Consider the following 72,089-nt stretch of genomic DNA (forward strand, 5'->3'; position numbering starts at 1 on the left):
GACGGCGTGTCGACCTCAAAGCGACGCCAGCAACAAGCCGACGTCGTCCACGTTGTACGTATGAAGCCGTACAACTCGGACTGACCTTGACCTCCTACTTCCTTTTATGCTCTCTGGGACGATGCTTCCTGAGGAGGGGGCAAATGCCGCATAGAAGACGACGCCAAAGATGGTAACTGGCCCCACACCACAAGCGCGAGCCTGGAAGACAAGGAAGTTTGAGCGCGAGACTCGTCGTGGTTGGCTATTAAACTCGTTCTATCTTTGGGTCCTCCTTGGCGTTCTATCGAGACGTGACAATATTTAACGCTGCCTTTTTTTGGGTAAAGAAATAGGGAAGGCTGGTTTTCAAAAATGGTACTGGACCCATCCCCTTCTTCAAATAGGTTGAAGAGGAACATAAAGGACAGTGTATCCTCTACAGCAGAGTACGGAAAGGCTTGTGAATCATTTGCGAGTACACTGTTGCAGGCTAGTTGGTGCCTAAGGATTCTGTTTTTTTTTGCGCAAAAAACACGACACAAAAGGAACGAGGTAGACAGGACAAGCGCTTACTAACAACTCAGGAACTCAGGTTTTTATTGACGGAACATTTGCTTAAAGGCCCACTGTCCACCCTCCGGTCGAGAATATTTTCTTCCCCGGTGACTGTGAGACTTCGCCCCCAGAACGCAAGGCCGCAAAATGTTTTTGAAAAGAGTAGCTAATAACGTAGTTATAGCCGCCCCAATCACCCGATTCTGTCGTGTTTCTCTCCTTCCGTTCCCTCGCAAAGGTTTTTCACTCTCCTGCCCGGTCGTCTAGCCTCCGCAAGAAAAATTCTCCTTCCTCCTCCGCGTTTAGCCGGAGGTGGGGCGTGGCACTCCGCCTGCGCGAAAAAAAAAGAAAACGGGCGAGGGAGCACGCGCCTCTGGATTCAGTCGGGCCGTGGCGAGGGAAAAGCGCGCAGCGAGCGGTAGACACCCATCCTTCACCCTCAGACAGCGAGACGGACCAATGGACGTCGTTCGCGGGAACTACGTCATTACTGTGGCTCGACAGGCCAGCGCATGTAACGGGGAAGCTGGCTTCCCGAAAAAGAGCAAGAGAGAGCTTTGATTTGTATTGTCGTTGCTTTGCGGCGCGCGTGTCACTGTAGCATTTTGCACAGACTATCTCCGGTACCTGAACGAAACACTGGGCTCCTTCGCCTAAAAGGTCCTTTCCTGGACAGTGGCCCTTTAAATACAGCAGCTGCTCTTATCAACATGAAGAAGGGAAGAAGAGACTTCGCATACATACATACATACATATCAGATCAGCACAGATCCCATCATCGCACGAGTGAATGCATGCTTCGAGCTCTAATTCTGCGCAAGACAACTAATTTCTTTTTTAAGAGCAAAATTGAAGGGTTGCTGACACACGAGTTACCCGATTTTTCTATCTCATTCAGTTCAGTTGAGTCGTTCAGTCGTGTCCGACTCTTCGTGACCGGACCATATCACGCCACGCTTTCCGGTCTCTCACTATCTTCCTAACATCACATAACTTCATCTGCAGCGCCTCGAGGATGCCATCTAACCATCGCGTTCTCTGCCTACCCCTTCTCCGGTGACCCTCAACCTTTCCCAACATCAAATCTTTCTTTAGCGACTCCTCTCTTCTCATTAGACGACCAAAGTAGCTGTTTTAACTTTAGAATATGATCCTCCAATGAGCAGTTAGGGTTTATGGTCGACAATATCGAGTGATTTGATCTTGTGGCAGTCCAAGGAACTCTCAAGAGTCTCCGCCAGCACCACAATTCAAACGCGTCAATTTTTAGGCCGTCAGCCTTCTTCACAATCCAACTCTCGCATCCCTACATCACAACTGGAAAGACCATAGCACGAGTTATACTGATCTTGGTTGGCAGACTAATGTCTCTGCTCTTTACTAGGCGGACAAGGCTAGCCATGGCTCTCTTTCCCAGAAGCAGGCGTCTCCTAATTTCATGGCTGCAGTCTCCTTCCGGGTTAATCCTGGAGCCCAAGAAGAGAAACTCTGTCACAGCTTCCACTTCTTGTCCCTTGATGCTCCAGGACTTGATAGGGCAAGACGCCACGATCTTTCTCTTTTTATTGTTCAGTTTAAGCCCAAACTTCTCATTCTCTTCTTGTACGCGCATCAGAAGTCTCTTAAGTTCCACTTCAGTTTCTGCCATTAAAGTGGTATCATCCGCATATCTAAGGTTGTTGATACGTTTTCCAGCAATCTTCCCTCCAGCTGAAGACTCGTCCAGACCGGCCTTCCTCATGATGCACTCAGCATATAGGGTAAATAGGCAGGGCGACAGTATGCAGCCTTATCTCGCTCCTTTCTCAATCGAAAACCAATCAGTAAGACCATGCCCAGTTCTGACTATGGCCTCTTGCCCTTCATACAGGTTCCTGAGGAGACAGATGAGGTGAATTGGAACTCCCATCTCTTGAGCGCTTGCCACAATCTGCTGTGATCTACGCAGTCAAACGCTTTCGCATAATCTATAAAGCAGAAGTAGATGGGTTTCTGGAACTCTCTTGCTTTTTCCATGATCTAGCGAAGGTTGTCAATCTGGTCTGTAGTTCCTCTGCCCTTGCGAAACCCAGCTTGCACGTCCGGAAGCTCCCGATCCACATACTGCTGCAGCCTACCTTGGAGGATTTTCAACGTCACCTTGCTAGCATGCGAAATAAGCGCGATCGTGCGGTAGTTGGAACAATCTTTGGCACTGCCTTTCTTTGGGATGGGGATGTGAACTGACCTCCTCCAATCCTGTGGCCACTGCAGGGTTGTCCAAATTTGCTGACACAAAGTATACATAATGTTAACAGCGTCGTCATGGTTGAGGTTTTGAAGCAACTCAGCTGGAATGCTATCAATTCCGCTAGCTCTGTTCTTAGCAAGGCTGGCTAAGGCCCATTCAACTTCACTCTTCAGGATGCCCGGCTCGAGAACAGTAATCACAACCATCTTATGTTGGGTTTGCACATCCGGGTCCTTCTTGTACAGTTCATCTGTGTATTCCTGCCACCTCTTCTTTATCTCTGAGGCTTCAGTGAGATCCCTGCCTCATTTGTCCTTTATCACGCCCATCTTAGCAAAGAAGCTTCCTTTGATATCTTTGATTGTCTTATACAGAGCTCTTGTGTTCCTCAATTGGCTGTTGTCCTCAACTGTTTGGCACTGTATGTTGAGGAAGGCATTCTTATCTCTTCTTGCTATTTTCTGAAAATTCGCATTGAGAACCTTGTATCTTTTTCTTTCCCTCATAACGTTTGCCGTCCTCCTTTACTCAGCTATTTGCAAAGCCTCTTCAGATAACCAATTTGCTTTCTTGCATTTCTTTTGCTTTGGAACTACTTTAGTAGCAACTTCTTGTATTATATCACGAACATCAGTCCACATCTCTTCAGGCTCTCTGTCTTCTAGATCTAATTCTTGAAATCGATTCCTCACTTCCACAGCATATTCTGATGGAAATTGATCCAGATCATACCTAAACGCCGTTCTAGTTTTCTGCGTTTTCTTCAATCGGAGCTTAAATTTGGCTACAAGAAGCTGATGATCGGTGCCCCAATCGGCCCCAGGCCTTGTTTTTACTGTTTGCATAGCGCTTCTCCATCTCCGCCGGCAAATAATATAATCAATCTGATTCCTGTAGAGACCGTCCGGTGAAGTCCATGTGTACAGGCGCCTCTTGTGCTGTTGAAAATGAGTATTCCCTATGGTCAGCTTGTTTTCTTGACAAAACTCTACTAGCCTCTGTCCAGCTTCCTTTGGTTCACCAAGACCGAACTTGCCTGCAATTCCGGATATTTATTCACTCCCCACCTTAGCATTCCAGTCTCCTATGAAAAAAAGGACGCCTGATGATGGAGTGGGGTCTAAAAGGCATTGCAGGTCAGCATAAAATCTCTCAACGTCAGCTTCTTCAGCAGTAGTGGTTGGTGCATAACTGTTATGTTGAAAGGGTGACCTTGGATCCGAAGTGAAATCATTCGGTCGTTTTTGGGGTTGTACCCTAGCACTGCTTTGCCCATTCTTCTGTTTACTATGAGTGCGACCCTCTTCTCCTGGATTCGTGCCCACAATAAAAGACATAATGGTCGCCGGTATTAAATTCTCCCATTCCGGTCCCCTTGAGCTCGCCGATACCTAAGATATCAATGTTCAATCTGTCCATTTGTCGCTTGACAACATCCAGTTTACCTTGCGTCATAGATCTTAGATTCCATGTTGCTATGTAATATATATCCTTGCAACATCGGACTTTCCGGTCGCTTCCCGACACATCCACAACTGAGCGTTCTTTTGGCTTTAGCCCAGCCGCTTCATTCGTCCTGGAGCTACTAGGAATCGCCCTTTGTTCATCCCCAGTAACATGTGCGACGCCTTCCAACCTGGGGGGCTCATCTTCCGGCGCCATATCATTAATGCTATTGTGACTGGCCATAGGGTTTTCTTGGCAGAAAATACTGGAGTGGGTTGCCATTACCTTCTCCAGTGAATCACATTTTGTCAGAACTCTGTGCCGTGACCTGTCTATCTTGGGTGGCCCTACACAGCAGAGCTCACGACTTCATCGAGTTTCGCAATCCCCTCCGCCACGACAAGGCAATGATCCATGAAGGGGTTCTACCTCATTAGCCTCAATTATCTCTCTTCCAAGTTGTGTCTTGCACTGGCGCATTACTGACGTTTTTTCGAGCGCGGGAGTGCAGCTGCGGCAATTCCGAATATGGTCAATCATTTTGCTACCTGAATTGTTCCTGACATCTCTTGCGTGCTCCCTCATCCTTTCATTAAGGCACCTCCCAGTCTGGCCAATATACTGCTTACTACATTCGAGGGGTATCGAGTACACAACGCTCTTTTTACAGGCTACGAAGCGCTGCTGGTACGCTTCGAATAAGCGACAGCCGCATTCTCCGCATTCACTCTCTTGCAAATCCTGGAGAGGTTTTTTTGGAGCGGTAAAAACCACTGTAACACCAGCCCTAGCACCGATCTTCTTAATATTATCATGCGAGATTCCGTGAATGCCGGTCAATTTGATCGGGCATGCTGGTTGGTTTCTTCAGCAGGTTCTCGGCAATTGATGCCAGCAAGGCCGGCTGGTAACCTGCGCTTGAAAGGCGCTGCAACTGGATGTCAAAGCTGCGTCCTACCAAATGCAGCGTTGGAAAGGCACGATCTCACAATGCCTCGTTTTACGGCTTTGGAGTGTGCCGAGCTGAAGGGAAGCAAGGGCTGTGGGCTCGAAGGTCCAACATACGTGTTCACTTGAAAAATGAAGCCCTATATATCTAAAAAACCTAATGAAATTATCTTCCGGTAACTCGTGCGTCAATTCTCATGGTGGTAGGCACTCTGCAAACGTCGTTAGATGCTTATGTACACTAGCCGAAAAATATTCTTTGTCACAAACTACGAGCACAATGAAGTCATCAACCTTTAAACGTTAGTGTCGCGAAGGCAGTCATGCAGCATCTTGTCACGTGTCGCTAAAAAGATGTCACTAAGGCATGGTGCTATGCACAATCCAATGCATACTCCTCGTTTTTGAATGACTGTCATATCTTTCCAAGAGCAGCTGCTGTATTTAAGCAAATGTTCCGTCAATAAAAACCTGAGTGGTTAGTAAGCGCTTGTCATGTCTACCTCATTCCTTTTGTGTCGTGTTTTTGCGCAAAAAAACCAGAATGTCTGTGAATCAGTTCACATGCCAATCATTTATGGAGGCTTGCTTGCCTGGGACGTGCACAGAATGGGCTGGAAAGCACCCGTGGTTGTTAAATTCCAATCAGGAAGGATGCTGTGCAGGGTGACACAGTCGCTCTGCTGCTAATCCCCTTGCGCTTACAGTGATGAACTGGGCAGAGTTGTGGACAAAATTAGTACAACTTCGATTTGCTGATAAATGCACATTGCTCTAATGCGCAACAGGGAAGTACCTGCGGCGTTTGATTGAGGAACAAAACATTCCTACCTGAGATGATCCGTCTTGGCCAACTACACCCGATCAGTGCCAGTGAAATAACTGGGAGAACTAGAATATTGGGGCACCTTTAGACCTTCAGGGCAACGGAAGGAATTACAAGAGGAGACTTGCGGTGGGATACTTGTAGCACTTCTGACCCAAATAAATGAAGCGAGAATGAAAGCGGCGTACGCATGCATGCAACGGTTTTAAAAGAAAAACACTTGATTCGTTCTAAGTCAAAACAGCCAAATATGCACACTTTTCTCACGGCTTGCGCATATTCATGCACGGGATCAGCTTTGTTTCTATCCTCCACCACTCTAAAACATCATTCACTTTCTCGGCTCAGATGGGCGTATAGACCGATAAATAGGCTGCGAAATTATCGGTCATTATTGCTGCTTGTTACGGGGATTTAAAGTAAGGCAACGAAAACAGTAGTGGGAATTTTGGCTAGCCGCAGTTACTTGTTAGTAAACTAACAAAAACTTTTTTGAGACACCTGAGCTGGCTTGACAGGCCCAGATAAGCAAGAGGCGTTATTTTTACTTCCCGAAATACCCATCTGCGGGAGGCTTTCAGAGATGGCCGTTCGTATCTAAAGGAAGTCTGCACAGCGAAATACTTATTTTTGCACATCCAATGGTATCGACCATTTCAGGATTCGCGTTAGTGCGAATATTTCCTGCCGCAGCAAAATATTCAAAACCTCCTCCATAGACAGAGCGCAGCCAGGCATGAAGAAGAGATTGGTGCTTTTTTCACATTAACAACTGTCAACGCTTTCGCCTGAGAAGGCATATTGACATTCAGATGACCTCTTTCGAAACGCCCAGAACTCGAGCTGAAATTTCATTATCATGCGAAAGCGTTGTTGCTTATCTGTCGGCGACCATCTTTGGAAAGTTGCCAAAGACACCTTAAGCAAGTAAGATCTCGGCTGAGCGATTTCATTGGTTGCATGTCTGCTAGTCTCAAGTAACTGAGGTAACTTTGCCATGCATTTGGAAGTGCCTCGCTTATAAAGGCGCCGGGAAGCCATAGAAGTTTAAAATTGATCTATTTTTCTTCAGGATCCACAATCGCGGTACTCTTGGCCAATAAATATGTACACGACACGATCTTTTCCTTCGAGTCTGCCGATTGCAGGTTACAATCCATGCATGTGAGATTTGAAATTGTCCATTTGAGCTGATTTTCTTTAAATCCACAATGTTCCGGAGAGCATATCTAAATTCTTGGGCACGATTCGGGCCCTCACGGAGGTCAATATACAGGAAAAAGTCAAAAACTAGCCTACCGGCTGGGAGACTACGTGAAGAGAAACGGTAATCATTACCGATTACGGTTGACCTAAACAGTACCTCACCCTGGAGCCGACTGAACTTATATGCACACACTCGTTCGGAGCGATAGTTTAGAGGCCATAAGCGATGATTTCCCACCATAGAGTGGGAAACCATGCATTAAAGCAACCGTTATATTAACATCAGAGTAACCTACTCTGAAAAAAAAAATTATATCGCAGTGTAGGGCAACTTCAGCGTCAACCAATTTTTTCGATCATTGAGTGACCTACCATAGCCAATCTAGAAAATATTTTCACGCGAACTGAAAATGCACTCAAGTTTTGAAATTTTTTGGAGTGACTGGCATAAGTGAGTCATGTAAATACTCTGCATTATTAGTAATAAATAAATAAGTAAATAAATAAATATGTCAGAATTTTTCCGTGTGGCTCCGAAGCACGCACAGTTTACCGTCGGGACAGCAAGCACGACCCCGTTACCATCGGAAGAGGCAGCAATAAATTATGCTTGACTCGTACAGCAAGAAACATTGCAACGCGACTTTTTCCGGGGAGGAAATAAAAACGGGGCCGCGTGGAGCGCGTTTTTTTGCGCGCTCAATTATGCGCCGGAATGGCAGCAGCAGAGAGCGTTTTCAAACAGCGGCGGAAGTTTGGAAGCCGCGAACATGCTTGACTCCGGACTTCTTCACGTGAGAGCGGGGTTTGTGGCCGCGTGTAGCGCGCGCAGTGCTGGAACGGCTCCCAAATGATTCAGGATTCCTTTGGGGAACGACGATATACCCGGCAGAGACAAGCTTTAAATAATTAAACTCCCTCTCCGAGAACACGCCACTTGATAGCTGTCCATAAAATATGGACGCAGGCTTGCTCCGAACGAAGCTATTTTCTGCGGTGGAACAAGTGAATGTTTCCAAGTCCTGCAGGATAGAGCGTCTAGCGTGGCAAAGGTGTCCTTGAACCTCCTAACGTGTACGGCCAAAAAGGAGGTGATGCCAGCCTCTATCTAGCTTGCCCTCTCTGCTTGGAGAAGAGGGCAGTCGAATGTTAGTACTTTTGAAGGAGGGAATGAATATTATCGCCAATATCCGGGGCAGCGTTTGCAAACGAACGAGCCGTTCGGTGCGAAGCATCAGCTTCTAAAATGCTCTTTCCGGAGCAGCAGAGGAGGTGCATAGGAGACGTCTCTGCAAGCGCACGAGAGGCTGCCTCCCCGAGGAACTGTGACCCCTCGGCGCCTCCGAGCGGAAGAGAGTAATCGGTGGACCTGGGGAGGGTGTGGGTAGCAGGGAAAGGGTATTGCACAATAGATTGGCTAGAGTGAAAATGGCCTTAGCAAGTGCCCCCCTCGACCATTTTTGGACCAGCGTGCGGCGGCCGAAAACAAGGCCAAACAAAAACCTCCGCATCGATCCGACGCGTAGACTAGAAATGAAACGACGAACCAAAAAGTGAGCGGACATGGCGCAAAGAGCAGCGCGTCAAGAATGGGAAAAAATGAAAGAAGCGCGACACTCGCCTTGCGGCCACGTCCGAGCTGTGATCTGGGGCGCTGAGAGTTATCCCTCCGCAGAGAAAGCACACGTGGATTCGAAGGAAACAAAGAAAGAATGTTGACTCTTGCCAATGCACGTCAATTAGCGAAATCCATACGCCATGAAGCAGAAATATTTGACTTTCCGCGAAATTGATGTGGTCCTGTGGCGCAAGTGGTCAGCGCTCTCCGCTAGACGCGCTTAAAGAGGGAGCCGCGATCCGCACTAATGAAATATCCACAATGACTCTCGTACTAACGTCACCATGCTGGACGTGTGCGGTTACAGAATATGCACGCCTCGTCGCCTAGCCTTTTATTGCGGTGTCCTTTGGGCTGGCCTTCCGTGAGAGAAATGCTAGAGAATACGCACCACACATGATCTGCAGTCGCATTTCTACAGAGCTTGCCGGCAAATTAAATACGAAGGCGCCACCAAAATGGCTATGCCACCACAGGCCCACTGCATCGTAATCAAGTCAAATCATCTTTAACCGTGGCTCTATCCACAGCGGACATCACTTATCTGTTTCGCAGGCCCTAATGCCGCGGTGGTCTTCAAAAATTTGGAAGATGCTTAAGTTGTCTTATGCGTATAACGCTAAACAGCTTCCTTTTCTAGGAGCTCCAGAAACTTTTAACGCCAACTAACCGTTGCAAAAATACTATTGCCTATTCTGCGCTATGAGGCAGACTTATGTGAGCTCTGAACTACCGTTGGGAACGGGCGTTCTTCAATGATGCTGAGGTAGCCCGGCCGCTCTAGACTCCTAACTGAAATTGGCCGACAGCTGACCATAGGTAAACGACTGGGCAGAGCTCGGCATCTCGTATCCGGCCTTCCGACACGGTTGGCTGCCCATTACGATGGCTATTATTTGGTCACAGACAGAAAATCATCGGCAAATAGAAGGGAATTAGTCCGCACCCACCATCGGCCAGCAAGGCGTTGGCCAAAGTAGGACCGTGGTTAGCTACCCACTAGGTTGGCGAAGTACAGTGAGCCATCCGCGTGTCGGCAAGTGATAGGGAATTAGTCGGCACCCAATGTTCGTCTGCCAAACATGACCCAAAATAAAGGGCCGTGTTTACCTGCCGACGCGGTTGGTTGTAACATGCATGTTTCATAGCGAATGTATTTGCATAATGTTCACACAAAGGCAGAAGAGTGAAAATTTCAAATAAAAACTATGACCAACATAAGCATGCCCTCTTTTATTTCCATTTTTACCGTCGTAAGCTTAAATTGATTAAAATAACTTCTCTCGACTTGCGAGGGTCGCTTGCTCGGAAACGAGCGCCTAAAGCTGCTGTTAGGTGCGTGTGCGCGCAGCGCGGTGGTGTCTTGTTTCGTGGTGTTTCTTTGGCAAATTTTTTCTTGCGAGCTTAACATGATGGACCTGGTCGCCATGGAAATTTTTTTTTAATTATGTTCACAGCCACACATCTGCTCCTTGCAATCTGCTTTCTTAAAAAGTCTCTGTGTTTTAACTCTGTAGAATTTTCTGTGGGGCCCCATTTTTTTATTGAACGTATATGTTTTAGTACATGGACGAACATTTGAATCCATTTAGCCAATGTTTTGCGTTGCTGAGATGGCCCAACTTCAGCTCCACCTGGGCAACCATACTTGGGCCTAGGCCCGTCAGGCGGCTTGACGACGTCGGGCCAACCACGGGACCGACATGAGGCCTACTAGGTCGTCCCGTCTAAGGCCAACACCAAAATCGAGCTCGGCCCTACCTAGCTGACCGAACTTGGGCCATGGTCGGCCAGTGTTGTAAATCGACCTTGGGCCACCGTAAGACCATGGTCGATCTTTTAGTTGTTCTGAAAGATGAAAGGGCGGCGGTTCGGGTCCCCGTTCGATGACCTTTTCCTGTTCTGAGAAATGGATTTACCACGAAGCGTTAGTACCCCTATGTCGAAGAAGATTGTCCGTTGGTGTCGGTGGTGTCGACCGTTCTAAGCCTCGCGCGCCTTGAAAGTTCACCAGCATGCGTCTGGAAGGTTTTCAGCTCCAGAGCGCCCATAACCGCATGTTGGCAAAACTTGTTTGATGGAATAAAAGTGGACCGTTTGAAGCCTACGAGCATGCCTCTGGCAGGTGGCGGCTCACAGCTGGCGCCCATTTCTTTCGCTCATGAAGGGGTTAGACACGTGATTGGTTCGCGGGATCATCATGATACTAGATGATGCAGTTGGAAGGAGCTGCCAACTCGAGCAGCTCTTTCCCTGGACAGGTCGAAGACTTACATAGGACCACTGCTCCCCTGTTTGAAGCCTCTGGAAGGTGGCACAGCAGTATGAGCTTTTCTGACCACCCTCTTAGTTCGAAACCTTCCCCTGAATGAAATGTCGATGGCTATACGACAGCTCGCGTGGTTTAGGCGACCTGAAAGGAAATTGCACTGCGCAATAAATAATTCATAAACTAACATCAACGTCGCTTTCATTTCTTTACATAGGCTAATATATAATCCTGTAGGATGCTGTGGAAACGTTACGCGCTCGATTATATTCGCATCTATGTCATTGATAGGTGGCTGTTTTTCTTGACGTAATAGTGGCTGAATAACGTCACGACCACCAATGAGAGATGGTGAAGTGATGTCGTCCCTGTTTTACGACATGATCGTCATGGGATCTTTTTATCAGTGCGAGGCTACCTAGTTGTGAGCTCATGACCCCCTCAAACAATTGAATTTTCTAACACACAATGCGAGGTTTAAAAAGCGTCGCATTAAAGCCATGAAGACACCTGGAATCAAGTGGTACTGCAGCATATTGTTGTGTTCAAAGGAGCAGCGACCTGGATGTAGTCGTTTTCTATTTTGTTTCTATAGGTGCATTATTGGTCTCCCCAATGTGGATCCTCCAGATAGTCTCAGAAGATATGATCACACATTTTCCATCTCTTTCCACCGTTTCCAGTAAGAGTTCCTCAATATCGCTTGGTACAGTAAAGTTATCTCTGTCTTTCTCTCTCTCTCTCTCAATCTCTTCCTCTCGAGAAGGCTGTCAGGTTATTCAGTTGCAATTTCTAACCCTGCCGTTCTGCGTACAATTATAATGGCGCTGAAAATGTCAAACCAGATTATTTCAGGCAAATCAAATTCAGCGCCGACGTTCTCTCCTCTTTAATAGCAGACTCAGACATGACCTACGAAATGGCATGACCTGTCGTTCACTATGGTAGTTGAGTGAAGCTCCGCCTGCATTCGTGCTAGGTAATTCCTTCGGGACAAGGAAAGAGAGGCTCATTGTTGAACATCAGTTTGAGGAATCCGAAAGTTGATTTCGTTGTGTCTTTTACCAAATTGCGGGTCATGGTCAATTGTGACCAATTACTGAAATATTAGGTCGCATTCTCTACTATAGTGCAGAAGTTTGTTGACACCGAACTATACAGGACCGTTTTGTGCAAGTTTTCCTTTTTTCACGCGCTCTATGAAAGGCTGAAACTCGCTAAGCGAACCGTACCATATGCATCCCATAATTTTTAACGCTAATGTTTCTACGTTCTATGCGACCCACTGAGCACTTTCGTGGTTTTTATTTTCTTTGTGTTGTGTCCTTGCGGTCTGTATCGTATATTATTAGTTCGTAGCATGTGAATAAATAAAAAGGAAAATAAAATAAACCCCGCTGATGACTGTGCCTTTCATTCTTGCATCCTCTAGTGAGCACGTAAGGTCAGCTACGTTTCTGCGAGTAATAGCAGCCACGGCAAAAAAAGTTAAAAGACAACATTGATTCCAACAAGGCCACACCTATATGTCGTTTTTCGAGCGTCCTTTCCCCAAAACCAGATGAGTGTGATTTAATACTGCCGCCGACCAAACAGGTAAAGGCAGAGCTATAAGTACATATGCAAAAACTCGCGCACAGAAATGCATGTGTCGTTTGGCCCGTCGGAGTTGCCGAAATAAAAAACTTGGCACGCTTTCTTTCCTTTTTTGCAGTGCTGAACTGTGATTTTGCATTGCCGCGTAAATTTCTCGCTTTGTACGAACAATGGCCAACGATTCCACGAACGTCTAATCACAACCAAAAACAAAAGGTCAAAACTTGTATATTTATTTGTTATTATCTGTTCATATCACCTCACAGGCTTCAAAGACGGAGCATTATGTGAGGCAGGATTCATAGATAGCGGAAATGACAGAGCATAACACGTTTAACAGAACTTACTGAATGTTAGTACTGGCCCATAGGAACATCATTATACAATCTTTAACGACACATTAGTAATTTGAAAAAAAAAATGGCCTTTATTTCTGCCGAATTCAGATCATCCGGAATTTCTGCCGGATCCCGAATATTCAGGTAGTGTTCCGTAGAGGATGATAGCCTGCAACAGGGCAGAAGTGCATTGGAAGCTTAGAGGGTTGTTTAAACGACGGTGTGGTTTTACAAGAGGCAGAGTAGGAACTGTAGACTATTCTGTGAAATAGGCAGAATAGGGCGAATAATATTAGTGATTGCTATCTAGAGAGAGAGAGATCGATGATTTGATATTTGTTATGTTCGAGTGATAGTTTTAGTTTTTGTAAATGAAACGCGCAGCGCGATTCGGGACCGATACAAGAAAATTAATAAAATAAGCCTGATGAGGTGACCAGGTGGGTGATGCTTATTCGAGTTGTGGACGAACAAATGTTTGGTAGGCGAGCTTACGGGTAGGAGTTCCATCAAGATTGCGTTTTAACGCGGTAGCGTTAAGGAGCTCGTGTCGCAGAAAAGCCGGTGTCGTCGGCGGCGTTGGCCGTGAGCGATAAATCCCGGCATGCACTTCATAAATAAAAAGCAACTTCCAAGATGGGCTGGGTGGGAATCGAACCAGGGTCTCCGGAGTGTGAGACGGAGACGCTACCACTCAGCCACGAGTTTTTTTTTCTATATTTCCTGACCGAGGACGTACAGAAAAAAGACACATGTGACATCAATAACATGACAAAAGATCAAGCATTGACTTAAAGCTTCAGCCTTCCTCAGCTGAAATTGTCGGATTAAAAATCCCTCATATGTGACAACCCTTCAAAACTAACTAACCATTCTGGCTCTAGTCTTAAAGCTTTCTGTTCGTCCACATATGCCCGTATGCTCTCTCTAAAGAGCTGTCTCGCTGAACGTGCATCGACATCACCGTGCTCTACAGCCATTCTGCTTTTCCATATGCCGTGGAGAGCCAGTAGCATCAAAAGATCCAACGGTGTATCATTGTTCGCTTCTACTGGCAAGAATCGGATACCATGTGGGCTTATGGGTAGTTCCTTTTTAAGCGTCCTCTGGAGCTCGTCCCATAAAAATACGGCATCCCAGCATTCGAGAAACACGTGTTCAATCGTCTCCTCTTTCCTGCATATTATGCAGTGGACACCCCAGGGTACAAAAAGCCCTTTCTGTTCCTTCCATTTCTTTACCTCCAATGTTCCAGTGTGCAGCTTAAAAAAGAACGTTTTCACCCCTGCCGGCACCATCATCCTCTTCACTCTTTTAAGAACATTTTTGCCCCCTTTGGACGAGTACACAGCTCTGTACAACGGTTCTGGAAGCACTACATCGCACAAGTCTTTATACAGTTTTTTCCGGTTCACACTCCACAAATAGTCTAAAGTAAACCGAACATCAAGAACCTGTACGCCAAGACCACTTCCCTTAGATACCCGTGGACACCTCCTGACATGCGGTCAGAAGAAACGACAATTCCCGGAAGAGCTTGACCCAGGCGTAACTGACAGACCGTACGAAGAAATGGATTTTTCACATTCCTCAAAAACATGAAGCGATTGACTAACTGGCGCAGAAACAGATGTGCCAAACCAAGCCCGCCGTCCTTCACCCGGCGGAAGAGATTTGTCCGACTTGTCCGTTCCCACGAAGACCCCCACACAAAGACGGCAAAGATACGATGCATCTTTTGGACATTAGCTCTTGAACAATATAACACTTGAAGCACATACCAAACTTTTGTCACTAAAAACAAATTACAAATCGTGGCCTTAGCAAACACCGACCACTGCCATCCATTCCATTTGTCCACTCTATCTTTCAATTTACCGACTTGGTTTTTCCAGTATGGGTCACTGTCCCGATACGATTCAAGAGGGGCACCAAGGTAGCTGACAGGGTTGGTAACAAATTTCATGTTAGCAAAAATGCCTGGGGTCGCTGGCCAGTCACCGTGCCAGAAGCCCAGGCACTTGCCCCAGTTAACAGCACTGCCGCTTACAGCGCAAAAATCTTTTACAGTTTTCACAACTTCTACGATGCTTTCGTAGTCTACACAAAACATCGCGACATCATCGGCATAAGCCAAAAGCTTTACTTCTGCTTGATGCAGCTTGAAGCCCCGCATTTTCTCATGCTTGATAATGCTTAAACATAAAGGTTCAAGATAGATACAAAAGAGAAGAGATGAAAGGGGGCAACCTTGACGAACTGAGCGTTGGACAGCAATACTGTCACCGACAGATTTGTTCACAATTAGCCAAGTTGTACAAGCACTGTAAGCCATAGCCACTCCTTCTCTGATGACGCATCCGACCTTGACATAGTCTAATATACACAAAAGCAAGTCGTGGGACACTCTATCAAAAGCCTTTCGAAGATCTATTTGGAGCATTGCTACTCCAAGTCCACCAGCATCGCAACATTCAAGAATGGCCCTCGCGATGTGAATGTTCGTAAAAATGGACCTGTCTTTAATACCGCATGTTTGGTGGTCTCCAACAATATCTTTAATAACTGTTTGCAGTCTTTTAGCTAGTATTTTCATAAGAATTTTATAGTCGACATTGGTTAAACTAATCGGCCGGTAAGAGGTAACACTGCGTAATTGACCTCGGTCCTCCGTTTTGGGAATTAGCACAGTATGAGAAGATGCAAAGGACGGCGGCAGCACATTAAGCCCATATGCTTCATTATACACTTTTTCCAGTACCGGCGAGAGAAAATCCTGGAAAGCTGTATAAAATGCGGCGCTAAGTCCATCCGGCCCAGGCGATTTGCCGGGGTTCAAATTCCCAATAGCGCATTTCACTTCGTCCTCCGTGGTGGGGGTCTCTAGCACACGTGTCTACTTTTCGTCGATTGTGGCATTAAAGGTAAATAAACTCTCTTGAAACTCTCGATATTAACTGCACGCCGTGCGAACTGCTGACGATAATGCTCGAAGAAAGCTTGCTGGATTTCTTTCTTTTCGTTGGTAATGGTCCCTTGGTATTCAATTTCATCTATCTGATTCCTTCGAGCGTGCCACTTTTCTGTGCCTAACGCCCTTTTTGTCGGACCTTCCCCCCTTATCAGCCGTTCGGCTCTAGCTCTGACAAGGGCACCGCGATATCGGTCAGCGTCGAGCAGTTCAAGCTTGCCCTTAAGGGCTCGTATGTCGTCTATGAACAAACAGGGGTTATTGCTTTCCACATCGATTAGACGCTGTAGATTCACGTGAAGGGACCTTTCTTCGGCCCTTTCTTGTCTGGCTATAGCGCTCGATCTTTCCAATGCTGTCATTTTGACATTCTGTTTAAAAACCTCCCATTTAGCCCCTAACTTTGTTACGCCTTTGTCATTCATATTTGCTATATGCATTTCAACGTCAGCTTGGAAACTGTCATCAGATAATAATTTTGAGTTTAACTTGCACATTTGCCAGTCAAATCCTTGACTTTTAGTTTTGTTCCCAGCGATAGTGACGGTGACCAAGCAGTGATCGCTGAACGATACTGGCTTAACGTGGTATTCGTGGCATACAGGCACCAGATCAAGATATGTACATCCTATCGAGTCGAGCGTGGCTAGAAGCCTGGAAATGAGTGAACTGAGCAGCTCGTCCACCCTCCAGACATCCAGCCACATCAACAAGGTTAAACTCATTTACCAATTCTGCGAGAACACAGGTGCTGGCATCCCTATGCGGCCTTCTACTCGTTTTATCTGATGCCTCCGGCGTGTACGGACGCAGAAGCATGAGCTCCGGCGGAGCGGCGTTTGCGGCCCAGGCCGGCCGCGGAAACAGGTTTTTTGACGCTTCGGCTGACGAGTATCAGGTGATTCTGCCAAGTTCGCCAACCGGGCGCATAGTGCTTAATACTGTTTTCATGCATGGTGATGTGAAGGCTCGACCGTACCGAGTTGAAGACTTCAGGGACGCGTTGGTTGGTCTTGGATTGCTCCCAGAGGTGGTCGCCCGGGGGGCGTACCAAATGAACCACGTTTGGGCAGTGACGTTTAAAGACGCCGAGGCCACACGTAAGCTGCTCGCTGTCAGTGATGTGAAAGTGAAGGACCATCGCTGTGTAATCGTCGACCCCAACGACCAGGGCGTCCGGTTAAAGATTCACTGGCTGTTGCATGGCGTTCCTGACGAAGACGTGCGAGCCGCACTGTTGCCGTATGGGACGGTGTCTGACATCGCAAGGAAAAGGTGGCGCGCACAAGGCGTCACCGACAAAGGGTCAACTACGCGCACCGTGTCCCTAAAGCTGAAGACAGGGGTGAAAATTGACGACATCCCACACCAGCTGCGAGTTGCCGGTGAGCCAGCGCTCGTCGTCGTTTCGGGCAGGGCTCCCCTGTGCCTTCGCTGCAAGACGACGGGTCACATCCGGAAGGAGTGCCAGGTTCCGCGCTGCGCTCGTTGTCGTCGTTTCGGCCACGACGAATCGCAGTGTGTAAAGACGTATGGAAACGTCGCAGGGCCCGTGAGGAACGACGACATGTCGGAACACCTCATGGACGAGGCGGATGCGGAAGAAACAGCTAAGGAGACAGGCACCAGCTCAGCAGAAACAACGGTCACTCCCCCCTCCCTAAACGCGGACGAGGTCAAGGAGCAGGGTGTCAAGAATTTGCAAGCGTGTTCCGTCGGCGTCGCGGCCGCTAAGGTGGCCAGCAGCAGCAACTCAACTGGGGACACGGAGGTCAGTCACAACACAGTATTCATTCACGAGACAGACAGCATGGTCGAATCTGAGGCAGCGACCTGGCAGCGGTAGCGAAGCGGACACACGACGACACGGAGGACCGAACACCAGGTCACGAGAACGCAGACGTCGAAGGACCGCCGACAAAGACTTCCGCGGCGGTACGGCGGGCGTCCTTTCGGCCTAGGCCGAACTTGTTAGAGAAAAGAGGGGTGGCTGCACCGCTCCCACCTCAGACTTAACACCTGCCACCATGGAGGGGTGCTCGGCCACAGACATCACTAAAGGTATGACCATGCTCCCGGGTATTCGTTCATCAGCAATGATTTGTCTAGACAAAGCCATTAGATTCGCGACTATTAATGTTCGAGGGCTCGCAGCAAGGCGCAAGCAAAATCAACTGTTTCGTTTGGTTAGCGAGCTGGAGCTAGACGTCATCGCGATTCAGGAAACTAAAGTTGATGGTGAAGAAGAAACCGGGAGAATGGTTAGCCTTTTTACTTCAAGATACAATGCCGTTGTAAGTCATGCAGTTCGAGCAGCGGCTGGTTGTGTGCTGTTTGTGCGTCAGTGCCTTGGTGTCATAGTTCAAGCTGTCACGACCTGTGCGTATGGCCGCTTCGTTGTTTGCGATCTCGTGCTGTATTCATACGAATTGCGCATCATTTGTGTTTATGCACCGAACAGCGTTGGCGAAAGGCGCGATTTCTTTGAAGGTATTCGTCAGTATTGCAACTCTGAAAGGCTAACTGTGATAATCGGAGACTTCAATTGTCCACTCAGCCACGAGTTCAATGCTTGAAAGCGGTACAAAAGCGCTTCTAGTGAATGCGGTGTTGCCTTAGAAACGTGCCGTAGAACGTTATACTGCGCGGTGTATATCGGTAATTATGAGCATGTTACTTACAGAAGTCGCAGTTACACGAGTAGCGAAGTACGTTTCCGCTACATTTCTTCTGCGCTCTGCGCACATGCAGAGCCATCTTGCGGCAAACACAGAAGAACCACTCCTCGCAATGTGCGGCGCTGCCCCAACACGTGGCGCGCCACTCGCCCCTGACGTTTCGCCGTGCACCCTCACGGGCTGTAGAATCAAGCGTCTTTCCTTTCTTTAGATCACTATCTTCGCTCACCCGCTTCTCCCCTTCGGGCCGCGCGGGTACCGGTGCGAGGATGCCCCAATACCCTTTCGTTTAATAAGTTTTCTCGCTCTCTCCCCTTCCAACATCCAGCGTGCGTCACTCAAACAGTGGTGTTTAGGCGACGCGGCTCCTCTTTCCGTTCACAGCGCGATTGCTAGGTGCAGCGTCTGATGCCGGACGCCTCTGACGTGATCGCTGTGCCGTAGCGCTTCTGCTGGGAAAGCGTCCCCTGCGATGTGTGCCGAGCTGCTTCCGAGGAATCATGCTTCTGCGTGGTGCTCCCAAGCGAGATAGAGGACGATCCCATCAAGGCGTCAGCCCCATGATCGCGTCCGCCTTCATGGTGCGTCGCTGCCCGGCTTTCTCCCTCCGAGACACCGAGTTCTTTGGTTCCTTCCACTTGCTCAGGCGCACGTTTCGTTGCCGCGCCGAACGCTGCGTTGCTCGGCGCTCACCGCGTGCTTCGTGAGTGCAAAGTCCGACGCGGGGCGCCTCATCAGTGATTGCTGCGCCGTAGCGCATTGTCTTACACTCATTGCCAGGTCTACGGGTGTTATATTGCAGGGCCTTGCGCACTCGCTCTTGAGAAGCGTGTGATGGAAGCGGTGCCGTCTACCAGTGCCGGTAGCGCTGGGCGGTGCGAACGAGGTGCAATAACGCTATCGCGTTCCACTCTTGAAGGAGAAGCTTAAGCGTCCTCCAAATTTTTTAGATAGCCTAATGTGCGTGATGTTTTAGCTGTTGCTTTCTGTTTTCTGTACGTGAGTGGACCAACAGAGGTTGCTCGAGAAATGAACATGCGTAGGGAACTGAAGTATTTTTGAGTAAGTAACTGAAAGAAGGGCTAGATTTTTCCGTGTGAATTTCCTTAACTTGCATTTTTCAGTGTTAAGTGACAGTTACCATGATGTGTACTAAGCGGTTGTGCGATCGAAGTCTCTGAAGTTCTAGGTGATTGGCAGATGAGCGAATTTTGAGATAAATGATGCACTCATATGCGAGCAAGCGAATTGTTGAATTAATGTTAGATAGCAGGTCGTTTATGTAAATGAGGAAGAGCAATGGGCCCATGCCGCTTACCTTGAGGCACACCAGACAGCACGTCGCTAAGTGGTGATTCGTGACCGTTAACAACTGTAAACTGCTTTCGATATGACAAGAAATAATTGATCCACGAGGTCCTTAATGAGTCTAGGCAAGTGGTTTTAGCTATTAAACGTGATGCGCGACGCGATCAAATGAATCAGAGAAGTCCAAGAATGTTCAATCTTTTTAAAAGTTCTTGTCCATATTATGTAGCAGTTTGTTAGTAAAATCCAACAGTTGAGTCTCACATGAGAAGCCTTTCCTGAACCAATGCTGCGCGAGGCCTGAAACAATGACGTGTTCGAGGATCTTGCTTGGGGCAGATATCAGTGATATGGGGCGGTAATCACGTGCGTTTGTTTTCTCACCTCACTTGAAGATGGGGATAATTTTCCAGTCCTCTGGAATTTCTCCTGATGACAGTGTCTGACGAAATATATGAAACAGAATAGTGCTTGAATGGATCACCGCATTCTTTAGAACTTTTGTTTTAATATTATCTACACCAGCGGAAGTTGATATCTTGAGATTGTTAATTATCGCTGCAAATACCGGTGACCCTTATTTCTATGGGGATCATGTATTGGTAATCTACATCTTCTAATGATGGAATACTGGAATTGTCTTCCCGTGTGAATACTGAAGTAAACTCATTATTGAATATAAGCGGCCATTCATCTTGGTTAATTGGATGACCAGTGTCATTGAACAAGGAAACCAAACCAGGAGTGTCAGTGGTCGATATGGTTCTCCAAAATTTTGGGAGGTTGTGCGTCATAAGCGATTGAAGATCCTGAGAGTAATATTTAAACTTGGCTTTGCGAATGGCACTGAAACATTTATCGGCAATTTTGTGGGTTTTTTTCGTGATGACGGTGTGTCAAGGCATTTGGCAGCTGAAAAGTCGCTTTTTCTTCTTCTTCAGTGTACGCAACATCCGGTTAAACGATGGTTTAGAAGCGTTCGTAGCAAAGAAGTGCAATGGTATATGAGGCTGGTACTAATTCTAGTAGATTTTTAAACAAGCGAGTTGCCATTGAACGAACGCTTAAGTAGGTATGTATCACAAAAACTTTGCAAACCAAGATTTATTGCATTACAATCAGCACGGTTGCAATCGAAAATACGTAATGTGTTGAGGCACGTGTAATGAGGACATGGAAATCGTGAAATTAATAGCACATGATTAATTATTCCCTCAGATCAGAAGATAGCGCTCATTTTGTCTGAAACTAACATGAAGACAAGGTCTAGCGTATATGTTTCCTGGGGTAGGCTGATCAGCTAGTTGTACCAACGGAAATCGAGAGTTAATCCATGGAAATTAGCGCCATCGTGTGATTGAGAACTTTGACTAGGCCAATCAGTTATGGGTAGTTGAAGTCAGCAAGAAGGCAAATACTTGCTGAGGAAATTTAGGTCAGATAAATTGAGCAAAATTGTCATGTAAATCGGAGACGAATGATTGGGGACTATCTGGTGACCTGTAACAGACTCCAATAAGGTTCTTAGGAGACGACGATGTGAAGCAGACCCAGAATATTTCTAACTGAGTAGGATTATGAACTGGAAAAGGAGTTATGCTTTTTAACTTGAATCAGCACCCCACCTCCTCTTTTGCCGCTTCTATAATTACGAAAGATAGTGAAGTTATGGAGATCAGGCAACCACGTTTCTGGTAATACTAAAATGTCACAATCACTGCTGTCCAGATAAGAACAAAGCTCGGTGCGTTTTGGAAGGGTAATCATAAAGAGCTGTGGGGCAATAAGGCAACAATTTTCTTTACTGATTACACGTACCTGCCTCTGAGTTACACGTTTCCTATCCTGAACACATGGCGTCGTACTCGTGTAGGTTATCATTTATTCTTAGCTTATCCAAATTAAGCTTGTACGGAACCTTTTTTTGGTTTAGCGAATCTATCAACTTTCTAGCGAGTCCTGTCTGGAATGACAAATCTTCGCGCGCTGCAAACTCGCTTCGGACCGTTCTCAGTGATCTGTTGCTTATCTTTAAAGAACGCGAATTTGACCATCACTGGCATGCATTTTCCCCTATCGTATATTCCAATGTGGTGTGCCAGTTTTATTTGCGATGTATTAATAGTAATGTCAAATTTATTCTTGCATATATTAATGACTTTTGTTTCAACCCCTTGACCATGTCTTAGAATTATAGTTTTCAATGGCAAAAATAAAACAAAAAACAGCAGGTTATTGCGTCGAAGATGGTTGTTGCGAATTATTACAGCGTGATTTATTTGTTCGGAGCTGATCTCAGATTGCGCTGGAAGCAGCACCAGGAGAATCAGCTGACGACGTAGAGGGATCCTTCCTTAAGTCTGCAACATTGACTTCAACAGTGCGAAGCCTACAAAACCAGTTCCTTCAGTTCCTGACGCTCTCCCTCAAATCACTTCTAACTCCATCTTCGCCCGATTCAATCATTTTCCTTGCTGTCTTTTTCAAAGAGATGTGTGACCAACTAGCTCAACGTTCTACTCTATTATTGTTCAATCATTTTCAGTCTCCAGCGCAGTAGCGAGAAATTTGTCAGAATTAGGCCCGAGGTTAGTTTCCACGTCTCCGAAAAGAATTAGGAGTAGGCTCCTTAAACAACGTGGCACACCGTTTCGACATGTTTCTCTGACAAATAACCACTTTCTGGGGCACGCCACCAAAAAAAGGCAGGACTCTCCTTTTTAGACAAGTGCAATGATCAAGGTAACAGACCTGGAACAGTACGAACGGTGAGCGCTCCATTGTCAATGCGGCGTCGTGCCCCGGAGCGGCGTCCTTGGACAGCAGCATTCCGTGTGGCCGGCGCTGATAGCAGTGTCGTAGGTGGTGGGTGACCGCGGTTGGCAGCTGAATAACTTATTTTCACCCGGATCGGTCGGTAGGTGCGTCCAACCTGTCCAAGTTTGTAGGGGGCAGGTGAAGACTGCATCTGATGCCAACGAAGAAGCTATGAGCAGGAGAGCGTTGTTAAAGAACTGATCCATGGTAAGCTCGGTGTTCAGTACTCATCGGTGTCTTGGTATAGCACAGTTCAGCACATAATAAACGCTTCAAACTCAATACAGTTTGTTGTAACTTGTAAATGCGCATTTTGCATGTCGCAAACTACTTCAGTTCTTGCAGTTAAAATGACTGTTGCATTTACAAATAATTTTGCGGTGTACTATGCCAGCAACACAGAACATCGTCGCCGTTTCGCTCTGTTGCGAGCATGTCTCTTCTCCAATAGGCTACAGAGAGAACGATAATCACTTTCGCCACCTCGTCGCATCGCTCCCTTTTTCGCTCCCATGTAGCCTCATTCTTAACTCTTTCGAGCATCCCCTTTATTCTCGCACGTTCAGTGCTTCTTCATTGAGCAGAAATAACTTGTCTCCGCGTAACTTGCCACAGTCTGAACATATGTAACTATTGTACACTAGAATACCAAAAAGGTGACCTGTTTTCAGCACACACTGCGTGTTGCACCGAGGGACACCACCCTTATAACAGGTCATATCCTCCACAGTGAATCCTTAGTCTTGAGCATGTCTAAAAAAAACTACCAGTCTGAGTTGGAAGCCAAACGTAATGTCCGGCAACTCAGTATATCACCTGGCAGTACAATGCTTGTGATTTTTTGCTCACTTGACAACAATGCCAACGCCGACGCTGAACTTCTGGTGAACAGGGCCGATACCGTGTCAAAACACAGGTGCCCACTAGAAGAGCGCTGGAAGTATAAATACTTTCAATTGAAGGGGAGTATTTGGACGCATGTCGTCAAAGGCTAACGAACGGGTATCACGTCGAGAGCAGCGTGTGGCTTCATACACCATGAGTGGCGGTGCCAGAGGATCGAATACACACAACTGAGAGGCGCCGGTCGATATCACCTAACACGTCGTCACGCTGCGCGCACACGCAGTCTTCTCCTGAGACGTATAAACAATCGTTGTGCCACTGCATGCACTAATCCTTTGGCGAAGTTTTGGGCGTTTCGCAATGATGTCCTTGCCTGTGTTCGTCGAAAAGCTGACGTTTTCGCTGCACTCCTTTCTGACCATTTTATCTGGGTATAATGCCGTGTACTTATGTCACATGTCGTCGCGATTAGCGTCAACTCTTAGAAATTGCTGATCATTGCCGAGTTCAAGAGGTGTATCTGGCAAATATGGCACTGAGTTTGAACGCTCTAGCGCACCATCGTCGTGACCTGAGTTACGATTGGCTCTCCTTTCATAGAACCCTTGCATTCAGGGTAAGAGCTGCGCATCATACTCTTAAATGCGGAGATCGATTGTCCTTCATTTTTTTTTTTGCATCTTCTGACATCAGGAAGGAACTAAATTTCTGAGCGGTTTGACAAAGCAGTCCTACACGCACAAACAGGACTTTTTCGCGCGTTGAAGCATGTATACCATGTATACCGTGCCCTTACATTAGGAACGGTTAGCAGGGTTGCCTGTATACAAACCTTCTGCGCACTCAGCACCTCTTGACGAAATTCTCGACATTAAGGTTAAGTTCATAACGGAAAACTAGAAGGTGAGTTCATTCCTTGCATCCCAAATGTCCAAAACATACTGGTTTCATTCACTACAACATGCCGTTATCCATGTCAGTAACTTATTCGGAGATATCTTTCGTATTAAGAGACTGCGCTACAGCATCGAATGTGTTTTAGAAGTCCAGAAATATGCAGTTCACTTGATTAGCAACGTCCATTGATTTTACATTCACACGTATAAATTCTATCAGTTGCGTGTCTCGTTCTAAATCCACGTTGGGTTCTGCCCAAGAAGGTACTGAAGTTTGTGCACATTAATGCTTTTGTAAATTAACCTTGCTCGAGAAATAGGAGCGTAATTGCGTAGAAACAGCCCGAAGCAAGACAGGAACAAAACTCGCCCAGGCTTCTGTTTTAGCCTGCAGTTCGTTACGATTGCTTTATTATTAGTCTTGTATATGGCAACTATTTCGGCCCCTCATCCAACCAAAAGGTAGAAGAGACCTTGTGAAAGAAGTAATGACGCTGATTAACACTTGGTTACAAAATTCGATCAGATTCAGAAACAGAGCTTACCTTAATTTGCTTGGGGCTGTAGTGTAATATTGTTCTCACTAGTGGTTATGTCATTCATATGAAGCCGCATTACTATCGCGCTTTAACAATAGTATCGTTCGGCTGTGAAAGCACTGCTTGCAAATGCGAAGTATAATGTTCCGCCTATCAGGATTTTTGCTTAGTTGATAGTATCGACATCTAAGATCGTGCTTTTTTGAATTTTTAAATTTATGTACATTTTCAGGCTTCTATTGAAATATGACTTTTTCATAAACGCTCTGAATGTGGTGCATGCTTCAGCCTTACTTTGTTACAAATTTGTTTGCCCTTTCATATTACCAAACTATCAAGCGTGCCAGATTCTCAGAATTGACCGCACGTATGACTTCCAGATGCTACGTTTGTTTCCTCTAAGCGCTATTGCAAGACATTTACTGCTAAAAAAAGCATTGCTAATACGTAAGCACACTTCTGCTACTACTCGCAGCCCTAATACATGCTTTGTTCCTTACTTTAAACCTAATTATGAGCTCCAAATACAGCAACATAACCTTTCACACGTACTCAATAATTATAAATGCAGTGCAAATTTCAGATTCAAAAATTGTTTGCAGTTATTTTGGTAAGTAAAGAGATGTTTCTATATTTAATTTGTCCCATTTTGTAGGTGAACACTTATGTACACAGCCAATTTCTCAAAAATGTTCCTATTAGTTTGTGCTATTTATTGTGTGCATATTGTTTGTTGAGCATGTGCGCCTGTTTAAAATGTGTATTAGAAAGCAGTCAGCATGTCTGTGTAAACTTCATACATCTGCTTATTTCCTATTTAAAGTATTTTGTAGAATGTGAGCCTGGAACCAAAAATTGCATTTATTATGTGCATTCCTTTTATTTATGTTTTAGTGCATATTTGCTTGTATCTTTCCCATGTAGCATTTAGATTACCGGATATGTCGATGCAACTGGTATGCAAAGGTTTTCCAGTCGCCGTGAAGCCGAAAAGCAGCTTTTTGCATGGAAATCATTCATATTGTAATACAAATCACATGAAATAAAACATGGAATAACATATTGGACTGACAGCCCCAGCGGAATACACGCCGTTTCTTGCCTATCAAATTGCTAAAGGTGTTATTTATCCACTGCGTATCCCCTTATGTAGCATTCTCCTGAAATGAAATATAATATTTTATTTTAAAAATACTTTATGCGATAGCGCAAAGAGCTCGTCCTGCTGAAAATCCACCGTAGCGGTCGTCCTGCGGCAGATAGAAGAAAAAAATCCCAGAAGTTTAAAACGAAACTAGCTAATTGGGAGAGGGCCTAAATGAAGCCGCAATGAGCAGGATGTTTCTTTAAGGGGGTATTTAAAAAATATAAGTGATTCATTTAAATTTAAAAAGCGAAAATAATTTAGGAAAACACATATTTTCAAGTATTGGTGGATTGAAAACGCAGATCAGAGCTGCTGAATTTATCGTAAGCGATTGTAATTGCGGGAAGAAGAGCATGCAAAGTTGCAGTCGCCTTGTTTGTAGAGAAGAACGCGGCAGAAAGATGCAGCGACACGTTGGAGCAAGCAGTATAGTTTTGATATAATTTCTTCAGAGCCTGCACATCACGATCCTTCGAGAAAACGAGATTCAGTATATTTGCATTGCTGAATTCAAGTCTTGTTGGTGTTCTTACAAAGGGAAGCAGTGCATTGGAGTGAATGAATTCACGAAAGTCATTATGCGACTGAGATATGGTGTTATGTGACTCTATGTATGGGAAATGAAAATGCCGATTAAAGGCCCGCTGTCCACCCTCCGGTCGAAGATATTTTCTTCCCCGGTGACTGTGAGACTTCGCCCCCAGAACGCAAGGCCGCAAAATGTTTTTGAAAAGAGTAGCTAATAACGTAGTTACAGCCACCCCAATCACCCGATTATGTCGTGTTTCTCTCCTTCCGTTCCCTCGCAAAGGTTTTTCACTCTCCTGCCCGGTCGTCTAGCCTCCGCAAGAAAAATTCTCCTTCCTCCTCCGCGTTTAGCCGGAGGAGGGGCGTGGCACTCCGCCTGCGCGAAAAAAAAAAAAAAAAAGAAAACGGGCGAGGGAGCACGCGCCTCTGGATTCAGTCGGGCCGTGGCGAGGGAAAAGCGCGCAGCGAACGGTAGACACCCATCCTTCACCCTCAGACAGCGAGACGGAACTATGGACGTCGTTTTCGACAAATACGTCATAGCTGCGGCTCGACAAGCCTGCGCAGGGAACGGAAAAGCCCGAAGGAGAGCGTGAGAGAGCTTTGATTTGTATTTTCGTTGCTTTGCGGTGTGCGTGTCACTGTAGCATTTTGCACAGACTATCTCCTGTACCTGATCCGAGCACTGGGCTCCTTCGCTTAAACGGTCCTTCCCTGGACAGTGGCCCTTTAGGGTCAGTGTGATTTTCAGTCGAGTCGCAATCTAGACGAAGCAACGGGCGCAGACGGGCAATTTACAGGACAGCTTTTACATGATTGGCTGCTAAATATATAGTAAGAGACGGTGGGTCACTAAAAAGAAACACTCCATGTGTGTTGCAGCGAGATAAGTTTTAGTCGTTTATTGAGCTGCGATTCCTTTCTGATCACAAGGTGGCTCATGGAAGGACTATTGTTCACATTGCGGTAATTCACAACTCGGATTATTCACACTCATTTTTGTGGAACCATTTCCGTGCTGTCTATTGGATTATTCTAGTCACTGAATTTTTTGCATAAATTTAGTGTGAATTATTTTGAAGGTTATGGCGCAACTGTCGTCGGCCTAGCGTTCCAAGCGCCTACCGGTCAATTTCGAAACAGTGAATACCTAGATTGTGCATTATATTCACTCGTTAGCTGCTCTTGGCCACTACAATCATCTCTGCAATAAACATATCACCTTTATGTCAGCGTGTACGTGGCAATAGCCACGGTGTAGCAATGCTGTTCCAGATGAACGTTCATCTCCCAAAAATTTACTCACTACAATCATCTCTGCAATAAACATATCACCTTTATGTCAGCGCGTACGTGGCAATAGCCACGGTGTCGCAATGCTGTTCCAGATGAACGTTCATCTCCCAAAAATTTACTGCCTGGCCTCTGAAAGCAAAAGGCAGACCTGCTTCAAGAACAGCATGGGGAGTCACGGAAGCTTGATGTCTCCATATAGCGCTGATCTTGTCCTACCTGAAGTCGTGTAGCCTTGTCTTGAAGCTGTGTACATCAAAGAGGCCAGTACGCGTTGCTTATCTTTGCAGGATAGCAGTTTAGCTATCATTGGTCGATTTTTTTTTTCAGATGATGAGTTTCCAGCCAATTACATCTTTTAAACACCTCGGATAAATTTGTAGCTTCTTTGTCTCGAACCACGAATTAATTATACACCAAACCCACTTATACAGATACCGTTGAGAACTTTATATCGGACGTAATTATGGACAGCCGCGGCACCGTCAGCTTTTTCATGTTTTCGAACGTGAAATAAACTTCTTACAACAACGCCAACCAAGTGCATTACCGGATATGACATCTAAATCTGGTCAATTTGAAGCAATCTTAAAAGAAACAAAACCTCGAAAATGGCACCACCACACCAGCAAAACAAAACAAAAAAGAAACGAGAACCTGCACAGGAGAAATGCTTAAGCCTGAGCATAGCTTTGTTGTCCGCGAGGTGTGTCTGCGGGATTGATTGACAGATATTGCGCCTTTCCTTTCCTGTAAACCAATTATAGAACGCCGATGAATTTTGGTGCGTTTGACGGAACGCTGGTTGTGTTCGACAAGGGGGCGCGTAATGTGCATTGTGCAACAGCAACACTAAGGATTTAATATTTCTCCACTCAGTTTCTGCAGTGTTGTCATTTTTTTTCAGACTGCAGCTGATTGATAACCTCTCTTTATATACTTTCTAACCATTCCCACCTATTTGTGGACGCAAATCACGCCCTTTCCCACTCGATTACGTTAAACATCTCAAATTTCCCGCCGGCGGAAGTTAGGCCTACGTCATCAGAAATCGAGTACCACGGGACCCCATTTTGACGCCGTTATTATACTCTTCCCGGCTATTTCGACGCCTGATTGACTTCACCTTTACCTAAATAACCCACATGCACCAAGTTTTCCCCTGCGAGATTTTTTCATCCTCTGTCTAATGTAATCATTCTTATAACTCATTTTGTTCGAATGTAATTGTGCGGTCAAACTGGGGTTGAGACGAACCTGCAGACGTAACGACTTAATCCTTACGCATTGAAAAAAAAAAAAAATAAACGTCCACAATGCGAGAGCACGCTCATGAGGTCCTGATGCAACCGACGGACAGATTGACCCGTTGCTGTGAAAACCAAACCGCGTACAAACGTAGTGCGCGCCGGGGACATGCTGTGACGGCAAAAGGGAGAAAAACAGACTTCAGAGGTGCAATCCATTGGTAATCACTGAGAAGGAGTCGCTGCCATGCGCGCCATATGTTGAGCTGCACGCGCCTCGCGATCACGATTATCTGTCCCTGTTCCCTGCATCGGATCCGCTTTTTGCAAAGACGGCTTCGTTCGGAATTCCGGGTGACGCGAAGCTTCTTCCTATGTAACAATGACGGCAAAAGTGAAGATCTCAACAACAAGGTGATTATATTAGGTGTCACCTGTGTTGACAGCAACGACCAAGAGCAACAAGCGCGCCTTAAAAATGATATAGTCCCTCCGGGTCTTCACTTTTTTTTTCCTAAAGGTTCTCCACTCGGCTACGTGTAGTGGCTGAGCACGCATCAGGGAGATGTGAACTAGATACAGCGTGAAGCAGTCATTAGTGACTGATACACATTTATTCCTGTAAAGAAATGAGTATCAGTGTAAGCTACTTCCATATCACTGATTGCTCTCATGTTTCCAATTTCTTTGTTTTGGCTTAAGCCGGTCACAGCTAGCAATGTTTGGTTTGAACAATGTTATTTCCTTGGAACTTCAATAATGTTATAACTGGGTTTGACTGAATTTTTATCAGACTGGGACCATGTCTCATTCTCGCATCTTCGAGACTGTGTAAGGTCAACATATTGCGGCGCAAGCCTTTATAGGCCCATGAGTGAGGACAGGATTTATGCGTCTGCGGAAGGTGTCACACCGTCATTGTCGAGAATTGAACTGATTGATGAGTAAAATGGTTACATGAGATCAGGCAGAGAGTGAAAAATGGGTCTGTACTTAAACTTTTGTTGATATAGAGTAATTAGGTAATTAATTAGTCCAAAAAATTCAATTCGACGTCAAAATAGCCAAGGTCATCGGTATAGCGTGCAGACGTCAAAACAAACCACGGACATTGAAACTGAGCAAAAAACGTGGAAAACCGCTGCAAAAGCTTTAATGTCAGGCCTCGTCATTACGTTACAACATCTAAAACAATCAGTGAAGATAAAGAAGAAAAAAAGGTAGTCAAAGAGTGAAAAATAAAACAGAGAAAAAAAGGAAACGTAACCAAGAGAGATAGAAATTGAAAGAGTAAAATAGAAAAAAAAGAACGAGAAAGAAAGAGACAAGGGAAAAAAGGAAAACAAAATTGGTGATAAAACAGCCGATCAGAGCAAAGCATCGCAGGAAAGGCTTTCACCTTACCGCCCTTAGGAGAGATCTTAACTGATCCAACGATTTTTTTTTTTACAATACCTATAACAACAAGGTCGCCATACGATGTCTGGCGTATTGTACACGGGACACAAGTTAATCGCCGCCATTGAGAAGGCTTTTTACATCATTTTTTAGCGAGAGTACACACACCACATTTAACCCATTTGATCTTTACTGCTAGGTCTGCCGTGTTTTGTTCAAGCCGTTGTCAAATAGAATAGATGTGATTGAAAAGTTCGAATCCGTTTTATTACTAAATTATGGCTATATTCATAACATTAAATATTTGCTTTTTTTCATGTGTAAGAGGCCGTACGTAAGTTTAGCTGAACAAAGCCGGCCAGCAACAACTCCTGGTCAAGATTTTAGATGCTTTACAGACACGCACAGCACTCAGTACAAGCGCTAAACAGGAAATGTGGGATCCTGTGCCAACAAATTGAACGATTTTCGATTAACTAAGTGATATAAAAACAACCTGAAGAAAAAAAGGTTTCCAGCAGTCGCTTCGGCGCCAGGTTCCAAAGTGTTTTCCCATAGGAGAACCGTCTGTAATCTCCCACATTCCAGGATTGCCAGTCAATGGGTTTAAGGAGCTTTGGCAGCGCTGTCATGTCCCTGCTGGTTACGCAGAAAAGCCGAACGATTCAATCAAGAAACACCTGTCAAGAAATATACCTAAAACGTTTGAGTCATAAAGGCTTGGACGTTAGGCTTGGACGTTAGCGCGCGAATGCGTTGTTCTTTCTTGTCCTTGTTTTTTTGGCATAACAAACTTTATGAGCAGAAAGAGTTTCTTGCTGCTTAATTTCACCCGGTGAAACCCGGCTTGTTTTATTTGGCCCCAATGTGCATGCGATGTCTTCTTGAAATGCTCTAGAAAATGTCACTGCCTTTTTTTGGGGCGCGTAGTTTTCATCAGCTGTGGTTTCGCGAATTTTAGCGCGAAATTTCAGTCTGATACGCGAAGCTGTCTAGACACGCATAGAGCCCGCCATTACAATCGGCCATGTCATGTGACCATCAGGCCTGCCAACTCGACCGTGTCACGTGGTGTCATGGCACCGCAGGCGCCGACTACCAATGAGCACTCAGCCAATTCAAGTGCTTTTATGACATAATCAACCCCTTGGAAAAATCAGTGCTCGGCTATGACACGTGGTCTTAACGTCACCCCTCCTAGGCAAACATTAGATCGAAAAATGCTCCAGACGGCGCATCTTTAATAAAGTCAAAATTACTCGCATTCTCGGATTTAATTTAGGTCATTTTAAAGCCTCCTTGGAGCAGGTGCTCAAAGGCGGCTTCACCGCCGCTGGCTTTCGAGGCCGAACTCCAAATGACCTTCGATGACAGCGGCGTTTGACCTCCCTGCCATCTCGGTAGCCCCTCTCTTCCCACGCTAAGATGCCAATCTTTCACGTGGCAATGCCAGCATCTTCACCTCCGTTAACAAAGTCGCACTAAATACCCTAACTGGGCTTTCATCCATGAGAGATGCAAGTTAAGCGCAGCAAATATTACACAAACTCGGGAGAAAAGCAGAGCTAAACGCGCACCAAACTGTTTCTACACTTCCTGCTTACCGCTTATTTTTATCTCAATGTGGTTGTAATATTATCACAACAATACCGCAATGAAGATTTCCCAAAGAGATTCGGTCGAACCAAAGCCTCAAAATGCTAATATTGTGATGTTCAGATGATGTCTAATGCCTAACAGGATAGGCAGTTTTCTCCTGGGCCTTCTTAGCTATTAGCACTTGTATGTTCTCCACTCCAAAGTTCAGCAGGCAAAGGCTGGTACACGGTGAGCACCGACCGCGGGCTCGCGTTGATGCCACTTTGCCATGGACTTGCGTTCTCGCCACCAGAGACTGATTAGGAATTTCACCCTTCAATGAGACGGGCTTTGGTCGAGTGGCATTACGGTAGCACACGGGGCCGACAACAACTGAGTGTGCTATCCTTCTGGATTACGATTCTCGCTCTGGTGGTTTTTGTGTGCTGCTGAACCTGGAAATAAAACGGTCATGGGATAACATTTCAAAGCTATTACGCTAGCTGAAGCTTCATTCTGGAGGACAGCCCGAATTGTTCACAAGAAAGGAGATCAAGAACCACACTCCAATAGGCGACATCGGCGTTGCTAGAGCACAGTTCATTGAGGGGCTTCTCGGCAGCAACATTACAATGGTAAATTATATGCATCCTGCATAGATAAATAGGGGGTAAAATTTCTTTTCTAGGTGTTCAGCCGGACGTTGGATACATTTCTCATCTGAAACTGACTCTAGAAATGAAAATTTGGAATTAAGTCCATAACACATAAAATTGCATACTTAAACAACCGCAGTCAATTTGTTCAAGTGCTTCGGGCTCCTTTCCAGTTTGATGTTCTCCACGAAAGCGGTGGCCGGGAGGTACCAGATTCGATCCTCGGTGCCACCGGTTTTCAATGGGTACAAGCTTTCCCTCTGCCTGGTGCTCGGCTCATTTAGGGTCATAAATAAAAAGAGCAACATATGACCTTCTGCCGCACGAGGCGGACTTATGGTTTTCCGATGACAGAACGGATCACTGGACCATTGGTGCGACTACTCAGCGTAACTACAACATACTAATGGTACTACAAAAGCGAATGTTACGCATTTTTGAAAATTGTGTAAGAATGTCCGCGATTTACGCACGAGTGAGCAAGCATAACATGTAATCAGATTTACTTGAACAAAATTACCCAATATATATCCAACACATACACCCGGCGGTTTATCACCAGTACGGGTTTTTCGTCAATCAAGGAAGCTTGTGAAAACCAGAACTAATCCCATCGAGCTACTCAGTGTCTGAACAAACATGACAGTGTTATAAACAGATAGCCCGCATAGACTCAAAAGAATGTGCTAAACCGCTCTGGTTTCTAGAGCATATGTTGTGTAGTCTGCTCCAAAATGTTCCTTTTTGTTTGACTATATTTTGCTTTTTGTATTCTACGTTGCGCGCGCTAAGTAGAGATCCCTTACTGTTCTCTAAATATTTGAAACGCGTCTAATAATGTCTAACTTTATCTGGGTGTATTATTTTTGTTTCAAACCTACGTATACATGTTCTAAGTATCTTTTTTTTTTTTTGCAGCATTGTAAACATATTTCTGCTACATATCGAGTGAAAATTGCATTTTCTGTATAAAGTCATCCCATGTGTTAAACGAGGTACGAACTAGTCGGGGGCACGGGCGTCGTCAGGCAATATTAGCCCTGTTTCCGCATGAAATTCCCTGGAATGGATGATTTTTTTACTTGACTTGATTTGAAGTGTATTGTGCCCTGCGATTTTCGTTCGTGTTAATTACATAGTCAAGTCAGCCCAACTGCGCACATTCTATTGTTCGGCAGCGATTGTGCTTTATTCAGAGGTTACCAATAAGGATGATACGATATACCGGAGCAATGCGGCGAACGATGTTCTGAAATAGTGCAAGGAATGAAGTATGGTTTTCAATGCTCACAAAAATTTGCATATGCAGGTGACCAGGAAAAACATACCTCACAGTTGCACCTATAGATTAGGTTCATTCCTTCTTCCGACAAATAACTAGGAGTAACTATACAGAGCAAACACATATAACGGTCATTTGCGCTTCTTTATTTTGAAATAATGTTTCTTCAGACAGAAAACTAACAAATGCATCATTGTATAATGAGGCCTGCATTCGAATAACCATGCAAGTGTGGGACAAAATCTTGAATAAGAAAGCAGAAAATAATACACAGAACTGTTAGGTTTGCCTTCATTATTCTGACTCCCCAAGCATTTTAATGAAAGGGGAGGGAAATGATTTAGAACCTCGAAGAATAAAGCTTAGGTTATAATTTATTTCTCTTTTGTAAGATAACGAACATGCTATGAATCGCTTATTATGATTGGCTTTGTTATCTAGATAAACTTGGCATGGCATCAAAACCGTAGTTCTCTGACTCTTGTACCCGCTAAAATAGACACGGGTTTCTTTTCTTTTTTCCACGCACAATAAGAGATTGAAATCAGATAACTACTTGTCCCAGTAGGCGTAGACAAGAAGTCTGCGTCTTTTCTTTTTGAAATGTTACTTGTTTATTTCACTAGCTGTAAGCCCATTCTGCTTGGTTTTACTGTGCGCTGCCCTTTTTCTACCTTTTAGAACCTCCCCCCCCCTCCCCCCCCCCAAAAAAAAAAAAAAAAGAAAAGAGAAAAGCGTTTGCAATGCGTGAGAAGGCGTCTTGCTGACTCACGCTTAGACATTTGGGATGTACAGATTCCATGCTTCAGATCAATCGGATAGTTCTGGTTGTCTACTCGCATCCCCTCATTTCAACTTGTAGAGGTAACGCACCATTTTTATGTCAGACTGGAACAGAGTCAGAATTACGATGGCTGAAAAGAGTCCCGATTCGGTTGATGTATCTTAGTCCATTCCGCTCTGCGTAGTTCTGAGAAAATGGTGTGAAAAACCAGCCGACACAGGTCCCCGCTTTACACCTATCCGCGTAAACGTCTCTGCGTGGCTTATCTTTGCTATGTCACGTGAGCTCGTTACGTCACTTACTACGCTAGCTTATCAGTATTTGGCGATTTCATCATCCGACTACCGTCTGACCCAGGCATCACGTAACATGCAGCAGTCACGTAACACGCTAGTTTATCAGTATTTGGCGATTTAATAATCCGAGTGCCGTCTGACCAAGGCATCACGTAACATGCTGCAGTCACGTAACACGCTAGCTTATCAGTATTTGGCAATTTCACCATCCGAGTACCATCTGACACAGGCATGGCCGGAATTTCATATTGTCACGTGGTGGTGACCAGGGTCGATGACACAAATGAAGACACAGGCTTGATGGTACGGAAATTAACTCTTTATTGGGCTGACTTGCGCCCGCAAAAGAACTAAGCAACTCGGCGGCGGCGATAGCAACAAACGTGTTGGTCGATCGTCGAACAAAGAATGCTCGTCACACTCGTCAACGCTCAATTTAAAGGCTGCACAGAACAATCTAGATAACGTCGCAAACAGCTACCAGCACGGGCTGGAACATTGTGGAAAGACACACGAGTGGTCAGAATTTTCGAGATAGATCTCGGTGCATCTTGCGCTACAACGAAACTGATAAAGGTGTGACTCGCGACATCGAGCACTAACAAACAAAGATTACGGAACTGATACGCGATCCAGAATCAGAGTGATAAGCCTGTATGCCGGCGGCTGTTAAAAAACAACAAAGACAGTTTTGAAGGTTTCGCGGCAATAAACATCACCATCATCAGCAGCAGTAGCAGCGGCAGCCTGACTATACTCACTGCAGGGCGAAGACCTCTCCCATGTTTTTCCAATTAACCCGGTCCTGTGGTAGTCACTTGACCCCTGCGAACTTCGTAACCTCATCCGCCCACCTAACTTTCTGCCGCCTCCTGCTACACTTTCCTACCCTTGGAATCCAGTTTTTTACCCTAAGCGACCATCGGTTATCCTCTCTTCGCACTACATGTCCTGCCCATACCCATTTCTTCTTCTTAATTTCCACTAGAATGTCGGTAACTTGAGTTATTTCTCTGACCCACTCTGCACGCTTCCTATCTCTTAATGTTACTCCTACCATTTTTCGTTCCATAGCCCTCTGGGTGGTCCTCATCTTAAGTATAAACTCTCTTGGTTAGCCTCAACGTTTCAGCCCCATAGGTGAGTACAGGTAAGATGCAACTGTTGTATACTTTCCTCTTGAGCGATACCGGTAAGCCACTAGTCACAATGTGGTAGTGCTTGACAAATGCGCTCCATCCCAATCTTATTCTTCTTATTTCCTTTTCATGGTCCGGATCTGCGGTTACTACCTGTCCTAAGTAAACATATTCGCTTACTACTTCCAGTCCTTCGCTACCTAACGTAAACTGCTGTTCTTTCCCGAGGCTGTTGAACATTACCTTAGTCTTCTGCACACTGATTTTCAATCTTACCTTTATACTTTTCCTGTCTAAGTCATCATCCTTTGCAGTTCATCTCCTGAGTTACTTAGCAAGGCAATGTCATCAGAAAATCGCAGATTACTGAGGCATTCTCCACCTACCCTTATCCCTAACTGCTCCCATTCCAAGTCTCGGAATACTTTCTCTAAGCAAGCTGTGAATAGTACTGGGGAGATCGTGTCTCCTTGCCTAACACCTTTCTCTACGGAAATTTTGTTACTTTCTTTATGCAGAACTATGGTTGCTGTGCAGCCACTATATATATCTTCCAGCACCTTCACGTACGGCTCGTCTGCCTCCTGATTTCGCAATGCCTGCATCACCGCCGAGGTTTCTACTGAGTCAAATGCTTTTTCGTAGTCAGTGAATGCTATGGATAAGGACTGGTTATATTCCGAGAATTTTTCTATCACCTGGTTGATGGTACGGAGATGGGAGCCCAGCTGCAGTCGCTCATGGCTACGGCAGCGCCCCCACTTGGCAGCAGCATTGCTCCATCTGTGGCGCACCGTGGCACGGCCGGTCTCGAGGGAGAGTGCGCTTCTCTGCTCTTAAAGGCCCACTGTCCACCCTCCGGTCGAAAATATTTTCTTCCCCGGTGACTGAGACTTCGCCCCTAGAACGCAAGGCCGCAAAATGTTTTTGAAAAGAGTAACTAATAACGCAGTTACAGCCACCGCAATCACCCGATTCTATCATGCCTCTCTCCTTCCGTTCCCTCGCAAAGGTTTTTCACTCTCCTGCCCGAGGTCGTGTAGCCTCCGCAAGACAAATTCCCCTTGCTCCTCCGCGTTTGGCGGGAGGTGGGGCATGGCTCTCCGCGAGCGCAAAAAAAAAAGCGGTCGAGGGAGCGCGCGCCGCTGGATTGTCTGGTCGTGGCGAGGGAAAAGCGCGCTGCGAGCGGTAGACACCCATCCTTCTCCCGTTAGTCAGCGAGACGGACCAATGGATATCGTTCCCGGTACGTGCGTCATTGCTGTGGCCCGTCGGGCCAGCGCAGGAAACGGGGAAGCTGGCTTCCCAGAGAGAACATGAGAGAGCTTTGAATTGTATTTTCGATGCTTTGCGGCGCTCGTGTCACTGTAGCATTTTGCACAGACTATCTCCGGTACCTGATCGAAACACTGGGCTCCTTTGCTTAAAAGGGCCTTCCCTGGACTGTGGCCCTTTAAGGCCGCTTCTCTTCTCTTACGACTCCTACTGCCGCCACGCCTCGGTGGAGTCGCCACCGCCCCACTGCACCGCCTCTGCTACCGCCGTTCACGCACAAGGGAAACCTGCGCGCGCTCTTCGCTCCACCCGCATCAGTTGCAACCCGCAGGTCCTGACATTTCACTCCTTATGGTTTATACATACACGCCGTATTCAACGTCTAAAATTTATCTTGTGTGAGGAATAAAATAGTCAATAATCCCCGCGCGCGCGCCTTCGCCAGGGCAGCCGCGCACGGTCCAATAAAGCTTCGGGTGCACTTACCTCAACACCTTTGCCCCTAAATTTTGTACCAAAATAAATGTATCAAGTTATGCAGTGTACATTTTAAAGCTGTAAGTAGGTGTAGGGCGACCTGACGCGAGTGCATGGCAAACTGATGGGTGGAGATTTTGTCAACCGTTACGGAAATCCCATATCTGGTGCAGATATGCTTTATATGTGGCCATATATGAATATATACGGCAACAAATAAAGCCATACCAGGCCAAGATCAGGCCAAATAAGGCCATATATGTGCAAAATATTTCCCTTATATGGCTGAGATCTGGCTATTTAAGGCAACATATAATCCATATCTGTACAAATAATGAGGCCTTATATGCCAGATCAAGGGCATATGTGGTATCGTCACGACCTTATGTAGCCAGATCAGGGGCATATGTGGCGTTGTCAGGACCCTATACGCCCAGATCAGGGCCTTATCTGGGCACCATAGTATGACTTATATGCAGCCATATATTTGGCCTTACATTCATCTACCTTCTGCAGAAGATGGTCATATGTGGCCCAGCTTCAATTTTTTTATACATTCAGCGTGGCCTGCATGCTTATTTTTGACATATATGCATACAAATATTACATATCAATTTTCAAATATACAGAGTTCACATGCACAATAATACCATGTTCTATATTTATTGGTCCATGCATTATAAAAAATTCTGTTCAAACTACTGGACAGTTGGCCATGCTGACTGCAGGTCAACTTGACAGTCTACCTTTTCTAATAATTTACCACCTGCATTTTAAGAATTGCCTTAAAACCGCAGTGGCAGAACTTTTTGTCAAAACAAGAAAAGCAGCTAGCCAATTTTACAGGTTGTGCCATCTTGCTAACTGGGCTTCAGTCCATGCATAAGGCACGGGCTGTCCTCACATTTGGCCAGGTTATGCAGCTTATCAAACCAGCTACTCTACTTCCCATGATGAGAAGTGCTGCTGCAGCTACTCCTACTTTTCGCCAATTCTGGAAACTGCAAGCTCACATGTTAAATACCTATTGAAAAAACAGACCATCACAAGCTACCTTCTGGTCAGCATTTGAGTCCAAATAGTCCAGTAGTTTGCACAGGGGTTTAATTTTGCAACACGGACAGATAAATATTGAACACTGTGTATAAAGCATACAAATATGACAATTTGTTTACAGCAGCAGCCATCGACACTTGAACACAAATTTTTAAGCAACGAGTGAATTTTCATGTAAATGTTTCTCTTGACTATGACAAGGATGCACGTGCAATATAGAGTAAATGTAGTTAAAAATCAGGTCAGAGCCCAAGGAGCTCTAACGAGCTAACCACATGCGACACAACAGCGTCGTGCGGTGGGCTGAAAGCCGCAAAAGCATTGCCGCTCGTCGCTGTCACTCAGGCTTTTTAGAAAATTTCGGGTCGCCCGGAAGCAGCTCACGAGGCAGCAAATCGCAGAAGGCTTTCCATCCTGGCCTTTATTTTGCGAGCGAAGTTTATTTTCTTAGTCCGGTTTGAGCAAAGAACCTGCAGGTGCTCACTTCGTCTGATCCGCGCATATATGAGTGCACCAAGACAACTCAGTAAAATCTTGGTAGGCTAGTAAAAGCAAAAAATGAGCTAGTGTGGCTAGATATTGGCCATTTTAAAAAGGAGCAGGAGAAAGTCACTGTTTGCAATGCACGTCTGCATCGCACTACAAAAATTTCACATTTTATTGTACTTCATGCTGTTTAGTGTTAGGAACAGGATATAGCGTAACTCTACTCCCCCTGACTGAAAGACGAGGCAGCGGTAACAAAGAAACGGTGAAAATCCGCCTCTCTTTCGCTGAGTCCATTTTCTATGCGGTGTGTCCACCAGTGGCAACACAGGCGTTGACAATGGCATCGTGCGACAGATCACCAGAGATTGTTGCCTCATGCGGTTACTGCTTTATGTGCTAACTGCCCACACCAAAACCTGCGATATGCTGCCTACAGAAATAAAGCTAAGGGAAACTTCAGATGTATGTGACGCACACGTACCGTCTGTTGCAGAAGTTTGCAGCCCAACGCGCCGGGCGGAGGAGCAGTATCGCTCCCGAGAGGCGGCGCTGCGCCCGCCGGCGCTGCCTGGTGACGCAGCTATAAAGAGTGAGGAGGCTTGTTCTCTTCCCCTCATCCCGCGGCTGAGAGCAAAGATGTGCGATATCAACCGCGAGATAAAGGGAAGAGAACAAGCCTCCTCACTCTTTATAGCTACGTCAAAAGGCAGCGCCGGCGGGTGCAGCGCCGCCTCTCGGGAGCGATACTGCTCCTCCGCCCGGCGCGTTGGGCCGCAAACTTCTGCAACAGACGGTACTTACAGAATGCAAATGTGAAACCGAGAAAAATGTTTCCAATTTTTATTTTGCAAGTATGCAAAACTGCAAAGCAGCAGATCACAGAGGCATCATGAAGCTCATGGAGGTGTATCATTGTTGGTGGGGACAATGTAAAATATAATTTGTTGTTTTGAGAAAGAAAAACAAACAAGACATTCCAAGCTTTGTTTCAAAAATGTGACATCTTGTAAAATGAAGAAGCTAAAGCACATTATGAACTAAAAGGCAGATTTTACTGAAAAGCCCTCATACTACTGCCAGTAGGAACTGAAGTAAAGTGTTTTTGCAATTAACATCACTGAAAGAGATTAGCAGCAAATATTACAGTGCCTGTACAGCACATGAACAAAGAGCTTGTGGAGAGAATTCCACAGACTGCACGTTCAACCTCCCACATTTCGGTCTTTCTATGTGAGTAAACACTACTGGCAGCACAGCAGTGCTTCCCAAAAAACACAAACCCAAGTTCGTTGTCATGCTGCATTGTTACATTAACAAGATTGCCTCATTACGAATTTACAGGGTCCATTATGAAAGTAATGCACATGATTATATTATGATGCGACTATCATCTACGACAGCGCGATAAAACCGGTTGGGAAATGTAGCAACGGTTCTGCCATACCAACACAGCCGATTGCCAATTTACTCCAAGCAGTGTGTGGGGATAACATGGCGCGAGGAAGAATTTGCTTGAACAGCGATACGCTATCAAGTTTTGTGTGAAGCTTGGAAAAAAAGACCGAAACACTCCAGATGCTTCAACAGGTCTTCAAGGAAGACTGCATTTCCAGGTCACGGTGCGGGAGATCGTGCAATTCAGACATTCAAGGAGGACCGGGAGGAGGTCGCCGATGAACTCCATTCAGGATGCCCAACAATGGCCAGAACCGATGAAAACGCGAGAATCGTGTGCGCTGAGTTTTGCGTTATGACCGTCGATTGAGCACCCAGGAAATTGCCGACACCCTACACATGTCCACGTTTGCCGTACTTGGAATAGTGACTGAGGATCTGCAAGTGCGCAGTCTGCACGAAGGCTGTGTTTAAAGGGTTGACAGAAAGAACTTCGAGTTATGTGCTGTCCAGAATTGTTGATTTGAGTCCTAGATGTCCAAGTAAGACCCAGAATCGAAAAGGCAGAGCAGTGAGTGGCATATAGAATCATACCTCCGCCCCAGGAAAATGCGAATGAGCAAGTCTCTAACACCCGAGGAATTGTCCATTTTGAGTTGTACCACAGGGAGAAACTGTAAACTCAGCCTTTTACCTGAAGATGCTCAAGAGATCGAAACGCCGGGTCGCACGCGTGAGGGCTGACCTTTAAGACACAGTCAGCTCCACCATGAACAATGCCCCCAGCCACGTCCATCGTTACTATTTCCTGGCCCGGAGCAACACACCAGCGGTTCCACATCCCCCTTCCAGTCCCGACGTGGATCCGTGTGACTTTTTTTTGTTTGCCCCGACTGAAGAGTGCGCTGAATGGTAAGCATTTGAAGACCATGGAAAGCATACAAATGCATGTTACAGCATTGCCGAGAGACATACCCTTCGAGAACTTTCAGGGTGCCTTCCAGGCGTGGCAGACACGTCTCCGCCAGTGTACTGATGTAGGGGGAGGGTAGTCTGAAGAATTCTAGCCAATTGTACAGGTCCTCTCAATCAATCCATTTTTCTCAGAATATGCACTTTACAGTTGACGACTGATTTTTCGGACACCCAATTTTCTAGACATGCTTCATTATTCAGACTTTTTCCCGGCACCAGGACACACCTCATAAAGTCAATGTATTATATGGCTCAAAATGGCGGACACTTAGGGAGGGCTATTCGATTTTTCGGACATTCCAAACGTAAGCCGGGCCAACTACCACACATATTGAGCAGTGTCACAGCCATCTTGTTTGTTTACTTTTTCACTTTTTATCACATTCGACTTTACACTTTCACTTTTTTGTCACTTTCTATGTTTTCAGCACAGATTGTGACTAATCACGGACACCACAGCACCAGTGTCAACAAGGGCATCAACAAGAACACCTTCGACGAAAACTTCAATAATATTGACAGGGCATGACACAGTTGCCGAGGACGCAGTTCTTGCCTCCAGAACTGCGGCGCCTAGTTTTCCGTCATAAGGAATGATGCGCGTCGGGTCATAGGAGAGCGGGACCGGCGTCGAGGAGATGGCGACCGGTGTGCATACGAGTCTGAATGAGTCGGAGAGGGAGGTGAAGACAGGTTCGTCGTACGTTGTTGCGAGCCCGTAGGCATAAGGACGGGATAGACGTGCATGACACCACCAGGCCACATGGCCAGCTACGCCGCAGGCATAGCAAATGAGGCGGTTACCTTGGGTGCACCACGGATTCATAGGGCACTGACCGGTGCGAGGACGAGCAGGCTGAGCAGGTGGGCCCAGAGGCACAGGCGGCTGCCTAGGAAAGTTGGGGCCCAGTGTCGCGTACATAGACATTGCGGGTGGAAGCTGTGGCCGGCTCGCTATTTCAGCATAAGTCAGTGGAGTGGCGACCATAGGCGGTGGGTGGCTGGATCTCAGCAACCTACTCCTAGATGACGCATTGCAATGGGGGCCACAGAGATTGTGTGGCAGGGTGGCAGGTAATCAAAGACAACTGTCTTCCTGTACAAACTGCTGAATTTGCTGAAGAAGCGTTGCGCGATCTTCTGGCGAGGCGGCAAGATCCAAAGTCGGAACGGCGTCTTCCGAGCAAATGCTAAGGCGCGTTATGAGACGCTGTTTTCAGAGCTTGTCATAACTTTGACAAAAAGAGATGACGTCAGAAATGTTTTGGGGGTTCTTGGCGGTCAACATCAGATGTGTGTCATCGTCAATCCCTTTGAGGACATGTTTGATCTTGTTTTCCTCAGTCATTGATGGATTAAGGCGTTTATATAGGTCAACATCCTCAATGTAGCTGGTAAAGTTCTCGCCTTTTTGCTGAGCCACGGAACCCAACCATTGTTTGGCGCGAAGTTTACGAACAGTGGGAAGGCCGAAAACCTCGGTGAGGCTAGTTTTGAAGACCGCTTAGGTAGAAATATCAGCTTCGTGGTTTGAGAAACCAAAAGTTTGCGACGCCAGACAAATAGAAGATGACGTTGGTGAGTTTAATGCTGTCATCCCATCTATTGTAGGCACTCATGCGTTCATAGGTTAGCCAGTCCTCCACGTCTGTGTCATCCGTTCCAGTGAAAATGGGTGGATCGCGCTGCCGCGCTAGCCCTGAATAGATGGTGGTGCTGGGGACAAGCGGGCCATGTTGAACCGTGGTGTCAGTCATAGTGGCAGAGCTGGTTATGGTGCGACTGCGGAACTCCAGGATCAGAAAAGGCAGCACCTTCACCAAGTGCAGTGAGGTGGATTAAGCAATTCGCACTGCAATAGCTTTACTGATACGCTGCTGCTAAAGCTGGCGTTTGTCAGAGCGGACGCGAGCTTCTTCATCTTTGCGTTTTCCTCTTCTCGCAAATCAAACTATCCATCCTACAATCTATGCTGGATCTAGGCTATATTATTTGCCTAGCAGCTTCCACTTCTGGGACAGCATCGCTGCTCGCTGCCGGAGTGCTTTTTTTTCTTTTAGCTTGATCGCTTCAACTGCCTGTTCCTCTGTGTTTGCCGTGCGTTTCACGTGCGTTGTCGAGCATAGCGAGTAGGCCTAGCCATACTGATGCGAGAAATATGTTCTGTCGCTACTGTGGCTTGCATTTAATTGAATCGGCTTCAGTTCTTCAAGAAACTGTTTCCGGATTTTATAAGAAGCTTTTATTTTTGCGTGCAATGCGGCAGCGAGAAGGCACGCAATGGGGTCGGTGTTGCGATCCAGTGGTTCATAATGAAGAAGCAATCATTGATGTTTTCGTCGGCCTCAAAGGCACCTATGAAGCAAGGGAAGTACCGCACCATGCCTATGGCGAAGAAAGCGGCTATTGTGAAGCTCGTGGAAGGTGGCCGATCACAGGCAGACGACGCGAAAGAGTTCCAAATTTCGAGACAAACTATTTCGGACTACATAAAGAACAAGCAAAAGATTTTGGAGGCGGCGGAGAAGTCGACTGGGCGTCATCAGAAGAATGCAAGCAAATTTGGCACCTGCCCAAAGCTCGAGGATTCTCCCCTCATATGGCTCGAGTCAACAGTGGCCAGCAAAGTTCCTGTCTCCGGTGGCCTCCTTAAACAGAAAGCTGAGACGATGGCGCTTCAAATGAACATTGAAGGTGTTAAAGGGGTCGTGAAACGTTTTCCGGAAATTTTGCACGGCTTGCCTAAATGGAATCCTTATCCTGCATCATATAATATACCTCGATTCGTTTCATCGCCCGCGTTGATTTAATAGCGACAAAAACAAAATTTCGGTTTCCTAGCTAGCGTCCTCCTCAACTCAACAGATACGTCATAGCGCTAAGCCAATGAGAAGCTCCCGTTGCCGGAGCATGCTGAGCCAAAGTTGACCGAGCTCGGTGTATATTAGAGGTTTTAATTGTGTCCTACTCTACGCTCACACAGGGTTTTTTAATATGGCCGACGTCCATGCCGACTGTACCGACGTCCCAGGTTCCAGCGTAGTCGCTACTGTTGAAACATGGTTACATCGTGGGATTTGAGCCTTACGCCGACGCAACTTTTCGGGTGCCAGGTCGGTGAAGATGGAGCCTGCGACCGGTACAGTAACACTTGTGTTGAGAGGCCGCGGTAACCGCGGCACAACTCCGGCTTGCAGAAGCCCGGACCGCCAGCCTCCCGATCCCAGCCGTTTCGGAACTACGCATTGGTCTAGAGCACTATAGCATTGGTATGTATGTCCGAGTCTTGCAGCCTAGCCTACGTTCGACCGTTGCGAGAGTGCGCAATCGCTAACCGAAGCTTTCGAACAGGTGCAGCTGCGGGCGGTGCGTGCCGATGCCGACTGCTTTTGAGAGCATCTGGCGAGATCCCGGCGGCGACTACGTAGTTGAAGCAGCCGTCTGGGTGTTACAGATCATCCGCATTTACTCCAAATGCTTCTTGATCATGGACTGCTAGTCGAGAACACAAAGTAGGAACCTTGAGCGAAAGGCGACATAACTTGAACAAGCGGCTGCCTGTTTTTCATTGTCTCGAGCAAGAAACGCTGTAATAAAATCTATTGCGGAAGGCAATGCTAATAAAAGAAAGCTTCCCCTTTAACGCCACTTACTTGCTATCATCTACATTGTCTACAGTTCCGATATTGCGCCATGTTAGCGCAAACACAACATCGCTGGTTTTCATATTTTTGCTTATTTTCGCAGAAGGTACGCATGAGCACGACGTTTCACCTTGCAGATTACTGGTTTGCTTAATTCCATGCACGAGTAAATGAGAAAACACGCATCATCTGATAGTGTGAACTTGCTAAATGGAAAGGGCATACACACTGATGTGAAGTAGCGAAAAAAAAAAAGAAAACTGTCCGCACTTCAAATCATGAATACATAAGGAATGCCACAAGAAATGCAGTAAATAAGTACAAAAGCAATCTCATTTCGGAGGAGTCTGTGCTAAGTGAAAATGCATGTAGTGAAGTAGCCTGTCTCCTGCAGAAGCCATGGGAAAATGCACTAAAAAACGACACAGAATAGAAAAACACACAGAGTAGGACTGGCTCCTACAGATGATCACTAACTAGCCCGACAACTCTTGTTATAGCATGTCCCCACTTGCTGCCAGAACAATCACCATACCAGCACTCAAAGTTTTATTTGCTAGTTTTTTTTTACCCACTTGCATTAAGTGACAGTGTTGAATAGTGTGCAAATATAAGTTTAAAAATTGTCTGACTTCACTGATACCATCATCAACATCTCCACACAGTAAACCTCTCCAAAATTCTTCGACACTCGCATCTTACATGTGCTGAAATGTGGCAGCCCCCTCCCAAAAAAAGAAAGACGTTCTTCCAAAGGCCAGTACACCGAAACTTCCACAGCTTGAGTAAGTGTTGGAAATTTTACAGTTAGCAAATGAAGTTATAGAGTATTTTTGCGGCACTTGCAGAAATTCTGGCAGGTGGCGTGTTGTGGGGAAACAACTGAGAGCCGTTGACAGAAGTGGACTTGTCGTTTATGGCTCCTTAGAATAGAATGACTCCATGCACAGAGCTGCTTAACGCATAAGTCGCATACTTAACATCTTCGTGCTATGCGGATGATATCAGCGTGCACATTGACGTTGGCCACAACACTAGCATACAGGGTGTAAGACGACTACCAGGTTTTGTCAGTCAAAAGCTGCATTGCCTTCAGGCATTATTTTGTTGCAGTAGAAAATTGTGATTGCACGACAGTTCTAATATTTGGTGGGTCTCATTCTCTCAATCACCTACAGCAGAATTCAGTTTGCCATACTTCCAGGGAGAATAAATTCACAGTGAAAGTTACACTGTACAGCTTCTGTTAGATGGGAATTAATTGTACAGATGCATGAATAACTTTCAAATTTGTAAAAGACCTAAACCACATTTTCATTTTGCTATGCTGAAAAGTGAATATTGCTTTTTCTCTTGTCAACAGGAGGCACCGCTACATCTGCTACAGCCAGCTTGCGCACTTGCTTTGGGGATGCCTCGGCAGACATCACAGCAAAGTCCTCCCTATTTGTGATGCAAGCCAAATAAGGGAAAGGTTTCCATTTGACAGTTACACTGGTTTCCAGTTTGCACAAGGTTTGTAGAGTCATCACCTTATTCATTCTGAAACAAGACAGAAAACATGAGAAGAGAGAACTGCAGGACAGCTGGACTAATAACTGAAATTTTACTAAAAGATAGAGGCAAAAGAAGACTTGCACAGAGATCCACATGTAAAAAAGGCCCCAAAAGACTGTTGACCGATTTCTTAGCCACACACACGTCCTGAGCCTTTGCAGTATAGTGTGCCTTTGGATTTGGATCTGTGGCTTCCCCTTTGTAACGAGTGGTCCTTGACCATAAGAAATTTGCTTTTTTTAGATTATTTTTTAGACCCTTTCTGTTTTCCACACTTTCACTGCTTTGGGGTTTTTCGTGCACATTCATTTCTGTGCGAATCTTCTTTTGCCTCTTTCCTTCAGTAACATTTCAGTTGTTAGTCAAACTTTGTCTTGTGCTCCTCTCTTCTCACGTGTTTCGTCTTCTGGCTGGTTTTAAGATGAATCAGTACCAACTCATCCAGTTGTTAGTCTTGTTGATATCACTAGCCTGACTACACCCACTCCTGGGCTAATGCCTCTCCCATATCCATCCGAATAACCCGATCCTGTGCCAGGTGCATGATTCCCCCAAACTTCCTAATTTAATCTGCCTGCCCGAGTTTCTGTCGCCCCCTGCTACACTTGCCTTCCCTTGGAATCTACAAGACATATATAGGCTCACTTAGAATGAATTTTGTGTACTCGCTCCCCACCTATACCTTTGATGGGTGGAATTTTTTTTTTAGCACTGACCTCTACACATCATGATTGTGAAGCTGTATATACCCATTTGTATATTTAGGAGAAAGGAAGGCAGCGAAGAACCATGAATAAAAGATATCTTGCTCTAGGTCAACTGCCTTCTAGCCTAAAAACTTTGAATGCACTGATGAACCTGCGGCCAACCAATAAATTATTTTGAAAGCAACATGTCTCTCTTTAACACTCATTTAGTAACATTAGAGAATGCCCAAATGTACTACAAAGTGGTGGTCCTTGTGGCACTGACAAACCTAGATTTTCTAGTTGCCGCGTTCACCTTTACACGGCCTCGAAAAATAGTGGCTCATGGGGAATAGAAAAATCGAACGGTTTTCTGCAAAAGCTGCTTTGAAAGGTGGCCGCTGTTTTTAGCATTTTGCAGTCTCATTCAGAAGCAAGCCAACATAATCTGCAATTAAGTAGACATGCATACAATATGTGCCTTATCCTTTGAAATGTACCAGACATTAACCAGTCATAAAATAGCGTGCTGAAAAGGTATGTATAGTGAAGCCTCCTTCGTTGATTATCATACCCATAGTTTGCATGGAAACATCTGCACTAGAACCTGCATGACACTGAGTAATTGGCCTGCTGGTTGAATATGCCACCAAAATGCTGGTAATGAACTTCATCGGTGCTGGGGTCAAATCTGGAAATATAAAGTTGGGATGGTTTAATTGTGAAATCTTTTGCTGCTGAATTCACTGCAGGCTAGAATGCAACAGGATTAAAGGGCAGCTGTAGACGTAAGGGCAGCCCACATTGTCACTGCATCTTATGCGTCCTAGTGCACATATCTACATACTGTGCATGTTTTGCTAGTAAACAATGTAACAACAGATTTGCAAAGCTCCCAGAATGCTACACTGATGCTGTCTGAGTAGCTGCTCGTGTTGAATATTGTGAAAACCTTTTGATGGAACGAAAACTGCTTGGTGAATACTTATGCAGAGTGAGGTTGGTCAGGAGAGCAGGTGATATGTACACCTTCGCAATTTAATCACACAAGCACAGACTATATGATACTCATACAAATTGAAAAATATAAGGAAAGGAATTGAACTGAAGACTTCTCGGTTCGACAGTCCAAACTTCTGCTACATGTGCTTTGGGCTGTGTGTGCTAGCCCGCTTGCAATCTGATCGCCCGAGCCAGCAAAATGGTGCGCACCCATATGAGCACCACTCCCAGTACTCTTTAACATGTACATAGAAGTGCAGGTGCTTGGGATAAACCTTGGCTGCCGCAATGCACCTCAAACAATGACATGTTAGCCAGAATAGCAGGTTGGGCTTGTTGGTTTTCCATCCTGAGGTAACAGAGGTAATAGCGCAAAATGTGGACGGGAGCACAAGATGAGAAGACGATGAGACATTGTGTCGTCTTCTCGTCTTGTGCTCCCATCCACGTTTTGCACTGTTACTTCAGAATGTCACGTGCCTGCCCAATATCTACATAATTGTCACACGAACCACTTTGTGTGTATTTACGACTGCTTGCACAACACCGTTGCCAACCACTGATGACGAGCAGCTGAACAGCAGTTTTTCACGTGCACTCCGCTGCCATTAATCACAAATGCTATCATGCTACGACTTCGCATATCACCCCACCCAACCTCTGTGTGTAATGACTCAACCTTTGGTGCGTTTGCATGTTCTCGGGATACTGAAGAAATCCATGGTACCAATTAGTAGATTCAAGCAACTTAATCTGACATACATCTGGTGATAATATTAGAACTATAACCATGTATACACAGATAGATCTGTATCACCACAAGCGTCGCCTACAACTGTGGTGATGCCTGCTCAGAACACGACTCGCTTTTTTTTAGGGCATAATTCTCCACAAACCGCTGCTGAGCTTGTGGCCCCTTGGTAAGAGGCTTTCCACATCTGTGGGAAACCACTTCAGAAGTGGTGTGCATTCACAGTTTGAAAGCCTGCATTACAAATTTTTGGCAGTTTTCAACACCACATCGTTACCAGCCTTTGGCACTACACGTCACTGAGTTCCTTATATCTGCTTGTGCTCAAGGCCACAAGATAGTGTTTTAGTGGATTCATGCACACTTGCCAATTATATTCTATTATGCATGCTTTTTCCATAGACTGCACTTAAATGTGGTTTCACACACAAATATTTATGCTTAATTGGACAGACGGACTGCCCAGAATGTTCCACATGTGACATTACGGAGACGTGAAATGTGTACTAGTGGTGTGTCCCAGTATATGCGTGCAAAACAATAACTCGAGTTACTTCTTTGAAGTGTTTTGGCAACAGGCCTCTCTCAGAGGACTTATTGGCCGGTTGGCCAGAAATGGAAAGCTCTACAGGCAGTGCAGGCTTTCTGCTGCTTCTTGCATAACACAGGACTTGACTCGTGACTGTGGTGCAAGTTACTATTCCTGTATATATTTTAATCGAGTCACGACCCTCCTTGTTATTTAAGGACGCCTCTTTGCCTGTAGAGTAGCAGGTCAGATATTAAACTTTTCAGCCAACCTATCCGCCTTTCCAATCATTTGCGTGAATGCATTTCTCCTGGATGGTTGATCTGGTAATCACACCATCGTAATGCAAGGACATGGGGCGTATGAGCTTTTGAAGTGAACAATTTTTACCCTAGAAATGTCTTTTTAAATGATGTGAAGGATTCTGAGCTCTGCTCAACAAGATCCTCCTCTTTGGAGTCTAAGGCATCAGATTCTATGGGACTAGATAAGTGCTGTGGAAAGAATGCGATCAAAGTGGAACCAAGGGGCCTGTTCTGGGTGGTATGGTATGCTGGTAGGGGCACCTGTTGTGCTGGCCTCACGGTATCGTTCAAAATGAAAAAAAAAATTCAAAATGCGCATATATTACTGCTATGAGGGCAGTCTGGCGGGAAACAATCAAATAGAACTGCCGGCTTCTGCGATTCGAGTAGTTCTCAAATAGGCATATCTGTAAGGCTACGAATCGCAACTACATTTACTACTTTTATCACGCGAACTTACCTCAGACAGCCTACACTTTTTTTTTTTGCCAATGCACTGGGCCAGCGGTTTTGCGTCGGTACGACGCATCGTTTGAGGTGAGCTTTCTTCATTTCCATGCCGAGGCTTCTAATGACGCCGAGGTTCATTTCGGAATTCCAGTAGAAAGTAGTACGAACACATGAACCCAATCGGTGTGCCAAAACTTGTGAAAGCGTACGTTACTTCCACTCGGATCAGTTTGTGCTGCAATCTCGAAAAAGAGGCGAAGTCTGAGCACTGTAGAAATTGTAGAAAGTATGCTTTTTTTTTCTTTTTGAGAAAGGTGACGAAAGAGGCGCCGGGAAGGTGGGGGAGCAAAGCTGCGACAACGCGTTGGGTGAAAGGGCCACCCAAGTACATTGTACCAACCTTTTTTTTTCCAGTTTCCCGCTTTCCGTGTAGTGCCATAGTTCAGGTCATCGAGCCGAAATAAAGGAAGCGAAGCTCGACACGCTATTCTCAACGATGCAGCGCGGAGGCGAGCAATATATACGAGTACGCGCCGCGGCGCCCGCTCCTGAAACGCTCCACCCACCACTCGGATTGAACACACTTATCGATTTCTTCGACCTGAAACCGTATTTACATCGTACCTTTAATGACGCCAAGAATAAAGAAAAAAAAATTACAGCAGCGGCCGCACAACCAAGTTGTACCGGTGGTATGAGACTGCTCAAGACGTTGTTGTGCTCCATCATGAATGTTCACAAAAAAAGAAAAGAAAACAACAACAAAAGATTGGAACCATGATCATTTGGAGTACCCGGCGGAGCGAGGTTAGTCGTCGTTACAGCAAATGAACTCGAGTGTCACCTCTCGCTCTGTTCCAGCGCGCAGCGAGAAGCAGACACCACCCGTCTTCCTCCGCCGCCGACCGCGCGTCACGTGACAGCAACGAGAGACTGCCCGGGTACAGATTGTTGAAGAAATGCGTTTTCATGAGCGAATCATTGATATACTATTTTTTATTTGCTAACTTTAAAAGGAACCTATTATCTTATGGGAAATAATGATTAATATCTGCGTTTCCGAACGGCTAAACATGACGTAGGCGAGTACTTCTAATTCCGGCCTACAGGGTCGCATGGTCGCTTCAGGAACGCAAAAGTGCTGTGATTTAAGAATGGTATTATTAAATGCAGAAGCAATATTTCAACGAGATATTTTGGAATCGGCATGCCTAATGTTTACCGAAGCAAGGAAAATTGCAACTGGGCAGCTACATTTTCGTTTCACGACCCCTTTAAGGTCAGCGAGAGCTGGTTACGAAATTTCAATAAATGTTTCGACCTCATTTGAAAAACTGTGCGGCGAAAGTGGAACTTTTGATCTGAGTGTTGTCGCGGATTACCGCTCTGAGAAGCTGCAGTTGCTCTGACAATAGTACTCGCCAAACGACATGTTCAACTGCAACGAGACCGGACTTTTTTTAAGCATATGCCGGAGAAGACTTGCCTTTGCTGGTGACGCCTGCCACGTTGGGAAACACAGTACGGAACGGATTACAGTTTTGGTCGGCAGCAATATATCGGGGACAGAAAAGCTGCCGATGCTCATCATCGGCTAGTCGAAAGTCCCAAGTTGCTTCAAAGGCATAAAGACCCTCCCTGTCTTGTATAAGGCTAACAAGAAGGCGGGGATAAGGCAGCAGCTTTTTGAAAGCTATGTGAGAAAACTGGATCGTAAGTTCGACCAAGAAGGCCGCCGAGTTTTGTTGTTCGTTGACAACTGTGCTGCACACGGGCACATTCACAACTTGAAGGCTGTGCGCGTCGAGTGTTTGCTACCGAGCACAACAACAAGAGGTAGAAAGCGTGCAGAGTGGGTCAGAGAAATAACTCAAGTTACCGACATTCTAGTAGAAATTAAGAAGAAGAAATGGACATGGGCAGGACATGTAGTGCGAAGAGAGGATAACCGATGGTCGCTTAGGGTAACAAACTGGATTCCAAGGGAAGGAAAGCGTAGCAGGGGGCGGCAGAAAGTTAGGTGGGCGGATGAGATTAAGAAGTTCGCAGGGGTCAAGTGGATGCAGCTAGCACAAAACCGGGTTAAGTGGAGAAATATGGGAGAGGCCTTCGCCCTGCAGTGGGTATAATCAGGCTGATGATGACAACAAGTGTCCTGCAGCCGATGGACCAAGGAGTCACCCGAAATCTCAAGGTCAACTATCAGTCACACTTGCTTTCGCGTGTGGTGATGTGCCTCAACAGGGGGAAAACCTACTCTGTCGATTTGCTTGGAGCACTTAATATGCTTGCCAATGCGTGGAAGTCGGTGGCACCCACAACGCTGTGCAATTGCTTCCGCCACGCGGTATTCGTACTGAATGACAAGCCGGCGGCCTTGGACGAGGCGAGCGTCGTCGAGAAGCTGTCGGGCAGTGAGCAGCTCATTGACGACCTTCACACCGCCTGTGTCGAAATTCCATCAACTGTCTCGTTTTCAGAGTTCACAGACGTGGACCACGAGTTGGAACTGTGCACTCGGCTTACAGATGAAGAAATTATTCGCTAAGTGCTTGCAGAGTCTGACAGCGACGACGTTTACTCATCTGCAACAGCGCAGCCGACGCAAGCTGAGCTGATGTAAGCGGTCACAACCGTTTTGTCGGCTTACGGCGACACGACTCGCCGAAATTCAGGTGGACCTGTTAGCACGGAAGCGGAGCATGGGGCAGAAAAGCATTCATGACTTTTTCCGCCCTCAAAGTCTATAATAGGCATTAGAGGGAGCTTTCTTGGACACATTTCTTTTTTCGGACTGCCCAATTTTCCGGATATTTTCGCGGTCCAATGAGTCCGAAAAATCGGTTGTCGACTGTACTTTCATAATGCACCCTGTATCAACAATATGAACCACTGTACTTACACATGGTCTTCTCAAAAGGATGTAAGCTTTAATATTTACTAAAACATGGTATAAGAGGCTAGGATGCCCCTTTTTCCTCCCGTTTGCTGATTTAGGTACTCTAAGGTCTCAGGTTGGCATTACATGGGGATCAGTGCAGGAAAATTTCAGTTACACATAAACAAAGGTTAACATCATAATACAAGCTGCATATTAAACTGATGCCAAATGATACAAATCAAGCGCTAGCACTTTTGGGCCACCAAGCAGTACATTATGAGGTCAGAAGACACAGGCTGACAACACAGGTCGAGAGACTTCGCGTATGTCACAACAAAGCAGTACAGCATGCAGTGAGAAGGCATATAGGTTAGGCATCTTAGGCTGCACACCTTTTTTTTTCAAATGGTATCTCGAAATAACCCTTTGCCATGTCAAGCACCGTCAATAGCTTCTTTCCCAACAGGTCACAAAGGTCATCAATGCAAAGCAGCGGACTCTATAGTCTTTCAGTCTGGTTGTTTAGACAGCGGTAGTCAATAACCATCCTTTCTTTCTCATAAGACAGAGAGGGCTGTTGTACTGCATTGTGCTGTATGAAACTAATTTTATTTATTCTATTCAGCACGCATGGCAGGAGAAACGGTATGACAGGAAAACCAGCTTGCTTCCAGGCTTTCATTTCTGTTATATCAGTGCCGCCAAGTTCTTCCATGCTTGAGTGCAAAACACATCCTGTATTTATTTGAGAACACAGCTTGTATGTCTCTTTATTCAAAATGTTGTATTGTGTTTGGCTCATGATGGTATTAGCTGGCTATGTGCCATAAAACACAACACTGCATCTGAGAGATATAGGAGCCAATTGTAATATTGTTTACAGAATGACATTGGGCTCTTCGTTAACAAGTATATGCGCTCCTTATCAGTACCTATATGAAGCAGAAGAATTTGTGTGGGTCTACTCTATATTCAAATGCAGCTTTTCATTAGTTTAGTTGGATACAGCAGTACTGAGCTCATCCGCTAGCTGGAATGACAATACCGGTATGAACCGCCTGTGTGTCAAAGGATTTTGACGCTTCCGTAGCACAAAATTACTTCTTTCTTCTAAGTCAATTTGTCAACAGGCCCTACTAATTCTCACGCCTCTTGTTGATCAAGGAGTTTGGTACACTCAAACAGTGCTAATACATGCCCTGTACGTGCTGACGTCATCACCAACGACATTCCTTAAGTTAAACAAAGTTGACTGCCATGGAGATCATCAACCATATAAGATCTAGTAAAAGCTATGTTTAACAGCTCATACCTATAACAGCAAGAAAAGGAGGCGGTCAGCAGTGTTACACATAGTAGACATTTCTCCAGGCAATTTCAGACAGTGTAATCCTCCTACTGCTCCTGGTGATGCTTTTTCCAGTGACACACATGACGTGCCTTAGCTGCTCCCTCACAGAAGCCAGATTCTTTCAATCAGGGAAGCCACTTGTGTAGCCACTGTGCTATAACAGCAAGAAAAGGAAGCACTCAGCAGCTGCCACCTGTGGCAACTAAAGCTTGCACACATGACTAGCTTTCCCATCCCACAAAATTCCCCTTTAGATAGCCTTCAGTTTCTGAGTTACAGTGCTTTTGACTTCATTAATAGTCAAACATCTTTTACCACATGATATCGGAGAAAAAAAAGCACAAATATGCAAGGAGCCATATCTTGGCAATGTAGGGGCTCAGCAGATGCAAATGCTATGACCTTTTACAAAAATGTAAGACAGCTTTTGTACTGTGCTCTGTGACAGTAGATCTGTTCCCCCACTAAAAAAAATATATATTTATATACATACAGTAAATCCTCGTTAACACGAACTCTCATATATCGAAAAATCGGTCAAGTCGACCATTTTCCATGTCGTGCCTTCAGCTCCCATAGGTGCTATGTATTAGCTCCCGTTTATCTCGAAGCATTTTTCGGGCGTAAAGCAGATATCTCAAAATTTTGACCGGAAGAACTGAAGGTAAATGTAATTAGGGACTCCGAGCGAGCGCTTTAAGTGTCGAACGCGGTCACAATCGAAGAGCGAATACTACATCAAAAAATGCAACAGAACCTTTAGTAGGGGACATAGCGATAGCGATAGCGAAGTAGCGATAGCGAAAACACAAGGACTTAATATAAAATTTTGCTGGGTGCCAAGCCACGTTGGAATCAGCGGTAACGAGAGAGCTGATGCATGTGCCGCAGCCGCATGTAATGCTTAAGTACAGAAAGTGAGAATTCCACACAATGATGCCATAAAATTTCTATGAAGAAAACTCAGACAAAAGTGGCAGGATGAGTGGGATAACGAAGTTGATAACAAGTTACACCTAGTAAAGCCAGTTATAGAAGAATGGAAGACATGCAGCCATCAAGAACGTTTTATTGAAGTAATCTTATGCTGCCTTCGTATCGAACCCACCCACTCGACTCATAACTTTATTGTAGCAAAGAAAGACAAACCCATATGCGAACACTGCGGATAGGTAGTCACCATAAACCACATCTTAATATCCTGTATAAAACTCGATCAACTTAGAAAAAAGCATTTCCCACAGTTCTATGACAACTACATTCCCCTACACCCAAGCTTACTCTTAGGAGAAAGTTCACTGGTTAAAACGTCTTCTCTCGTTGATTTATTAAAATATGCCAACATCCTAAACCTACTCTAGTGTATTAAAATAATCGCTTGCATCCTTTCAACAAACATATCTGTAAACCCAGAGTTTGGCGCATGATGGCCTTAGCTGCCTATGTGCCATAAAACACAACACAACACACAAAATTCCCACAGACGCAGTCGGTTTTCACCTTGGGAGCAGTCACGTGAGCACCGCTCGTGCACGGAGGCTGATGGGTCTTATCGGGAAGTCTGTTCAGTCAGTTCAGCACGGTTCAGTCAGCTGCCCTTTGCCCGTGCATAGCGGCAAGAGCGGTTTAGTGATTGTGTGGTTCTGTTTCATCGTGCTATGTGCACGAAGCGTTGACTTTGGTTCTTGTTGTGTATGTGGTGTCAGCAACAAAGTTGAATGTAGCGGCGGCGACCAACGGCCTATGCGATGCGTTCAGCAGCTCAAGGACGCTTTTGTCGGGCTGAATACCAACGCGAAGCAGGAAAGCATTACCCAGTTCTTCCTTCTAAAATAATAGAGGTCAGTTTTTCTTGAGAATTCTGCGTTTATTACAAAAGCTCTCTGTGTGCAGTGGAGCGTCGACGGGCGCGACGGGCCGAAGGCCGCCAAAGCATTTTATTCGTCGCTGTCGCGCTCAGGTTCTGGGTTTTATAAAATTTCACGTGTCACCCGGAAGCAGCTCACGAGGCAGGCAATCGCAGAAAGCTTTGGGCTACTCAATTTCCGTTTTTTTTTTTCATTTTTTGCGAGCGAAGTATGTTTTCCTAGTCCGGTTTGAGCGAAAAACATGCAGACGCTCACTTCGTCTGATCGTGCACATATGAGCGCATCGAGACGATTCAGTAAAAGCTTGGTGGGGTAGTAAAGGAAAATAAAAAGGCTAGTGTGGCTAGGTATTGTTACTTTTCGAAGGAGGAGAAAGCCACTGCTTGCAATGCTAGTATGTATCGCTGTGCAGCAGCACACCGCTGCGCTTGTACTTTTTTTTTAACGCGATGCGTAAAACATTTTATCAATGTTATTGTACTTCAAGCTGTGTAGTGTTAGAAACGGGATATAGCATAACTGTACCCCCCTTGACCGAACGACGGGGCGGTAACAAAGCAAAGCTGAATACGCGTCTCTGTCGCAGAGTCCCGTCGCTCCGTGCGGTGTGCACCAGCAGCAACAACAGGCGTTGGTGGCGGCGTCGCGCGACGGATCGCCAGGGATTGTCACCAGAAATTTTCGGCATTTTGCTTAACTTGAAATGCCGCTTATATCGAAACTTTTCCCGGATTTTACAACTTCGAGTTAACAAAGGTTTACCATATATATTTCTTTTTTTTTGCGTGCTGTAGAATGTCAATGCACATTAATGAGTCAGATGGCCGAATTTATTCCAGAGCACTTAATGAAGGGTCAACTCATGGGCCGTGAGCAGTTTTCAAATCGTAGGTCTCACATGAAACATACTGCAACATGCAGCTGATGACAACTTTTGTAGGTTTGAGAAAATATAATCTGTGCACACAACACAAGGTAACCTAATCCTGACCGGCATTTAGATGCAGGCAAAATGCAAAAACACTCATGCTATGTGATGCAGTGCATTGAAAGGCAGGGTGCGTCTAATTCCCAGCATGTTCAAGCCATTTTTCTGCCTTTGCAAGTTATAAATTTGCCTCATAAGAATCTGGAGAGATACACACAAAATCTAGCACCTTTATACATTTGATCAGCTTTGGTGGAACTGGAATCACATTAATCTGGCTACTGGAATATGTAGAAACAATATGAGGCAGCATGAATCCTGTTGCTCGGTGTATGTACTGCTCGTCACGCTCAAGCAGCCTGTTTACAACTAAATAAAGTTCTCCAACATACTGAGCAAAGCACTGAATTGATGCAAGGAGGAGGAGGAAGATGAGGAGGAAAGGCCGGGAGGTTAACCAGTAAAAGCAACCGGTTTGCTATCCTGCACTGGGGGAAGGGGATGAGTGGATATAAAAGTTGTGACAGAGGGATAGTTGAAGTTAATACAGTCACATAACAGACACGCCACATCACATCACGTTACAGTGATGTCATAGCAAACTCATAGTCTTTCGATTAGGCCTGTGCTTCTCATAAAGCGGAGCAGTGCCTGGGAGGCCTTCGCCGCAGACGATCGCCATGGCCAGCGACCTAAAATCTTAGTTTCACTCAATGGGCGTCCATCTAGTTGCTCCAGCGAACGGCACAGACACTGCCTTTCCTCACTGTATATCGGGCACTCACAAAGAATGTGACCTATAGACTCGTCGCATCCACAGTTTGTACATGTAGGGCTGTTTGCTATGCCCGTCATAAAAGAATACGAGTTCGTGATTGCTACACCAACCCACAGGCGGCACAGCAAAGTTTCTTCGTGTCGGGGTAGGCCAGGTGGAAGGCGGAGCTTCAAGTCAGGGTCTAGGGATTTTAAGCGGCAGTTCGAAAACTGGCCAGAGTTCCACAAGGAGAGTGTGTGTTCCCGCGCAAGTGCGCGAAGCCTGCCCGCTGCGTCTGCCCTGGAAAAGGGAATCAACACACAATCGCCGTCTTGGTGGGCTGTTCGTGCGACTTCGTCCGCCCAAAGATTGCCCGCTATGACGCTGTGTCCTGGAAGCCACTGGAAGATGATGTCATGTCCTCCATTAATTGCACAGTGATGAATTTGTCGTATTTCCGCAACGAGTTGTTCATGAGCTCCACGGCGAAGAGCAGCTTTTAATGCTTGCAGGGCTGCTTTTGAATCTGTGAAAATAGACCACCGCTGGGGGCTCTGTTGACTGATATGCCTAATTGCGACACGAAGAGCGGTTAGCTCTGCAGCTTTTGAAGACGTCTGGTGAACTATCCTAACTTTTATTTCTGTATTAATTGAGGGTATGACCATGGAGCCTGAAGAACTCACGGCATTCACTTAACCATCGGTGTAGACGTGCAAACGATTTGCATGGTACTCATGGAAGTATTCAAGAGTGATTTGCTTCAGTTATGTCGTCGACAGCTCGACCTTCTTCCTGATCCCGGGTATTAAAGGAAGCACGTGTGGTTTATGCAGGCTCCATAGTGGAGAAGATGGTCTAGATGCGGGTGTAAACTGGGACGGCAGTATAGCGCGATGCGCATCAACGGTCTTTGTAAACGATGTACGCGGCCTGGTAATGGGAAGACTGGCCAAATAATGACAGGGAACCCGAGAGATGTGTCGGAAATGTGCCCTCAGGGAGTCAACTGTTAGGTAGGTAGATATGGGATGCTCCTGTGCAATTAAAACGGTAGCAGTCGTAGAGGCACATTTCGGCAATCCCAGGCAGGTTCGCAGAGCTTGAACGCTTTGTAGAATTCCTAAGTTGGTTTTCTTGATATTTCCAAGTGCAGGCAAGCTGTACCGAAGAAATCCCATAAGTAATGCACGGTATAGCTGGAGCATCGACTGCGCGGACGCTCCCCATGACTTTCCCCCAATAAAGCAAGTACGTGAGTAATTGCTGTGAGCCTCTTTTTCATGACTGAAATATGGGGAGTCCACGAAAGATTTCGGTCGATGATAACTCCCAGAAAGCGATGGCTGCTTTCGTAGGGTATTGTTTTTCCATCAATGCGTACGGTGTAAGGTGACATGTTCTTGTGTGTAAATGCAACTATCGAACACTTTTCAGTTGATATTTGTAGACCACGCAGGTGGAGGTAGGTCGCAACTATACTTGCCGCCTTTTGAAGCCTCGCTCTAACCTGTGGGCGCGTAACTCCTGATGCCCAGATACAGATGTCGTCTGCATATATTGAAAGTTGTGCCGTTTGCGGTATTAAGTCGACAAGCCCGACAAGAGTAAGATTGAAAAGCGTTGGGCTTAGTACTCCGCCCTGTGGGACTCCACGAGAAGTAAAATGAGATGTTGGGCCATCCTCAGTCTGCATAAAGTGAGATCTGTTGGATAAATAACTGCGTATCCTGCAAAGAACACGACCGCCAAGCTCGGCATCTTCCAGAGCGTCCAAAATGGCCTGGTGAGTGACGCTGTCATATGCGCTCTTTATATCCAGGAACAACGCCGCGGGTAAGCGGTTCAAAATTTTTTGGTGTTCTACAGATGATACCAGGTCCACCACGTTGTCAATCGAAGAGCGTCCACGTCAAAATCCTGACATTATATCGGAATTCTAGGTACCATTCAATACGTCTAAGCAGCATTCTTTCGAGTACTTTACCAACGCAACTAGCCAGTGCAATTGGACGGTATGATGCCAAGTCCAGAGGCGATTTGCCAGGTTTCAGGAGAACTCTCTTGGTTAGCCTCCACGTCACCTATGGGGCTGGAACGTGGAGGCTAACCAAGAGAGTTCTACTTAAGTTGAGGACAACCCAGAGGGCTATGGAACGAAAAATGGTAGGGGTAACATTAAGAGATAGAAAGCGTGCAGAGTGGGTCAGAGAAATAACTAAAGTTACCGACATTCTAGTAGAAATTAAGAAGAAATGGACATGGGCAGGACATGTAGTGCGAAGAGAGGATAACCGATGGTCGCTGAGGGTAACAAACTGGATTCCAAGGGAAGGAAAGCGTAGCAGGGGGCGGCGGAAAGTTAGGTGGGCGGATGAGATTAAGAAGTTCGCAGGGGTCAAGTGGATGCAGCTGGCACAGAACCGGGTTATGTGGAGAAATATGGGAGAGGCCTTCACCCTGCAGTGGGTATAATCAGGCTGATGATGATGATGAGGAGCGGAACTAAACAACTGCACTTCCACTTGTCTGGAACTGTACCCTCACTTCATGATTTGTTGTAATATTCCAAAAGAGCGTGCCCAGCTTCTTGTCCAAGATTTGCAAGCACAGTGTATGTTACACCGTCGGGACCCGGCGATGATGACCTTCTGCAAGAAGCCAGCGCAGCGTCTAGTTCCTCCAGGGAGAAGGGAAGGTCCATTCGTGAATACCGTGAAGCTGGAACATCGTTGAAATGTAGCGTTGCCCTTGGAGTCGATTGGCCTGCTACCCTAGCGCAGAACTTTTCTGCTACCTCGACCTCACTATGTCTTTGATAGAGTGGGTCAGATTTGAATGGGTAGAGCTGTTTAGGGGATGTTCGGAGACCACGAACGACATTCCAGATGCGTGATAAAGGCTTGCGGAGATCAAGCGTTTCACAGAATGACCGCCAACGTTTTTCCTGCAGGGCTTGAATTCGGCGCTGAATTTTCTTTTGCAGGCGTCTCGCATCTCTGAGGTCGAGGCGCGACTTCGTGCCTCTACGCTCTGCCCTCCGTCGCAGTGCTCGCAGGCGCTGTAATGCCGTATCAAACTCTGTGTAGGCAGGAACTGGGGTGAAGAAAGACGTCGCGTTTATCATGGCCTCCTTAATTTTCTCTTCAATACTTGCAGACAGGCCTGCTGTGCAAGCATCTTCCATAAGTGCTTGAAATACCGACCAATCGATGTGGTGCATTCGTGGGCAGACGTGGATGTGGAAAGGCCATTAATGATCACATATGCAGGAATGTGGTCACTTCCGTGTGTTTCTATATCCGCAAACCATTGGATGTTGTTGGTAAGGCATCGAGACACGAAAGCTAGATCAAGACAGCTGCTGTAAGCTGCCCCTCGAATAAAGGTCGGTGTACTGTCATTAAGACATTGCAGGTCATGATCAGAGGCGAAGGACTCAAGCTTTCTTCCCTTGAGGTTCATTCGAACACTTCCCCACATAATGTGGTGAGCGTTAAAGTCTCCTCTGATGATCCAAGCGCCAGGTGTAATCGCCATCAAGTCGCTCAATCGTGTGGCGTCAAAACGACTGGATGGCGACATATACGCACCCACAAGTGTAAACGTGAGATTGCGCTTCTTCACTGTGAGGCAAACGTACTGGTTGTCGTTGCTGGGGAGTAACCGGATGTATTATATATGTGAGTTCTCGCCTAATATAAATGATGACCTTGCTGTTTCCCTGGTGCGCTGGAGATGCAAATGCCTCGTAGCCTGACAGTCGTAAGATCTTTGGTACATTCGGCTCACAAATAACAAGGATGGGGATGCGATTTGCATGAACATATTGTCGAATATCTGCAATTCGGGACTGAAGCTGACGGGCATTCCATTGAAAAATAGAGGCGTCCTTGAGTGTTTTTCCAATTGTTAATTCTGGGGGAGCCATTGTGTCTGCTACTGTAGAGCCGCTAGAAGTGGTGTTGGCGCGTCCAGAACCTGTAGCGCATTCTGTGCTGCTGGCGTGTGCAGACTAGATAGCACAGCGCGGATTGCATTCATCATGGACGTGAGAATGGCAATTACCTGTATGTCTTGGCCATGTCCCACATCATGACTTTTTGATAGTTCGGCAGTAGGAGCAGGACATTCGGTTCGCGGCAAGTTTCCTGGCACAGCGGACGTGGAAGGTTTTGGTAGCGGTGGCCAGTTAACGTCTGAGGCAGCACCTCCAGATTCACCGCCCGTCGGGGTTCCTTGATTTAAAACTGCAGGCATAGGAGTAGGACAAGATGAAGGAGTACTCGAGGCCTTGCTGTCAAAATTAACTGCTTTCTTCGATGATCTTCGGCGACGCGAACGACGCCGTCGCACCTTAGCAGCGGCCTCTCTGTGTGTAGATTGATCACGCACCATTTGCTTCAGCACTGCCCGTTCTGTCTTTAAGCGGGGGCAGTCCTTTGAGGAGGAGTCATGAGGGCCATGGCAGTTGGCGCACTTCAGAACAATCGCGCGGCAAATGTCGCCGCTATGCGACTCGGGCATTTAGGACACACGATGGAATTTTTGCAGACCGCACTTACGTGCCCGATATTCATACACTTTCTGCATTGAAGTGGCTTGGGCACGAATGGCCGGACCGGGTGTCGGAAATGTCCAACCTTCACATGCGATGGTATGCAGTCTCTCTTGAAAGTGAGCTTGATGCAATGCGATCTCCCGAGGCGCTGCACTTGCAGTATGGAGATGCTATTTGATGTTGATTTGATTAAGACTGGTAGATCGGTGTCAGCGATGGCCTCGTCAACATTGTAGATAACGCCGGCCATAGTGCCACTGTCCTGAAGAATATGGGAGCGCGCACTGATGTCGCCGAGTTTGCTGATGGCGGTTAATCTCTCCAATGCGCTCCGCTCCATGACATCAATGGCGATTATGTTTTTGTAAGGATTCACTCTAACGTCTTTTATCTTTCCAGGGATGAGGCTTTCAAGCAACACATACGTGGCTTGCCTGTTGAGTTGATTCAGATTGTCTTTTGGCGTTTCTGGCACAAACAAGACAGTGTGTGTCGGAGGGCCTCGCGTAGTGATGACCGTGGACGTGCTTGATGAGGACGCATCTTGTCGTCGGTGTAGTCTTCGCTTTGCTTTCTTGCTAAGCACCGGCACGAACCCATCGTCGTCAGCCGAAGAGTCATCATTAGCAAGCGAGTACAGCCCGGTGGCCTGGCTGCTTGCGTCACTCGAGTTGTAGAGGCGCTTCCTCTGGGCGACCACTGCCGATGCACCGGGTCCCACAGGAGGCGCATGAGTGTCCACTTGCATCGCCGTAAGAAAAAGGGAGCGGTACCTCCCGGTTATGTCACAAATTCCAAAAAACAACGGAGACGGGAACGCAGCGTTCTGGTAAAGAACAACTTCTTCTTTCTCCCCAAAACGCCAATCGAATTGATGCAAAGATTCTCTCCTCACCAATGACATACAAAACTGTGAAATTGTTTCTTTTCGGCTGCTTTGCGTAAAGAACTGAAGAAAATGTCTGTGCACCAATTGTAACTTTTCCGTACACAATGACATTGTCCAGTGAAGGAAAAAAGAAATCAAGGCCCTTCTGGCTACTGCAGATGGTCGGCATGATGCACCATGATAAATAACACCATCAGACGGCACCTTCGTGAAATGAACATTTTCAATCTTGCGTAACACAAAGTCGACATCAGAAAGCTCCTTTACCTCATTCTGGAGAGAACTCAATGCATTGCTCAAGCCAACTAATTGTGAAAGTTGTTTCTCAATGCTCTCAGTTCCTTTAATAAGGCGCAGCAACTGCCCATTCCTGTTCTCAAAAAGAAAAGCCGATGTGCACCACAGTGGCCCCCAGTTTCTCACAGATTCAGCAAGGTGCAAAAGCTGATGTACATTAAAGGAGCAGTGGCGTGCTCCATACAAGGCCTGGACGCCATCAACAAACCTGAATACCGATATTTCTGCCCCATCAACCTGCTCAGAAGAAACAGACTCAGACAGCATATAGATTCCACCAACGACGAGATTAAAGTGCTCCAGGTAAGCAACTGGTAGGATGCCAGACAGAAAAGGAAAACAATAAAACAGAAGCCATGCACGTAGTTCATTAGCCTTCCAGTAGCACCTATGCTTGAGGGAACGTGGAGTTCTAGTGATATAATCTGGTGGCTTAATCACTAGAAGTTTGCTGTCAACGACATCTATCCGGCGCCCAATGTACCATGGCTGACCATGATGCTTAGTGTCAAACCAAAGACAGAGAAATGTTCTCGCCACCCCAAGTAGCACGCAGTGCATATAATCAACTACGAAGCCAGTGCTGCAGACGAAACCTGGGATGAGGTTCACAACAGTAGGGCCTTTAACACCTTTTATGGGATGGCCTTTGCTGACAGCTTGTTCAGCTTGCCGCTTCATTCTATGGCCATTCCTTGAGTGTACGTTTTCCCAGGGAGGTAAACGTGTACGTGACCTTTGCTTGGCAGCAGTCGAGATTTTCCTGGGTTCTCGCAGAATGAGCAACCATACAGCCCATTAAATTGCTGAATTCCTTGCAGCATCGCTCTTTTCCACCGCATCAACAGATGACACAGGAGCAAAGATTATGATGTTACAGTTTTGCCTGTTTCAGGGTGTCTCCTTGTAAGTCCGTTTGTTGCATGGTCATGTAACTCCAAACAAAAAGGTTTCAGGAATGTATTCATGAATGGTTTTACACCAGACCACAAGAGTGTCAGAATTTGACATTTTTTACGAATGAGAGGGGGGGAAGTTCTGGGATAACACAGTGTACTGGCCAAAGGGATCTTACGGATCTCTTGAATACCTGTACACCATCAGTGTTCCAGAGGAGCGTGAAGTTAAATTCTGATGAATGGACAGCCCTGCCTTGGTAGATTGCACCATCCACAATGTCTTCTAGATGGTGATCACTGGCTGAACTCCCTCTTTTCATAAAATGCTTATATATTTTGTCATGTTCAAAAAATGATCATAATGTGTCAGTCAACCTCATCTGAAAAAAACTACCACGGCCTTGGCACCCCTCATCACAGCTGGGGCAGGCTGTCATGTGCACTTCAAGATATTTCTGACAGTTTTTGCAAAATAAGTGTGTGTGCGCTTTTGTTCCTCTTTGAAATCCTGACAACAACTTGAAGAATTTAAATGTGTTTGGAAGAGTGTTGTAAGATGGCAACAGAGCTGAAAAAATGAACAAAATCTGTCCAAACACCCTCTGGTTAGTTTGAACTTATAAAACAACACCATTAAAATGAGGCACGCGTGAACATTGCTGAAGGCACTGCCCTCAAAAAGTGCACACATAGTAGTGCCGGGGCTCCCAGAAGTGACTAGCGTGCCAGAACCCGCAGAATCGATCTCAAATGTGGAACAGTTAATTGGTTCATCTTCCTCACTACCAGTGCATGAGGCAGCACTGGATCTATTACTCTGTCCATCGTCCAGAGTGGAAGGTAATAAAATGCCACTAACACAGTGACTTCGAGTCTCGCTGGAGCCAGAAGTCTCACTGGAGCCAGAAGTCTCGCTGGAGACAAAAGTCTCGCTGGGACCAGGAGCCTCGCTGGAGCTTGCTGCTAACGATGCTTGCCAGCGCCGGCAGGTTTCCCGTGGAAGCTAAAATACAAAGTAGGAGTGTTTGTACTGCACACAAACATTTCTAGCTACTCATTACAATTTTGTACTCATTGAAGTACTTTTACGTGTAACCAAGTCAAGTTCACTTCTGGTTGCGCCCAGTAAGCATACTCTGAATGGCGCAGTGTACCGTTTCCTCCAACTGTAACAATATGAAGCATGTGGATAACAAAGCATAGAATGGCAATGCACAGGCAATGTAAAGAAAGGAATAAAAAAAACTGGCACCACTCGATGCTCTGAAGGTGGTTAGACAGCGAAGCTATAAAATGACACCTAATTACCTATTGCGATGTCACTAGAAAATTCACACACGTGGCTCTACAAAGAGTTATCAAACCCGCTATCACCTCCATTGCTCTAGCAATAAACCATTTGCAGCTACCTGTAGGTCAGCTCGACAAGGCTTGTTTTTCCAACAAAAACGATCTTAGTCCCAGATCATACCAGCTAACCTAGCAACATGAAAATTCAGGAGACCATCGCAGCGAGGGGGGGGGGGTCTTTTTCATTTTTCTGTAGTTTAAAATTCAGAAATTACTGAGGCTGCCAACATCAGAAAAGGCCCACTTGTTTATTTTCTGCGGCACAAGCATAGTTATTACGATTTTGTGAAGTGATGCATATCTTGATGTCATTCTTGCCACCGTCCGAAACGCTCACATGACAGGTGCACGTGGTACAGAATCCATACTTGTCATCTTTCACAAACTGTCAGAGCACGGAAACTAAATCGTGTACGATTTTCGAAAAACTTGCAAGTACTTATTCTTCACTTTCAAAAGTGCCATCGATCGTTCCAACTTGGGGAAACACAAAGTGTAGTTCGGCGTTCCGCACTTCACTCGACAACCTGAGAAAGCCAACTGAAGCCTAGCGCAGATAGCGCACCGACGATCATATAACGACTGGATTGCTAAATGCACAAGCCAGCCTGAGGCGAGGCAATCCGGAAAATCTAATATGGCAGCGCCCGTCGGTTCCTTGCATTCGTGGTGTTGCCGGCGGCCGCTACCTCGATTCTAAGTCTGCTCCCACGCTGCTTTCCGGTATAGTAATATTACGGGAAATTATAAAATTATAGCTATAGTGCAGGAAAAAAATTAAAAATTAGCAAAGAAAACACTAAGCTGTGGCGGCCACATTTCGGGAGAGCTGAGATCGCGTTCGTACGATCAGAAAATGTAATCAAAGTTCGGGAGACTCTCGGGCAATTCGGGAAAGTTAGCAGGTATGCAGATTGCACTTCTGCATTCTTCATGGAATTAGTACTAGAAGGCCTGGTAGAAGAGCTGCCAATGAATTCAGTCGATATGAACTGATCTACAGACAGTATGGGAATGAGTGCAATATGAAAGTTTGAGTCAGAATTCCAAAGTTGCCGCCTGCACAAGGTGAGCGCCGTTGTCAACCCTCATATGTTTTGGAAACTGCATACATTCACATGACTGGCCAGTATTAGTCTAGTATTAGTATTAGTCTGTTTCAGCGGCGCAGGACTTTATAGGGTCCAAAATACCGGTGGAGCAGTTTCTCGCACAAGCCTTTGGGGCGCACGGGGGTCCACACCCACACTTGGTCCCCTGGTTCGTAGTGGACTTCCCTGTGCCGAAGGTTATAGTGTCGAGCGTCGGTGGCATGCTGCTCCTTGATGTGCAAGCGGGCCAGCTGACGGGCTTGCTCGGCCTGTTCTGCGAAATGGGCGGCATCGGGTTCGACCGCTTCATCCCCGCACGGGAGCATCGCGTCCAACATCGTACGGGCCTCCCTGCCATATACGAGACGGAACGGCGTAAACTTCGTGTTTCCTGCGGCGTCGTATTGTAGGCGAAGGTGACATACGACAGGATCTCGTCCCACATTTTGTGTTCAACGTCGATGTACATTGAGATCATGTCCGCCAAGGTTTTGTTGAGTCGTTCCGTTAGGCCATTTGTCTGAGGGTGATACGCTGTTGTGCGATGCTCGGTATGGCTGAGAGGTAAGGTGTCCCGCAGTAGCAGTGCTGTAAACACCTTTCCTCGGTCAGTAATGATGGTCGACGGTGCGCCGTGTCTGAGCACAATGTCGTTCATAAAGAATCGAGCAACTTCGCCGGCAGTACCTGGGGCAAGGGCCTTCGTTTCAGCGTAGCGTGTTAAGTAGTCTGTGGCGACTACGATCCACTTGTGTCCGTTCGAGGATAAAGGAAATGGGCCTAAAAGTCCATGTCCACTTGCTAAAGGGTATGAGGGGTAGTTCGATAGATTGTAACATGCCGGATGGCTTGTTCGCGGATTTTTTTTTCGCCGCTGGCATTGTCGACAAGTCTGTACGTAACGTCTAACGCTCGGAGAAAGATGTGGCCAGTAATTGTTCTGCCGGACTCGGTTTAGGGTGCGTGTAAAGCCAAGATGACCTGAAGTTGGTTCGTCGTGGCAGGCCAGGAGGATTTCGTGCCTTAGATGAGCCGGTATGACTAGCAGGTATGTTTTTGCACTCGACGTAGAATTCTTCTTATAAAGCACCCTATTGCGGAGGCAATACGACGACAACCCCCGAGCAAGATACCGGGGTATTGTAGGATGCCCACCTTCAAGATGGTCAATATAATCAGTCGCAGCTCGGCGTCGGCACGCTGTTTGGAAACGAGGTCGGACGTAGTGACTGCTCCGAGGAAGCTATCGTCGTCGGTGGCATCTGACGAAGGTGGGCCGACGGACGCGCGGGACAGGCTATCAGCATCGGTGTGCTTCCGGCCAGACTTATAAATAACATCGAAATCGAACTCCTGCAGGCGCAATGCCCAACGTGCTAAGCGGCCACAAAGATCCTTTAAGTTTTTCAGCCAACACAACGAGTGATGGTCAGTGATGACACGAAACGGTCGGCCATAAAGGTACGGGCGGAACTTGGCAGCGGCCCATACAACCGCCAAACATTCTTTTTCAGTGGTGGAATAGTTGCACTCAGCACGGGAAAAGTAGTGCAACGATGGGAGTTAGAGTGGCTTTTTCGGCTCCGAATAAGTTGGTTCATCTATGGACTAAAACTTCGTCAGAAGCCAAGAAGGTGGTAGGCTGTACAAAGAAACACAAAGAAAAATTTGTTAATTGCATCCAAAACGTAGTCTGTCAGATACCTCGATCTATCTAGTGGTAAGCAATATATTGATCGAACGGGCAGATGCCTCAACGATAGGCTTCTTGAGCATAGCCGGGATGTTAGTAACATGTGTGGTAAAGTTTTGTCGGCTCATTGCCGTGTTTGCAATTGCATTCCTCTTCTCAAACAAAGTTTAAATTGTGTTTTAAAAGTGCAAAAAAAAAACGGTTAACACATGAGATAGTTGAAGCTGAATGTATTACTCTTTTGTAAGATGAATGTATAAGTAGCCCTTCTGTCGCGTTGTTGCAAAAGGAGATTGCGTATCTGGCTGATACGATTTGTTAGCGCATGTTCTTTTGGCACAAATGATATGCGGTGGTATAAAAACCATTCTTTCTTGAATAAATATTAGTTGGAAGTTAGCGCTTTGTGTGTCTTCTTTCTCTGTCTTTGCCTTGGTGCGCTACATTTTGTTCCCTTCGATCATGTACCAACAAGCCAAAGTATCTACCCTTCTGCATCAGCGGATCACGGTGCAAGCATCCCAAGCCGAAATGCAGAGTCACGTTGACCTGACTCGCTAGCGGCAGCAGCGGCATCAGTTAGTCACTGCCATCGCATTGCCGTGCAACATTCCTATGGGTTCAAGCGCTCCATCCGGAGGCCTCCCGATAACCTAATTGCTCTCTTCGCTCCTCCTCCAATGCACCCTTGTGCTGCTGCAAGCAGAGCGTCGAATCAGTGGTGGCAGATCTCGATATGGGCACCGATCGAACCGAAACGCATACCTCAATCTGCCGAAAAGCTGCGTGAGCTGATGAACAGCTGATGAGCTGCGCTCGAATTTCGCATTAGGAAGTAGATCGTCGGCATTTGTTTTCTTTTTCTTCTTCTTTTACTTTTTTTTTCTTATTTTACTACTTCTTTCCTCCTCCAACTCTTGGCCCAGCTCAGTAGGTGCTCGGCAACAGCACATTGCGTCACGCCGATGGTTTAAAAACTAGCGCAGCGTAGCTTTCGCTTCAAAATAATTTCCTCGCTTCATAAGGCAGGTGTAAATTGGTACTTTTCATGGCACTCAACTTCATTTATCATGACGGGAGACACAGAAGCAAGGAGAACATCACCCAGGCAGTAAAAAAGTATTCGAGATAAACATGGCAGGCATACCAGCAGCACAGCAGGTTACCTTCTTGACCATGTGGTGTTGTATGTGAAGTATATGCTTCAAATGTAAGTCAGAAATGAATTCAGTTGAGAATAAAAGTGCCCATCTAACAATTCAGCGTTATGAGGGTCAAGACTAATAAAAAAAAACACTCCAAGGGTGCTCATAGCTTCCCATGTGCAGAGGTGAACCACCTCAATTCAGAAGTAATCACTGAGTTGGCCATACTTTAATCTGGTGAAAGCCATTTTTCATCAAAATCTGACAAGGCCAAATTTCTGACAAAGGCCAAACAAAAAACATTCTGACAAAGGCCAAACAAGGCCACTTTTGGGAGTGCAGACAGATAAGCTTTCTCCAGACACTCGTCTGTGTCATGAGCCTCACACCCGTCGTCGTTCTCAGGCAGTCTGCCCCACCTCATCGTCCTCTGGCGCACGACCAGCGCCTACCGCTAAGTAATACTACCCCCCTCGGAAAAAGCACAGTCCCAGTGCATTCTTTTAAGAAAGATCTCTGCCTGTGCCAGGATGTTAGAGGCAGACTGCACTATTACTGCCAGTAAAGTAGTTTCTGTTTCCTTTTATGCACTCAAGTTCAATGTCAGAAAAACAGTTGTTGGTTGGTGTCGAATCACTTCTAGCAGCATGCATACCAGTGCTGGCGTGTCGCCTCTTCCTCACGTTCTCTGCAGGCCGTGACGCGCTGGTTTATTTATTAATTCTGCGCGTTTACTAGAGGCCAATTTAGCCTTGACTCAATCTAATTCCGCAACCTGCTCCCTAAATTACAGCAGCAGAGCAGCAATCCGCATAAATTTGCCCCTCTTCCTTCCCTTCAACCGATTTTGAGGGGTCCCTCAAACCAATTCCACTGGTCCATAAGGGGTCCGTGACCCATTAATGGAAGAGAACCACTGCGCTAGACCTTACAGGATCATTTAATGTTGTGGAATGTATGTGTGCTTGGGAAATGCACACAGCGATTTCAGCTGTTGTCTACATCAGGCCATTTCATGCGACTTTGTGTTCTGTTTCTTTGGATTGCATGAATGGGTAGAACAGCAGTGAATATACGGCCTTCCGTTTCTCTAGAGCTTGTTATTGAAATGCATTTATTGCAAGCTTTTTGGTTTATCCGAGCAGATGCTAAGCACATGATTTAAAGAGACACTCAGAACAACACTATATCATTATTGTTCTCAGTAAAAATTTACTTCCCAATTGTTTCGGTTATGTTGACAGTTGTTGAGTGGCAAAAGATTGATACTTCAACAAACGTTTTACAAAGAAGGGAGATGCAGACACGAGCATCATGTTTGGGACACAAAACGTGGGAAAATATGTCTGCAATAACAAGCAAAACTGCAAG

General features: G+C 46.0%; 1 protein-coding gene across 1 annotated transcript; it reads left to right on the top strand.

Annotated features, from left to right (window-relative positions):
• Positions 1-16,486: 16,486 nt before the first annotated feature.
• Positions 16,487-42,613, top strand: LOC146206794 (uncharacterized). The gene is made up of 2 exons (XM_084575632.1): positions 16,487-17,673; positions 42,513-42,613. The coding sequence occupies exons 1-2, from the start codon at positions 16,803-16,805 to the stop codon at positions 42,611-42,613; spliced, it is 972 nt and encodes a 323-aa protein (XP_084431758.1). The 5' UTR covers positions 16,487-16,802.
• The last annotated feature ends 29,476 nt before the right edge of the window (positions 42,614-72,089 follow it).

This window comes from Amblyomma maculatum, chromosome 1 (genome assembly GCF_055883805.1).
Source record: "Amblyomma maculatum isolate TAMU_Amacu chromosome 1, ASM5588380v1, whole genome shotgun sequence".
Classification (NCBI taxonomy): domain Eukaryota; kingdom Metazoa; phylum Arthropoda; class Arachnida; order Ixodida; family Ixodidae; genus Amblyomma; species Amblyomma maculatum.

Bases quoted from the DNA above. Each gene is read 5' to 3' on its own strand.
- LOC146206794 (XM_084575632.1), top strand. From the start codon at position 16,803: ATGAGCTCCGGCGGAGCGGCGTTTGCGGCCCAGGCCGGCCGCGGAAAC. The intron at 17,674-42,512 runs GTGTCAAGAATT...CTATGTTTTCAG, and splicing joins GGACGAGGTCAAGGAGCAGG to CACAGATTGTGACTAATCAC.